The 54,671-nt window shown below is 38.5% G+C and overlaps 2 protein-coding genes and 1 pseudogene across 7 annotated transcripts; 2 read left to right on the top strand and 1 right to left on the bottom strand.

Moving 5' to 3' along the window:
• Window positions 1–222: 222 nt before the first annotated feature.
• On the bottom strand, window positions 223–37,769 carry LOC132137016 (dynamin-1-like). 6 transcript variants are annotated; one of them, XM_059547442.1, is made up of 22 exons: window positions 37,365–37,766; window positions 28,211–28,284; window positions 27,673–27,822; window positions 27,342–27,545; window positions 27,106–27,204; window positions 25,352–25,512; window positions 25,073–25,215; window positions 24,440–24,575; window positions 23,159–23,226; window positions 22,793–22,931; window positions 16,483–16,569; window positions 16,311–16,381; window positions 14,429–14,480; window positions 13,803–13,814; window positions 12,468–12,581; window positions 6,154–6,263; window positions 5,518–5,629; window positions 4,147–4,320; window positions 3,763–4,004; window positions 3,086–3,283; window positions 2,304–2,340; window positions 223–823 (listed from the first exon to the last, which is right to left on the bottom strand). In XM_059547442.1, the coding sequence occupies exons 1-21, from the start codon at window positions 37,523–37,525 to the stop codon at window positions 2,319–2,321; spliced, it is 2,529 nt and encodes an 842-aa protein (XP_059403425.1). In that variant the 5' UTR covers window positions 37,526–37,766; the 3' UTR covers window positions 223–823; window positions 2,304–2,318. The 6 variants fall into 6 exon arrangements, with proteins under 6 accessions (XP_059403425.1, XP_059403429.1, XP_059403424.1 ...); XM_059547446.1 differs by lacking the exon at window positions 2,304–2,340; XM_059547441.1 differs by lacking the exon at window positions 223–823 and having other exon boundaries at window positions 1,850–2,340.
• A 1,255-nt stretch (window positions 37,770–39,024) lies between these two features.
• LOC132134400 (cip1-interacting zinc finger protein-like) lies at window positions 39,025–41,835 on the top strand (annotated as a pseudogene).
• A 752-nt stretch (window positions 41,836–42,587) lies between these two features.
• On the top strand, window positions 42,588–50,792 carry LOC132137001 (surfeit locus protein 4-like). The gene is made up of 6 exons (XM_059547439.1): window positions 42,588–42,816; window positions 47,068–47,254; window positions 47,340–47,416; window positions 47,509–47,552; window positions 47,648–47,834; window positions 49,876–50,792. The coding sequence occupies exons 1-6, from the start codon at window positions 42,769–42,771 to the stop codon at window positions 50,140–50,142; spliced, it is 810 nt and encodes a 269-aa protein (XP_059403422.1). The 5' UTR covers window positions 42,588–42,768; the 3' UTR covers window positions 50,143–50,792.
• Window positions 50,793–54,671: the final 3,879 nt, after the last annotated feature.

The following is a 54,671-nucleotide window of genomic DNA, read 5'->3' as shown; positions in this document are numbered from 1 at the left end:
TTTACATCAACACAGTAACAGATTCGGTTCACCAAATAAAGAGGCAGAACAGATGCTATATTCATTTAAACTCATGTCATTGTATTAAGGATTCTTGAATTTATTTATCAATAACATTTCAACAGCAGACAGATTGATTCATCAACCATTCTCATTCTTGGATGTATTCCACTGCTGCATCAACAAATAAATAAATAAATATATATATATATATATATATATATATTATTAGTTTGCTAGGGAAAATACAGGAGACATTGTGGCTGAAACAAACACTGTGGGATCAAATAACCTTCAAACTCTCAGGAAGAATACATTCACACACAGTACCACAGTACGTTGTGTATCCGCTATCCTTTATATTGGTGTGCAGACAGGTATTTTCTTTAAGCTTAGTATGGCAGATTCGCCTTTAGCTCTATATCTCTAAATAGATTGAGTCGATATTGTCTTGTGAGTAAACACAAGCACCACAAAGCATCTGCAGTACAATAAGTATATCATTGCAGCTTTTTTTTAATGTTGACTCAAGTCCAAACTGGGTGTATTATTCAGATGGCCATTACAATGTGATTAGTGTATATAGTTCAGACAGAGGGAGCGAGCTCTCTCGAATTCTTCATTTATCTTTCTGCCTTTTCTTTCATCCACTTCATCCATGCTGCTCCATCCAAAGCCAGGATGCACTTGGTCAGAGGAAAAGCACAGAGAGAGAGGCAGTGGAGAGACAGAGAAAGAGAGGAGGAGGAAGGCTGATTGACTCTAAGAGCCAAATGAAGGATGTGGATTCTCACTGTGAGAAGGGCTTCCTTTGATTGGACGGCTAAAAGGCAAAAAAAAAAAAAAAACACACGAACAGCAAATAAAAGAAACAAATGTTTTAAAAAGCTTGGGAAATGACAACATGGATTTGTAAGAACAAGAATGGGTTTGTCAGTGTCAAGAGTGATATGATGGCTTTTTGTTCACTCAAGTTAATATTAGCACTTGGGAATGTGATGCTATGACAAATGTGAAGAATATATATCTTATAAAATGTACTGTTATTTAAACAACTTGAACACGTCTGAAACACTGATTTATCTCTCACAAGCCCACAGTGGGCTGTGTATGTCTGATTCACTACAGGTCATTTGTTTGGACTACACTTGTAGGGCTTTATGGTTGAAATTAAAGCACCATCATTATATAACTTTATAACTGTCATTTGTTTGGATTTCTGTTTCACTAAATAGGGCTGTAAAAGACAATATTAGTCTATATTTAGGTTTTTCCATCTGAAGAATAATGTGTGAGAATCATAAAGAAACAGAAGTGTTTTCAAGCTTTTTTTTTTTATTGAAATAGGAACTGTATAGGAACTACTGAATACTCAAATACATTTATTTATTTGATTTACTGTTTACTCTTTTCATGTAATCAGTCTCAGAAAGGTGCGAATATAGAAAAACCTATATGTGTTAAATAGGACATGCCTCAAATTAATTAAATTAAATTAATAGCTAAAAATTCACATCACTGTAGTGCCATTTTGGAGAATATGAGCTGAACACAGGCAGCTTACTCTCTTCTGTGTCAGCCGGGCCACAAGGATGCACTGTTTTCTCAAATCAAATCATAAACATAAGTAGAAAACATATCGTTGTTGTGCGGCTGACACAGAATAGCGTACGCAGTTTGAGTTCAACAGGTGTTTTCCAAAATGGTGCTATGGTGATGTGGAGAGACACAGAGGAGACAAATCATTGAATAAAGTTGTTATTTTTGTTTTATTCACATTCAAAAAGTATTCTCGTCGCTTCATAATGCTACGGTTGAACCACTGATGGCAGATGGACTATTCTGACGACGTCTTACGTTACACTGTCTAAGTTTTCTGAACTTCAACACTGTAACATACTTGGCAGTCTATTGGACAGACACAAGCCTTCTGTTTTTCATCCAAAATATCTTAAATTGTGTTCGGAGGGTGAACAAAGCTTTTAAAGGTTTGGAACGACATGGGGGCAAGTGATTAATGACAACATTTTCATTTTGGGGTGGAGTATCTCTTTAAGACTGAGTTGTTCAATCAGGTGGCATCTTTTCCTTATAAAATTAAATGGTAGTTCCAAGAACAGTTAAAATAAAAACATTGGAAAAATAAAATACTCTGAACAAATGAACTGACAGTAATATGCTGGTGTACTCATATCTAGTGAATGGTACAGTAAGTGTCAGGGAACAGCAGATATAAACACATTTAAAGATGGAACCATGAAAGGACGTGGTGACGTCACATAAGGACAATATGTCAGACATACCATTTGCGTGACTCCTCATTGGTCACTGATAGAAATTCTGAAAGAATAACCGGAATCACTGTGGAAGGGATTTAGTGGGACTGAGTTTGAGGAGAACACGAGTCAACAGAAAAGAGGCAATGGGAGAAAGCAAAAAATCATTTTCATGGTTTGTCCCATTTAATTGGTCTGATTCCCTTATATTTTCCTCCCAAACATGTATATCATCAGAGAATGATCTCACAAAGCTGATACACAGATGTTACTATATATTATATACAAACAATACATGAACTCAATGAGTTAAAACAACATTTGAATGAATATGCACATAGAGTCATGTCAAGAAGATGGAAAAAGCAAACCAGCGGAGGTGAAAAAAAAGTGTGAGTGGTTTGTTAGTGCGGGTCTCTGAGTTAGGCTGTGTGTAGGAGTGTGTGAGCTGAGAAAAAGTAATAGATTATGACAGGCGAGAGAAGTAGAAATAGCAGAAAGAGTGCTACTGATCAGTCTTTCTTTTGTTAAAGACCAGGGATCAGGGCAGGGCAGAGGGGCTGTAAAGGGTGTAAATGGAGGGTAGTTTGTAGATCATTGCTCTCAGCACCATTAGCACTTGTATTACTCCCCACAGTAGTCAAAACACATTCTGTATTTAATTAAATTAAACATTTCAAAGGCCCCGTTCATTTGCATTTGGACCATCTGAACAATTACACTGGAACATTATCACTCTTATTTGAATGTCAGGATGGTAATTATGTTTTACAAAATTACTGTATGAATGAGCCTCCTCTCTGACTCACCTGGGGACACCTGGTGGGGCGCGGTTGGGACGAGAGGGGACCTGCGGTGGGGGGCCGCTGAAGGGGTCAGGAGAGGCTCCAGGTCTGGATGGAACAGGAGGTGCTCCAGCGGTAAGGGGTCCTGGGGCGGTACGTGCACCTGGACGAGGGGGCCCAGGTGGGGCCCGACGCTGGGGAGTGGGACTAGACATTGGAGATCTGATGAGAAAATAAAAAGAATATTATGTTAGCTTGAGAAAGAAAATGATCTATCGATCTATCGATCTATCTATCGATCTATCTATCTATCTATCTATCTATCTAGCTTTCTTTCTTTTTTGTGAGTGTATTTAGCACAAAAATACTCCATCATACTTCCAAATAGTTTTTTTTATACTTTAACCATGTTTAGCATGAGAATCCAACTCTTTTACAATGCAATTAACTTGAAATGCATGAAAGAGAATTAGACCCACTTTAAAGACCTCATGAAATTACAATTGGGGTTTTGTGGAAATATTAAGTAAAAATAATGGTTTAACTTTGTTAGGATAAAGTAAAGGCTATTGGCTATTTTAAAATGATCTTTGATATATTCCACCTCACTTTCCTGTGTTAGCATGAAATACTGAAGCAATGAAAGGCCATATAATTCAAATTATTAATTTAAGTGTACACTGAAAACGATGACACAATACCTGCGTCCTGAAGGTACTCCTTGTACCTGGAGCCAGGAGTCATCCACCGGCGGGGGCATGGCAGTGGAGACGGTGGTGGTGCTGATGTCCCCGATGATGTTGAGGGCCTCTTTCAGAGCGTGGTACATGCGCAGCATCTCCTCCCTGTGCTGAGCCTGTTCTGCTGACTCCTCCATCAGAGAGTTCTGGTCTCCACATGAGTATAAGTTAGCCAGCAACTCAGCATGGATGAATTCTTTAGTCTATGTGAAGAGGAAGCAAGGAAGATTACTTAAAAAACAGTTGTATTTGACCGGAACTGCAGGCCTAAGAAACATCTAGAAAGAAACGCTAATTTATATGATTCTTATTTGATATCAAAAAGTCATGTTAAACACAGCTTACGTTGTTGATCATGAGATGCATGATGGTCTTGGGCATGAGGTCCCGCACAGTCTTGTTGATGATGGCCATGTAGGAATCCACAAGGTTCCTGATGGTCTCCACCTGCCTTTCAAGCTGAGGATCCATGGAGTGCATGAAGCCATCTGAACTGTTCTCCTCACTAGCGTCACTCTGCTGAGGACCAGCAACACATATTTACATTTACATATTACTGGCACCAGTGTTGGGGGTAACGCATTACGAGTAACGTAAGTTACGTAATCAGATTACTTTTTTCAAGTAACGTAAAGTGACACATACCTTTTAAATTTAGAAGGAAATATCTGAGTTACTTTTTTCTAATAAGTAACACTAGTTACTTTGTTTCCCATGTCTTGACTGACATCTCTCGTGTAGCCATGTTGAGAGAAATCGGGAGTAAGTGGTATTGTGTGCGCTGTGATGTTACTGTACTTCTAGACTAAATATGAACATTATTCATTCTTCCCAGTGCGCAAAAACAGATTCAGTATTCCTCAAAATGAATAAAAATAGTCAAATGCAAACTCAGAATATTATATAAACCTGGGATAATTAAATATGTTAAATAAGACAAATATAATTTATGTATTTAATTCCATTTTATTAACCAATGTCTTTGCCCTTCGATGATTGAATTCAACCATACCAATAGGCAAAAATGACACATTTGTGTTTAATTTTTGTTATTGCTGAATAGTGTTGAACCTTCTTCTCCTGCATCATATTCTTCATGCGATTTGTTTGAGTCCTCTACTGTAGAGACGTGAATTTACATTTCCTTCAGCCTGGGGCGTATTCATTTCACTTCTGTTGTGAAAGGGGCTTTTACATTTGTAAAATAATAACTTTTTAATATTAAAAACAAACAAGCAAGCTCTGCCCAAATTTTAAAAGTAACTCAAAAGTAACGTAATTAGTTACTTTTTAAGGGAGTAACGCATTATTGTTATGCATTACTTTTAAAAGTAACTTTCCCCAACACTGACTGGCACTAATAAAATAAGGGACACAATGAGGAACTAAAAGTGGAATGATGAAGCAAATAAATTAAATCCTATCTGTCCTCAGGTGGTCAAGGGCGGGGTTTACACCATCACTTCAAAGCATTGTTAAATACAACACATACTGATATTCAGAATATGTTTGCATATGACAAATGTTTGAAGGAGGGAAAAATCAATCCATACCTTCTCTTTATCCTGCAGATGTAGCAAAGAAAGCACAATTGGTGAAGTTAGTAAGCTATCAATGTTTGTTAGAATTGCATTGGTGATTGGTTATACATGTGGCAGCAGTTACAGCACAGTAATGAGTTAATATGTTAATATGACTGGGGAAGCATTCACATACAGTGATGCGCTCTGGGTAAACTCCAGCTCGTAGGAAGGATGCCTTCCAGCTGTCCACCTCCTCCTGGGTGTCACAAGCCAACTCAAGTTGCCTGTAGTCTTTATACACATTCCTAAGACAACAGTCCAACAACATTCATGAGCGATGAAGTCATGTTGTGCTTACGAAATAAAAATGACCAGACAATACTGTCATTTGAGATGTATTACTACTGTAAATTACATAAATTAGTACTTAAAGTATTATATAAATATTTTTTATTTAACATGTTTATTATATGTGTTAATTTTTAGTATATATGCACCTAATCGGTACATTAAAATGATTTCTGATTTCCGTGTGACACTGAAAACTGGAGTAATGAAGCTAAAAAATCAGCTTTGCCATCATAAGAATATATTACATTGTAAAATACATTCAAACAGAAAACAGTTTTAAATTACGACTTTAAATTGTAAAAATATTTCATAGTTTTACTGTTTTTACTTTGCTTTTGATCAAACGAATGCAGCTTTTGTGCACATAAGACAATTCAAGAAATGGCAGTTTATATTAAAATGAATTATGCATTGTGGATATTAATGGATTTCTTTTTATTTCGGAGAGCTCTGCAGTGAGTAAAATATTTTCTCTAACCTCTGTTCAGTGTTAAAGAGAGCAAACACGAGCTTGCTTGACATGAAACTCTTCTCTAAATCTCTGAGCTTTAGGTTGTCCAATGGAAGCATGTACTTCTTCTCTTTCTCCTGCAGGGGGCAACAAGCACAATGAAAAAGTTATTATTTGCTGTAACTATATGGCAAAAGCAGAATACAACAATACTTATACTGCTAAAACTGTATGAACACGTTACAAATTCAGAGGAATTAAACACCACAGTTAGTGCTCACATGTCGGCCCCATCAGCTATAACACTAAAGGGTTAACAAATACTTGTGATGTGAGTATTGATTCCACACTGGAAGCCTGTGATACACATTGAGCACACATGCTTTATGACTCACACACTTAATCAGCTACACACAAGCTAGAAACTGAAATCCTGTATAAACTGATTTAAACTCTGCTCTTAAAGATTAAAGAATGTGTTTTTCTTAGAAACCCAAAGGGAAGAGAAGATGATTGATTTGTCATTCTTATTAATGCTCATTTCTTTTGAATATAAAAGTGAGAGCAGAGAGATGACACAATGAAGCGTGTAGGAGGAGTAGAGGGAGTGAAGATGAAAACACTTGCATGTTAACAGTGTGAAGCATCCACATATTAGAAGAGTAATCTACTTACAAACCACCAGAGGAATGCCCTTCAGCCTCATAACAAAATTATAAGAATATCAGTTGTACTTAACAATTGTGAATTTATTCATATTGTGTTGCAGATTTGTTGTGGCAAATAAAATGTTGCCTACGCTAATTGTGGTGTAAAAACAAACATGAAAATGTAAAGAACATTTTTCAACTGATACCCCACCTCAACTTACAGTAGTTAATGTAGTTAATGTTTACAACACTGCATGCAAGGTGCGAAATACTAAATGCCCATCTCTCTTTTTTATGTGATCTTTTCTCAACTGTCCTAGTTAACCACCCCAACCCCCCATTTAAAAAAATACAAAAATAAAAAATAAGAATTCCGTGCATTTCTTAGATCAGCATTCATATTCTTTGGTTCAGCCATTTACCCTGTAATTTATGATAATTTTCCTCCACTGCACGCTAACCAAAAATAACAGACTTTAGAGAGACTCCCAAGTCTGGGGAAACAAAAGCATTGAATCACATGCAAAGTTTCAAAAAAATTGCAGTGGATGTCTGTGCATAAAGAATCCAGGAACAGAGCTGATGTATTTGATTTTCGGTGAATGATCATTAGGCATTTTTGGCAGATGGGCACTAAACTTTAAATTATAAAGATGACTGTACCAGTGTCATGATTAATTTTAAGAGCATTCAAAATATATCAAAATACAATTTTATAAATAGTATAAATATACACAAATATAAAACAAATATATAACTCAAATATAGGGTAAGACATTTCCTCTGGTATTTCAGCTGTAAATGACAAAGCTGTTCTTCCAACTTTCTTACAAACTGTGTTGATATATTAATTGACTACAATTCATTTTGTGATTCGAGAAATCTCAAAAACAAGAAAAATAATTAATTAATTAATTAATAAAAAATAAAAAAATAATAATCATATCGCGTTTTAATTTAGAATATTTTAATATATTACTGATTTTATTTTTAGCAGTTTACAAAAAGGTACCAAAAGTTAATGCATTAATTAATATTAACTAACAAAGAGCAATACTAATTGTTACACTATTTAATAATCTTTGTTTACATCAGTTTGTAAAAGTACAGCTGTTCATTATTAGTTCCCATTAGCTCAGGTCCATTAAATAATCCATTTAAATAATATCAACAGATAAAACCTTTGAATTTATTAAGGTGTTTGTAAATGTTGCAATTAACACTGTAACCAAATGATACATTATTGTGAAATTTGACTTTGTATTTGTTATTATTAATGCAATAAATGAATTAAAATAATTTAGGTTATGTTCCATGCCCAGTGGAAGTTTGTGAGGCTCTCTAGTGGATCCCAGCACAAAGGTTGAGAACCACTGATCTTAAGAGGATATCGGATGATAGTTTAACTTTTTTTTTTTTTTTTTTTTTTTGCATTTAGTCAGGATTCTGGCATGTCTGCCAGCTCAGAAAACTGAAAACAAAACATGCAGCCAGTTTATTACGGGCTGTCTTGAGTCATCCAGTGTTATCCAGTGAGCTGTTTCAATTTGCAGCCGGTTTCTACATAGATAGCTAATTGTATAAGACCACCTCTAAACTAGAGTCCAAGGCAGCACTTCACATGTCTTGTGTCAACACTCCCCACAGGAGAGTATATCATTATTATTTAAAGAGACATGCAACGAAACAGCTCGCTTTGAACTGAGCTGTTTTTGAAAAGATAAAACTGTGTTGTTTTACACAACAATTGAGGAATTTTAACCAAAGTCACTCACGCTATGTTTTTATTCACATGAGGTGAAGAACATCCTCCAAGTAATCAGTCATGGTGAAGATAAATATGATTGCTGCTTTGTACCTGTTGTGGAAGTCCCAAAAACGCCGGAAAGCGAAACGCAGACATGTCTGGGTTCACAGCACCATACAGAGGCACACACAACTCGGTGAAGATGTATAATATATTTTGGGGTGCTCGCAAACAACTATAATAATGTAATCCTCCATTTACTGATTCAACCAGATGTGCCAATAAGCTCTTTGCTGATTGGCTTGCGTGAAAACACATCTGGCAAATTTTCTGCTCGAGTTGAAATGTTTGAACTTGCGCAGAAGATGCGTTTGAGGTGAATATCTCACGTTCGCGACTACCGCGCCACGCATTTCACGTCATTTGCGTCGCCTGGCATGATATCGCCATTATTCGTGTCTTTGCATTGACTTTGCAAGTAATCTACTCCTTGAATAATTAAATTTGCAGGGGTGGCCAACATCAATCTTGGAGAGCCACAGTCTTGCAGAGTTTTTTCCAACCTTGATAAAAAGACAGTGACCAAGTGACTTTATCCCACTAGTCTCATGTTAACAAATATAAAGTTGATGCATAGCTTCTAGACTATTCATAGACTTTAGTCTTCTACTGTAACTGCATTGCTGTAAAGATATTTTTGCTTGTTTTTACAAATCATTGAAAAAGTCTGTGGTAATCTGCAGAATGGCAAAGATGCTGTCGATAGAGCTGACCCTATCTTGAACCCAGAACATTCCTCATAAATTCAGACTGATTTTCAAACACAAGGCTTCAGAACCACAGACGGTGTCGTCTTGTGACAATAAACTTTCCAACCAAACTGAGATTAATGTCCACAAAAACCAATGTAAAGGGAGCCCAAGGATGGATCAAACGGCGTGACTATAATTAATAACTCTTGTTTGAAGGTCACCACTGTGTCACTGTCTCCACATTTAATAAGAACCCTCCTGCATTTCAGAGGAACAATCTGCGGTGAGCGTGAACTTCAGCCCTGATGTGAACTAACTTCTGAGGCACCTCGTCTACCTCTGTTTTAAAACTTGAATACTTGTGTGTGTGTGTGATCATTAGGGGGGCCGTAAGCCAGTATAAAGAGCCCTTTATCCAGTACGAGCAGAGGAAGTGAGCTTCAAAATAAATAGCAGCATGAAGAGAGGTCCAGACCACAGGACTACACATCTGGAGAAATTACAATTCCGTCCCCATGCCAAGAAACTCAGTCAGCAACATCACCCACCCACACACACACACACACACACACACATAAACATACACAGATGTCAGAATTACATCTCAAAGCAAATGCTGAGTCTGACAGGTCTTCATCAGTACCAGCTTTTCTCGTATTACTCTTTTGTGACCTCTGACCTTATCACTTCCTGTTGAATGAGAAAAGAAAAATAAACTTAAGGAGGGGGGGAATGGAAAAAAGCTCCACCTCTTTCTCTCCCTCTCCCTCTTCTCAGCCCTGTCAGGAGTCAAAATTCTGCCACGTCGATTTTGAAAAATCCACATTTGAAAGACACTGTGTGTTACAAACGAATGTTTGCAATGCAAATGCTGCATATCTGATCATTTTGTATATCTGTTTTCAAAGATTTTGCTGCTGATCTTAGAGGGATTTATGAGTCGACGGGGGTGAAAGGGCCAGGAAACCCAACTCTTCTTGCCACCCACATTCTTTCGCCTTCTCGTTCCACCATCAAACACTCAGAGGTTTTACAGGACCCTCCTCCTCCTCCCCCACTCACCTACCACTCTTTTGGCATCTCACACACTCGGACGTCCAGCCGAACGGAGCCAGAGAAAAAGAGAGACAGAGACAGAGACAGAGAAAAGGATGGATGATGGTTTTCGGAGGACAATCGTAATGTCTAATGCCAAATCTGACTGAAACAGATGCATGGACTTTGAGGTAATTTTTGTCCTTTTATAGTATTTATAGTTTACATATGGTAGAAACAGATCTGAAAGTATGAAGTTAAGAAGGGACAATGGGCTGGATAAATATTATCAAACAGCTATATACAAACTGAAGGAATTTTAAATGGTTATATGCAATAAAATATATAAATAATAGATGTGATATTATCGTGACAAACAGCCTGCTGTAAAGCAGCATTTTCATGCTAATTCAAAATTATTGAACTTTCTTATCTCCTTTTCTTCCATGCTCACTTACAAAAATACTTGGAAAACAGAACATTTGCTTATGTGAAAGGGTGTGGTGGCTTTTTAACCAACAAAACAAAAAAAAAAGTTCATTAACACAATCTGTGCATGTATGTGGTGTACATCATGAACTTTAATGTTTTGTACACATTCATTCCTTAGTGCTGTTGGACTCATCTCATCTCCCCATGAAGCGTCATGCCCGCCCCGCTTTCCCAGTGTTCAGACTACCTGTTCAGGGCGTAGAGATTGTACAGTAGTCTGCACATTGGTTAGGCTGTGTGGGGGGAACACACACATCAATTCGTTCTGTTCATCGATAGTCTCATCTTCATGTCTCTGTACGTCAGTGGAAATGTGCATGCTTTCATGTGCAAAGTAATGTCTGAGTATTTAAGTGTCTTTGGGGAAGTGGATTACACAGCGAAGTTAACAAAATCTGACAAAGCTTGCCCTCAGCAGAACCTCCTCCGCAGAAAAATCTATTAAGTTATGCAAATAATTGAGTTAAGTAAGTAATGCATACTTGCTTATTAATGTTTATTTTTTGCTTCATTTTTTATTCTGAAATGCAAAAAAAATGAATCCCCCTCTCTCTCTCTCTCGCTCTGTATATATTTTTTATTTAGAAAATTTATATATATATATATATATATATATTGTACATGTGTGTTTATCATTCTAAATAATAATATTAAGAGTAATAAATATTTTATTACTCTGTTATAGACATCTGATGTTTCATATAATACTAATTTATGTGTGTGTGTGTGTGTGTGTGTGTGTGTATATATATATATTCAAATTAGCGTTATATATAAAACATTTAATGTCTATAAGAGTAAGCATGGAAACGTAAAAAGAGAAAGAAAGAAAGAAAGAAAGAAAGAAAGAAAGAAAAAAGAAAAATGTTGATTTGATGGAAAATAAAAGTATTTTTTATCTGAGTATAATTGTCATGGTATGGACTCTTATTTCATCCACTTGGACCTCAAGGAAATTGTTTTGGTATAAGCAGGACATAACTGTGGTTTGTAAAAATGAAAGTTTAAATGAAAAACAATTCTATACAAAACTGATATTTTTTTCTAAACAGTAAGCCACTTTGGACCAGGAACTCCTTTGTTTTAAAATGTCTTTCTCTGCATGCTTAAACTAACTAGAGTGAGGTCTTTTGGGAAGTGTTGGATCAAAATCTGGTATGTATGGTAATGAAAACCATATGCCACCTTCCCCACCCCCAGAGCAGCCCTCCCACCAGCCCCTGGTCTGCTTCTCCTCATGTCTCCTGTCTGGACTGACAGCAGGGGTGGGGCGGGGTCACACTGGTACCGTAACACCTGTGCTTGATCAGACCGCCAAGACGGCAAAATGTCAGGCCATTACGGAAATAAGAAACAGAATGCACTAATGCACTTATTTATACTGTATGACCTCATCCATCTCAATTCTCTTTTTTGGGGGGGTCCAGTGTTGCGGTGCATTTCCAGAAAGGGTTACCGGTAGGATAAGATGCTTTCATTGTGTAACAGACTAAAAATAGCCTTACTTCTGGTGGAAATAATATTAAAATACAAAGCCCAGAATATATGAAAAGAAAAAAAGGCTGCTCCAGGGCAACCGGCACTGTAGAGATTATACTGTTAGTTGCTTCAGAAAAAAGCAAAAGATAAATGAAAAGCAACCAAGAAGAAACAGAGCGGACTCACCTCGTCATCTTTGTACCAGGACAGATTCTCAGCGGTCAGGACAAACCAATATTCCTTTGCTCCTCCTTTCATGATGCCAATGTTATTGATGGTCAGCCAACCCTTTCTGATCACCTGAACACAGGGAAACGTGGAATGAAGGGTATAATAACTGTCATATTTTGTTACACTTATCACATGTATGAATAAATGGACAACAAATCATTTGAAAGTAGTATGAGAATAAATAAGAAAGAGACCTAAACTTGCACAGTTATGTAAATTGATAACCACTTATGCTGTTTAACTGTCATTATGCAATATTTATTAACACAGAATGATGTGATTCACCAATCAGAATCAAGTATTCCAGAATCCAATTTAATAAGTTTGCAAATTATGTGTATGTGATTGCAGAATTACAGAAGAACAAATCAAAACAGCTTTGCAAATACAGTGGGGTCCAAAAGTCTGAGTTCACTAGCTGAATTGCACATACTCTACAGTTAAAAAGTTTGGGTGAGTAAGATTTTTTAAAGAAATTAATACTTTTATTCAGAAAAATCACATTAAATTGATCAGAAAAAGAAAACAAATAAATATTGTTCTATAGAATTATCATTATTATTTTCTTTTAGAAAGGAATCATGCAAATGTTTCATGTTTCCACAAAATAAGTATTTTAAATTCTAAATTCTAAATTTTGCTGTTTTTACTGTATTTTTATCAAATAAATTCACCCTTGATAAGCCTATAAGAGAATACTTTCAAAAATATAAAAAATATTACAGACCCCAATTCTTTGAACATTAGTGTTCGTGTGTATAATTTCAAATAAAGTTTTATATTATTAAAAATTTATATAATTATCCGATAGAAGTTGAGAACTTCATAAAATAAATAAATCACATCAATAATCTACATATATTTCAAAAATTCTTAGTATTTGGTATGCTTTTAAATACTATTTTACCTTCAGGTGTAAAGGTAAAAAAAAAAATTCTCAGTATTTCCGATTGATTAGTGTATGCTTGATTAGTGTATAATTGATTAGTGTATGCTTTCAGGCTTTACTTTCACCACAATTATTTTTACCCAAAAATAACGTACAGTGCATTTAAGGCGTACTGGGAAAATGTCAGGATTAATTGATGATCATGAAAAGCTATTTGTGTTTTTGCTTTAAACAAATACACCACAATTAGGACCATAATAATCAACTTGTGATGCTATTTTTCAAATCCATTTTATATTAATAGGCCAAAGTGAATTAGCAGACACAATCACACTAAATCACACGCACACACACACACACACACACACACACACTAAAGGCTGCAGTCTATGCACACTTACCATTATCTCATCCTGAGGTGTGTTGCCATAGCAACAGGAGCAAAGCAAAGACAGGGTTTAAGATAGGTAATCATAAACTGAAAAAGGCAGTAGTGAGAACAGACAAGATGAACAAAAGACAAAAAAAGTAGCAGAAATATGCTAAGTTCATTAACTAACTCAAAGCATTAACACGATTCACATTTGCTTTGATTTTGACGGAAACCTCTACATCATATACATTTCTTCAGCTTCTCATTTTGGATGAAGCCGTTCATGGTATAATGGAGGATACAGGTATCAGATTAAATTGCATGGTCAATCTAGATGTTATATACTAACTGACCAAGTAATTCTTTAATTCAGTCGCTTCTCTCTCCATGTTTGCCACTGGATGACAAAGCAATTCCACCAAGCTCTTCCTAATTATTTCTAACCTTTAAACAGCATTTTACAAAACAACACCCACCACTGTTCTCAGTCACTAAAATCTCATAGAATGACTGACACTGAGTGATGCAGTGTCCAATTATAGACCTGTGTCTGCTGTTCCTACATAAGTAATGTTTGAGTGAGGCAGCAAACATCTGTCTAGGCTGTGTGATGCATGCAGGACACAGCATCTGTTCATTCTGGCTTGTGCTTACCTGGTTGCCAGCAGCCTTCTTCTTATTCATCTGACTGCTTCTCTGCTGGGCGCTGAAGGGATAAACAGAAAAAAATGTATAATCTAAATATCAATAAAGAACACAAAATGATTGGAACTAATGGATATCCAATAGCCACAAGACCATTTGAGTGATTTTGGGGGTCATTGTTAAAAAGCAGATACTGATATCACCATCAGACTTCTTCATAATCATAACCAGCAAGACCTCCTAAAGGTTGGAATACACACCATCTTAAAATGCCCCTATTCTTCCATTTCCAATATTGCCTTTCATATGTAGTGCATAATGCACCTTTATGTGAATGTAAATTATCTGCAAAGTTGTAAAGCTGGAAGTGCACGATAATTAAAGTTATTGTGTCCCAAAAGAAATAAATGGCTCTGAACAACCTACATGTCACAGGGAAACACGTTTGAATAATGCCCGCCCGATTAAGATCTACATGGTCCAGCCGCGAAGAAACTTGGACCCGCCCTCAAACACTGTCGCTTGTTCATGTGGGTAACATCATGATGAGAAGACACAGTATCCTACGCTATGAAAGTACATTTGTCTTATTCTCACTTCCGAACGATGAGGCTGTTAAGAATCAGTGGTTCAAACTCACAGCAGTACAATCCCAATCTTTTTTTGTGTTCCCGTCATTTTACTAACAACTGCTTCTCTAATTTTGATGAGTTCAACGTGGGATTCACAGATCGCTTGCTCTTGAAAGATGGCTCAATACCCAGTTTATTTGGACCAGCTGGTCCACTGAATCAACCTGTAAGTATGATAAATAATAAATGTTAACATTTTCTAATGAGCGTTCAAAATACGAAACCATTGCGGGCATATCGTTTCCGACATGCACTGAATCACATACTATGGCTAAGTCAAACAGAACCTGAACACAACAAACTCACACAAAAACTTGACACAAAAATGTGCTCTAAAATTGGTTCAAAGTATAAAACATTTCTGATATCATCTGATTGGATGGAATCAGTCTGAAGCTAAAACACTGGAGTCTGTGTTTCTTTGAATATGCTCAAAATGCTGACTGACTAGCATCAACTCATCCAGACTATAAATCCAGGCAAAGATCTGTACAAAAGAACTGTAATGTATTCCAACCTTTAGTTGACTACCTTTATATGTTAAATTGCAAAAGCTGAACAGAATGGCTTATGCTGGTCCACACACTAGTCTATCACCAAACTCACAATAGGACAAACCAGCCATGCTCGGCTGCATTTAGTAGTGTTGATCAGATTAGATTATAAATTCGGTAGCACTTTATTTTACAGGCCTGTTCCCCAAGTACATACTATGTACTTATTATAGTAATTACAAAAACTATGTAATAACTAGGTACTAACCCTGAACTTACCCCTAAACCTAACCCCTACCCCATGTAGTTACCTTGTACCAGAACTTTCTTAGATAAATACACTGTAAGTACACTATAAGTACATTTAAGTTCACGTACTGTAAAATAAAGTGCAGCCATAAATTCCATGGATTTGATTCTGCCAAAGGATTTATAAAAGTTGAACAGGTAGAAGGTTAGAATATAAACTAAAATGTATGGTGAACAGACACTTTTAACCTGTAAAACTATTGTACAGTCATATTTAGCATGTCTTTATGAATCAGCCTGCAGGTCTACTGTAAACATAAAGGGCCTTTGAACAAGACTCTTAGTCTAAGTTTATTTAATGATGGTTCTTTACTTCATAGAATTGCTCTTTAGAAAGCATTCACTGAATAACATTTTCAGTATTAATTTCTATGAACCTGCTGATCTCCTCTTCTAGCTGTTTGCATTTTAAGGTGACAAATAATAATGTAAGTAAATGGTTAATAAACTTCTTACTTTGCAAAACCGATGAAATCCTCATGATTGGTGTTCATGTAGGCTAGCTCAATGTCAATTAGCAACATGACCTAGTGACAGGAAAAGAATACACGTCACTTCTTGTTTTTCAGTTTTACCACATGAGTTTGTATACGTGAGGGTTGGCAGGCTTGTGTTGGAAAGGCTGTACCTGATTCTTAGTGCGACTCTCTCGATCGCGGATGTGCTGGGTGACAATCCTCTCCATTTCTTCACTAAGCATGGGGTACTGAGCCAACTGTCCCAAGAAAAAAAAACACATACTGGATCACCTACAACCACTGAGACAATAAGCAGGGCTTCTTGCTTAAGTTAACCTTATTACTACAAACAAATGGACAAGGATTTCAGTGTTTATAATTTTGAAGGTCTGTCACGCTGTCTAGTCTCTGTTTCCCTGGGTGTCCACTAGTGGGCTCACTTCCCCTTAGGCACTTCACCGTAGGCACTAGAATTCCTCTAGTCTGGTCCTGTCTTTACAGTAATTGCACTCCTGTTAATTGCACCAGGTGCAGTCACTTTATTGTCATCAGCAGCAGCTGTCACACCCTCCCTATAAATACCAGTCTTTCCCTGTTGTTTGTATGGAGTCCTTACCCTTTGTGTGTCCAGCTTTCTCGTCCCCCGAGATTCTTCCTGTCTGCTCGTCCTCCAAGTCATCTCACATTCCGAGTTCCCTTTTCCTGTCCCTTTCCTTTGTTTGTTTTGTTTGGACTGTCTTTTTGGTTTTGACCTTGGCTGTATTCGACAACGATTTGGATTACCCTATATTAAAATACCTGCTATTGGATCTACTCTCTCCTGTGTCTCTCTGGTACACGAATCGTCACAGAAGGACTCCATCAAAAAGAGATCCAGCGGTATGTCTATTCATATTTCCTCCCCAGTCACCGAGCGGGTGAGGAATGGTTTCAAGGGTACTCGCCTGGTCGTGTTTCGTGGGACCAGGGGAGGTCGCTCAGGAGTGAGTGGTCGAGAAGAGGTCCGGCATCACTCTCCAATATGGCCCCCCGTCGACCCTGAGTTCGGATGGGAGCCGCCATCTCACCATTGTGGACGGAGAGGGGAAAGGAGGCACAAGTCTGCCGAGCCAGCGCCGCTGCACAAGATGGCCGCCCACCCAGCGCCACTGCACAAGGTGGCCGCCAGCCCAGAGCCACTGCAGAGGATGGCAGCTACAGTGGGCTTTCCTGAGTTGAGTCAGGTTCCAGTTGACCCTCCAGAGTTGAGTCAGGTTCCAGTTGACTATCCAGAGTCGAGTCAGGTTCCTGTTGACCATCCAGAGTCGAGTCACGTTCCAGTTGATCCTCCAGAATCAAGTCAGATTCCTGTTGACCTTCCAGAGTCGAGTCAGGTGCCCGTTGACTTTCCAGAGTTGAGCCAGGTTCTGGTTAACCCTTCAAAGTCGAGTCAGGTGCTCGTGGACCCTCCAGAGTAGAGTCAGGTGCTCATGGACCCTCCAGAGTCAGGGTTAGTCACCGTTGACCTTCCAGAGTCAGGGTTAGTCACCGTTGACCTTCCAGAGTCAGGGCTAGTTCCTGTTGATCTTCCAGAGTCGAGTCAGGTGCCCGTTGAATTTCCAGAGTTGAGTCAGTTTCCGATTGACCCTCCAAAGTCGAGTCAGGGGCTCGTGGACCCTCCAGAGTCAGGGTTAGTCACCGTCGACCTTCCAGAGTCAGGGCTAGTCACCATCGACTTTCCAGAGTCAGGGTCAGTCACTGTTGACCTTCCAGAGTCAGGGCTAGTTCCTGTTGACCTTCCAGAGTTGAGTCAGGTGCTCCAGAGTCAGGGCTAGTCACCGTTGACCTTCCAGAGTCTGGACTAGTTACCGTTAACCTTCCAGAGTCAAGTCCGGTCACTAGGGATCTTCAAGGACAGAGTCAAGTCACTGGTGATCTTCAAGGATAGAGTCAAGTCACTGGTGATCTTCAAGGACAGAGTCAAGTCACTGGTGATCTTCAAGGACAGAGTCAAGTCACCGATGATCTTCAAGGACAGAGTCAAGTCACCGGGGTTCTTCATGGGAGAATTCAAGTCACCAGTGATCTTCATGGACAGAGGCAAGTCACCATTGATCTTCATGAACAAATACAAGTCACCAATGATCTTCATGAACAAATACAAGTCACCAATGATCGTCATGAACAAATGCAAGTCACCAATAATCTTCTTGAGCAGAGTCAAGTCAGCATTGATCTTCTGGAATCCAGTATAAACACCATGGGATTACCAGAGTCTCGTCACTTCTCTGTGGAACTATCAGAGCCTCTCCACGTCTCTGATGAACTACCAGAACCGTTCCACGCCTCTGCGGAACTTCCAGAGTCTCGTCACCTCTCAGTCGAACTCTCTGAGCACCCGACTGATCCTGTTGTGGCCACGGAGGCTACCCTTAACATGTTCATGTTCTATGTTTCAGAATTGCCCAACCAGACTTGTCCTCCTGTTTGTCCGGCCACATGGTTGTGGTGGTCTTCTGCTCCGCCATGGGGGGCTTCCGCCCCGGCCACACGGTTGTGGGGGTCTTCTGCTCTGCCCTGGGGGGCGTCCGTCCCGACCACACGGTTGTGGTGGTCTTCTGCTCCGCCCTGGGGGCCTTCTGCCTCGACCACAAGGATGTGGTGGTCTTCTGCTCCGCCCTGGGGGACTCCGGTCTCGACCACACAGACGTGGTGGTCTTCTGCTCCGCCCTGGGGGGCTTCCGCCTCGACCACACGGTTGTGGTGGTCTTCTGCTCCGCCCTGGGGGGCGTCCGTCCCGACCACACGGTTGTGGTGGTCTTCTGCTCCGCCCTGGGGGGCTTCCGCCCCGACCACACGGTTGTGGTGGTCTTCTGCTCCGCCCTGGGGGCCGTCACGTGATGTCCTTATTGGACTTGTGTTTTTGTGTTTATTTATTTATTTATTTTTTATTTTTTTGTTCTTTTGTTTGTGCCTTTCTTTCTGTTTCCTCCTATGGACCTGGTCCTCCGTCCCTCCCCCTGATCCTCCGCAGGTCCACCTCCCTCCTGGGTTTCTTTTCTGTGTCTTTCGTTCTGTTTCCCTCTAAGGACCTGGCCCTCCGTCCCTCCCCCTGATCGTCCGCCGGTCCACCACCCTCCAGGACTCCTTGTTTTGTGTTGCACTTCTCTTGTCTCTGTTTTTCCCATTTTACCTGGTCGTCTCGTCTCTGGTTTCCCATTTTACCTGGTCGTCTTGTCTCTGTTTCCCCATTCTACATGGTCCTCTTGTCTCTGTTTTCCCCATTTTACCTGGCCCTCCATCCCTCCTCCTAGTCCTCCGCCGCTCCACCTCCCTCCTGGTCTCTTTGTGTTTTTGGTTTTCCCTTGGGTTCGGGTGGAGCATCTAGCAGCTGCTCCGTGGAGGAGGGGGTAATGTCACGCTGTCTAGTCTCTGTTTCCCTGGGTGTCCACTAGTGGGCTCACTTCCCCTTAGGCACTTCCCCGTAGGCACTAGAATTCCTCTAGTCTGGTCCTGTCTTCACAGTAATTGCACTCCTGTTAATTGCACCAGGTGCAGTCACTTTATTGTCATCAGCAGCAGCTGTCACTCATTACACCCTCCCTATAAATACCAGTCTTTCTCTGTTTGTATGGAGTCTTTACCCTTCGTGTGTCCAGCTTTCTCGTCCCCCGAGATTCTTCCTGTCTGCTCGTCCTCCGAGTCATCTCGCATTCAGAGTTCCCTTTTCCTGTCCCTTTCCTTTGTTTGTTTTGTTTGGACTGTCTTTTTGGTTTTGACCTTGGCTGTATTCGACAACGATTTGGATTACCCTATATTAAAATACCTGCTATTGGATCTACTCTCTCCTGTGTCTCTCTGGTACATGAATCGTCACAAGGTCCCGGTATACTTCAAATGAAATCGAAGAACAAACAATATGACGCCATTTCGAACAAAATCAGGCCGAAATTAAGTTCATTTTGAGTTTGTTTCGGCAGTTCGAAACAGCTCACCAAAGCGAACTTTCTGGGGGAGTTCGTTTTGGCTCCTAAACACCTTTGAGCTTCCATTGGTTTGTGGCGGTTACGCAATCAGTGGGTGTGTTCTGAAACTACACCTTCCTTGACGTGAGAGGTTTTTTTTCTCAGGTTAGTTCCTCATTCTACAGAGGTCCTACAGGAGAGCAACATCTCCAGAATACACTGGAGTGTCGAATAGCTGAGCTGCACAAATATATCCGCACCTGTACTACCGTCATGAAGAGACTTTAAAGATCCAGAGAAAGTATTTAATTTCTAGAAAGAAATTGCAACGAAGCACAGAGTTATGCAAAAACTAAACTCATGACATCACATAAAATATAAAAAGGTGTAACAATTTATTCAGTTTAATAAAATAGATGAACTAATAAAATAAAGTAACAAACTGTTTTTTTTTCACATCATGCTAAAGACTATGAGCCATTCACACTTCCCATAAAGGACTTATTATGGAATGGTTATTTGTATTGCAAACATGATACTTGACTCTGATCTGCTGCTAATCATTATTCTTTTGTTTATAATATTCTGCCCATTGGGGCCCGTCTCACACCAAGACTGCCTACACTTCTTCATTTCATCTTTGTTGTGTTTAGGGGGGCGAGAGTGTTACCGTGAGAGCTGTTGAATGTGCGTGACTGTGTGCGTTTAAGGTAGAGGCTGATGCACACCTGATACCGTGGATGTTTTTTTTTTTTTTTTTTTATTATGCCATACATCAAAACAATACAACGAGAAACATTAAAATGAGAAGGAAAAAAGATGAACAACATTAATATGAAAACCATTCCAGAGGACAATAACAACCATAAAAATTTTTTTTAAATAAATAAATCAATATTTTGGGGGTGTCACTTGATACAATAGCATACCTGTTTACAATATTATAAGTTCGAATAGCTTTTTTACTTGTGCAATTACATAGAATCTTACAATACAGCTTGAAATCATTTAGAAAATGAAAAAAGTTTGGTTTGGAGCCTGACCACTTCATTTTATGGATATAAACTTCCCCATTAAAATTAACAATTATATGAGATATGCTTCATCTGTTACAAACACGCCAGGTTCCACCTCCACTCACTCACAGCGCATGCCTTCACCGGAATACTAATCACTTCCACCTGACCCTCATCACGACCCAATCACATCAGCACTATAAATACCACACACACGCACTCAGTCAGCGTCCGGTCTCGTTCGCAACAAGGTCTTACCTGTATGCTAACTCTAAGGACTAACTCTACCTCTACTTACCTCTCTCCAGCGATCCTCCGAAGATCCAAGTCTCCATCGTGCGTGTGTGTGGTACACCTCCCTCCTCTGACGTCTTCACCCAGTTTTCACGGATCCATTCATCGCCACCATTCATCACTCTACCCAGCACTACCCGCTCCTCTGCTTGTGCCTTCAATAAAACTATCTTTCTATTACTCCTCAGTCTCCCGGGTATTCTGTAACATCATCTTTGTTAACTCCATGATCACTGAAGTATATTATTACATCAAATCCATTCAACTGCAAAGAAATGTCCAATATTTCCTTAATAAAAAACTCCATATCAATCCAAAATATTTTTGTATGTATACTATGAAAAAATAAATGAAAAATTGTTTCCTTTTCACCTTTACAAAAATCACAAGAGTAATCAATTTCTAATTTAAAGCGTTGATACCGTGGATGTTCTTGATGGCGTAACGTATGTTTTAGTTTTAAGAATAATCATTTAATTGCTGGAAAATAGTTTTGCATTATTTAGCTGACAATTAACCCCTATCCCCCCACCCCATTCTCATTATTATAATGTGTATCGATTTCTTATTTTTGAGTAATGAGAGTCATTTTGTCTGTATACACTGACTGATAAAAAGCAAAAATTACATAAAAAACAATTGATTTACATAAATAGATCAAATTAATTAGCAGAAATGAAATCCAATATTTTACTATTTAAACAACGCCTACTTGTTTGAGAATTATTTGTGTGTGTTTGTGAATTAACTGTATATATATATATATATATATATATATATATATATATATAATGATATAATTGATTAAATGTAAATATATATATATGGTGCTTATCAAGGTTACATTTACAATTTAAAATTACAATTTCACACCCCCCACCCCCCATTTGAACATATATTAAAATGTCATTTATTCCTGTGAAAGTAAAGCATAATTGTTCACATGATCTTTCAGAAATCATTCTAATATGCTTATTTGTAGCTCAATATACATTACTTATTTTTACCAAAATAGTTGTGCTGCTGAATATTTTTGTGGAGACTGTGATTCCAAAATTCTATGATAAACAGACAGCATTTATTAAAAATATAAATCTTTTGTAACCTTATATAAATCTTAACTATCACTTCTGATCAATTTAATGCAACACTGCAGAATAAAAGTGTTTAAAATGTTTTGGATTGTAGTGTATATGAAGCTATATGCTGTAGACAGACATTTTTACCTTCTTGGTGCACTGCCTGACTGTATTGACCAGCTCAGTGATGACAAGGTCCACACATTTCTGACACGGCTCTTTGATCTTTGCAATCTGCCGTTTAACAATAGTCTCAAAGGCCATGTCTGGAGTAAACAGACCGGTCCTGAAAAGTGAAAGGGGTGAACAGAGCAGTCAGAGACCTTTTTCAGTTACTGATCACTTTGTCATTGCAGTTGATATTCATGGTATGTTTCTCACCGTACAGTACTTCATATCTAGCGAGCAGTTGCTCAGAATGTCACAGTACCATCAAAGCGAGTTTGATCTCAGAGCAGGAGAGCTGTTGAATGTGCGTGACTATGTGCGTTTGAGGTAGAGGCTGATGCACACCTGATTCCGTGGATGTTCTTGATGGCGTAACTGATCTCCTTACGCAGCTCTTTCTCATCAAACTCCATCTAGTCATCATTAATAGACAGAGAAACACTTACTTTATATGTTTTGCTCTTAAAGCGGGCGTACACGGTGCGATTTTTGCTGTCGTACGAGTTCGCATGTGATTTTTTTCAATCGTGTGGAAATCGCGTATGCTCGTATGGTCGCGGCTCGTATCATTTGCGATGAATTACGAGCCGAGCAGAGTGCCTTACGAGCGCTTCCCGACCTCCCGATCATTTTTAAACATGTCTAAAAAGTTCGTGAGCTATCAGTTTGAATTTGTGACATGTGAGCGGTTGAACGAGCCGATTTGTTGATTTATCTGAAGTTGACCAATCACAAACTAGGAAAACCACAGAAGAAGAAAGACGAAGACGGCAGCGCCATGTTGTGGACTACTGACCAGGAGGATAAACTCACTGAACTCTGGCAGGAACAGCGAGCGCTGTATGAGGTTTCTAGCAACGTGTTCCAATGCCTTTTTAGTTCTCTCTCTCTCTCTCTCTCTCTCTCTCTCTCTCACACACACGGATATGTAGTTTACAGGGACTCTCCATAGACGTAAAGGTATTCTATACTGTATATCCCCATACACTACCTCTATCCATCACGGAAAATGCATGTTTAAAATTTCTATTAAACACTGTATAGTATTTTTTAAAGCCATTTGGTTTACGAGGGCACAGGAATTGTCCTCACAAACCATGTTTAAATTGTAATACCTATTTCAGATATTTATAAACCATATACAAGAACACACACACACAGGGTGACCAAACGTCCCGGTTTCCTATTGCTGAAAAATAACCTTTACGTGTAGGAAACAGTCACGGCTCGTATCAATATTTTACATGCAGTTATGAGAGAGGGAGAGCAGTTATATATATACGTGAAGCAGCGCTGCACAGAATGATCACCTGTATGACATCGAAGTACCGCGAGAGCGATTCGAATGCATTGGATATGTGTGCTCTCTTATCGCTCTCGCGGTACTTTAATGTCATACAGTGATCCTTCTGTGCGTGCAGCGGTGCTTCAAGTCGAACTCGTCTATCAACTTCGTGCGATTTCTTCTCGAATTCGCAGGTTGTAAAATCGTGTCGTATATCATCTCGCCCGTACGATTTTCAGATAAACTCACTCGTGCCGTGTGCGTGGACATACGATCTTCCGACCATCCGAATTCGCACCGTGTATGCCCGCATTTAGAGAACAACAGTATGACGAAATTACCTTAACCAACTCAAAGGGGAAGCGCTCATGGAAGATGCGATTGATCCTTGCACCTCCGGACAGCTCCACTGTGTCCACCTGATCTCCTGAACCCTCAATGCACTTCTCAAAATCAACTGCAAACTGCTGCACCATCCTTTAAACCAGAGAACACTGAGTTTTCTTTTTGTGCAAGTCAGTGAAGTCACATATTTTCACACATAAACTCAGTCTCTTATGCTCAGAAATATTTGAAATATTGTTACAAATTAAAATAACTATTTTTTTATTTTAATATACTTTTAAAATGTAATGTATTCCTATTATGGCAATTCTGAATTTTGCAAACTTTTGCTCAAGATTTTTTTAATCAGTGGTGAAAACAGTTAATATTTTTCTGAAAATGGTAATATATATTTTTTTGCTGAATAGAAAGTTCAAGAGAACAGTATTTTTTTAAATAGAATTCTTCTGCACATTATCATACATGTCTTTACTGTCATTGATCAAATCCTTGCTGAATAAAAATATGAATTTCTATCAACAACAACAACAAAAAAAATCATTAAAAAAAGTTAGTTACCCTAACTTTTGAATGGTAGTTTGTGTGCATGGGATGTAAATGTTCTAACGTGCAACACATATCAGACTCACTGTAGCAGAGCCTTGGTTTTGCGAGAAGGATCATCGGGACAGAAATGCTTGTACTCCTCCACCTCTTTCTCAATAGAGAGCAGCTGGCTCTGAAGTTTATTCCTCAGTCCTGGCAGAGTGTCTCGGATGTGGTTAGTTAATTGCTAAATGAGAATAGAAACCATTGGTTACTACTGTATACTACTGTCAACATCTTTTTTTATAGTAAAAATTATTTCAACAGCAGCAAGAACAGTTGCAGAAAAACATTTGCATGAGTGGCTCTTGGAGTCATTCTACCTGGTTAAGAACTTTCTGCAGGTAGGGAGTCCCCATGCGATCAGCCAGGTGTCTGTAGGCTGGGTGGGTGAGGAAGAACTTCCTCTCCGCTGCTATTGCAGCATTGATGTCCTTCTTGCCATCAATGTCCTTCTGGCTGCGGTTCACAACCCCAATGTAGCCTACAGGGAACATCCAGTTTGACATTGTTACAGGCAGTCAACATGAACAAATGTAGTACATTGGAGGTAGTCATAACTAAAATCAACAAACTGATCACAATATCTTTGCAGAACTGTAGCTGTTAAATTACTTTCACAAGGTGGACTATCTGGAAATTTAAATAAGCTTTTAAATGTGAAATATGTGAAGAGAAAGACGTTTAATGTTCAGTTATGATGGAGTTTGGTTATTATTGGTGTCTATATGATGACCATGATGTGTGTTGCATCAATCGTTGAGCAATAACCGAGTTAATCTAAAGGGTCAACAAAAGAAGTGTGTTAACTACTAAGGAAGTAGTAGTAGAGAATGTCTTTATTGTCCACCAAGGTGTACATTTTTATTTAAAAAGTTAAAAAGAACATGCTATGCGACAAGTAATCCATAAAGTTAGAAAATATGAAGAAAAGGTCATCTCCAAGTGCAGAAAGAAATGCTGTTGCTAAAATGCACTGGCAGACTCAGACTTAATAGTGCATCAAAGGCTTCAAAAGCACAAGTGTCTCAAGAGTGTTGCTGGTTTAATAGCCATTTTTGCTCTCCTGATTCCTTTGAAGTTTTCTGTGCACTTATAGACAAATACATTTATAAAAAAAAATATTTTTCCCTAACCTTATTTTGTTTTCAAGAGACCAGACACAGATTTCTTTATCATCTACTAATGCTAGATTTCTAAAAGTTATGTAGATAGTTAAGATAGGTTTATAATCAGGCAGGGCCATAACCTCCACAACGTTCTGTTGTCTTTAGTCGCATCCTGTGAAAACACAGGGTAAAATTAGCAAAGAGCTCCAGATCACGTAAGTGAAACCCTGTTTGATTGCTGTAATAATTTTTTTTTTAAACAAAAAGTCCAACAGTAATGACGCAACACACAAGAAGAAGTGTAAATAAACGTGCTTTTACCATTGTTGCATTGTCTGCTCAAGATCGTTTGATATATACTGAGCATTTATACATTTTTAACACAAATGACTCATGTTGTTTTAGAGTACGTCACAGCAAAGTCCATCTGCTATTTTAATAAGTGAAACTAGTAGCCAGAAATCACAGAAATCATTGTTTACATGAATGCGGCCAGCCTGTAAAAACAGACCGTTCTGCAGAGAGGCTCAAAAACAGGATAGAAAGTAGCCTGCTACTTCTAAATTGTGTTTTATTATATTATTTGCAAAAAGTTAAAATAGTTACAATAAATTCTGGTTATTTTATTTATTTATTTGTTCCTTAAAGCCCTTTAAAATCAAATATTTATTTAATTCCTTTAAATCAGTACATCAGTACATTGCCTTAATATTGTGCAATAATTTAGGCCGAGGATTGGTAACGTAGTTCATATAATTATTTAATAAAAAAATATTATTTTTCCAATTCACAGGGTTTTTCCATCTAATTACTAATCGACTATTTAAAGCATATATATATATATATATATATATATATATATATATATATTGCTTCACTCTTTCAGGCCTGGGAATGTTCATTGTTATTTACAAGTTTTTCATGACCTCCCTCTATTTAAGTGGAAAAAGTCTGAAGACTGACTTTACCTCTGCGTAAAGGAAGAAGCTTGTTCTCCAGGATGTCACGTGCATCCGTTCCTTCATCCATTAGATCTAATTTAGTGATCACACCTATAGTTCTCATGCCTACTCAGAAAAACACACACATTGATGCATGATCAGATTAGATTTTTAAACGAAAAGAGCTTTACAAATCTCACATCAAGGTATGTCTCCAAATAGGCCATTATTATGTTTTTAGTCGTTGCTGGATGATAACCCACCCTGAGGGTCCACCTCCTTGGCAATCTTGAGGGCATCTGAGTTGGCCAGGTCAGAGTTAGCCGGAGACACAGCCAGCAACAAACAGTTCTCCTTAGTCACAAACTGCATTAGCATATCCCTGATCTGAAACTCAATGTCAGGTGGCTGGTCACCTACCGGCACTTTGGTCATACCAGGCAAGTCCACAAGGGTGAGATTCAAAACTGGTGATGGAAACAAGGGGTGGCACGGTTATATGTGATATTTCACAATGCATGCTTATACGCAACACAATATTAAGATCTGATCATGGTTAAATAAATCCCTCTGTATGTGCGTGAATGTAGATACCATGAGGCGAATAGACACGCAAACTGATAGGGACTGGTGAAATGCCTTTGTTTTGACCAGTGAGGCGATCTGTTTCTGCCTCAATCTCCTGACGAACCTCATCAAAATCGGTAAACTTCTTCCCTTTGCATTGCAAAAACTCTGCATATTCTGGAAATAATCATTTAGAAAAGACAATTTTATAAAATTGCTTTTTAAATTAAGCCTTAAAGGAATACTTCACCCAAAAATAACAATTTGCTGAGAATTAGAACAAACACATAGCTGTTCACTTTACAAAATGTGAATTAATGGAGACATATTGTGATGTTTTTATCAGCTGTTTTGACTCTCATTCTGACGGCACCCATTCACTGCAGAGGATACATTGGTGAGCAAGTGATGTAATGCAAAATTTCTCCAAATCTTCTCTGATGAATAAACAAATCTATATCTTGTTAATTTTCAGCAAAATTTAATTTCTGCATGTCCTATTCCTTAAAGCATGCATTTAAAATAAATATTGTTGGCATCTTTTTAATGCAAGTAGGATATTTACCAGTAGGGCAGTTGATGAGCTGTAGCACTAGGGGGCGCCGAGTGACAATACCAGAGCCACGAGGCAGAAAATCCCTAAAAAGTACAGGAGGCAGCACTCACTGAGTCACATCTGTTTTTATATGTTAAGTATGTCAAAGTGAATATCTAGCATACGAATATTACATAAAAACATGGACGATCTAAAAAATAAATAAGCAATGCAAAAAATGTAAAAAATTATATAAAGTCATGCTGCTATGTTTAAAACTGCTTTTACAAGTCAAAAAATGTAATACATTTAAATAATGTGAATAAAAACTCTTTTAATCTAATGACGACTCTTAAGTGTATGTTCACACTAAAACAGCTCATCCTGAAAAACAGATGTACTGACTTAATTAAAAACATGTCAGTGCTATTGCTCCGGCAATTGATTGCATAACACATTTTTGTGCTTGTTCTAGATTTTAGTACCACTAGTTAAATTTTTCATAGATGTCTGTTGCCAGTATTTTTGCAACTAGGCCTTTCTTAGTAATAAGATTCAGAAATATAGGGTTGAAAAACGAGCAGGTGTGAGAGTGTGCTGAGTTCTGGCCATTAGGCAGAAGTGCTTCCAACATTAGTCGATATGTTTAGAATGAAAAAAAAACATGTAATTGCATTTCAATACTGACCACCTTTATGAATTTCAAAGACTAGATGGTTTAAAATAGCCTCTACACATTCGTATCTCTCTTTTTTTAGGTAGCTAATGTAATTTACATTATTTTTACAGTGCAGTTATGTAATTCATATTGACTGTGCTAACTTAAAGCAATTATGATAATTACATACAGGTATCTTATAATAATAGGTTCTCAAATAATCAGCATCTCTTATTATCCTCTTTGATTCTCCAATTTGTTTCATTAATAAATTAGGCTACAGACTTTTTTATATATTAAGACTGCTGTGAATTATTTAGATTCACTAGTTGTCATTTGATATCCACACAGTCCATATTTTGTAGGATATAAGGAAAGCCTAAGGTACTTTATACCTTACATATTTATTTATACTGTAGGGGTCTAGATTCATAATCTAGGAATTAGACAAATGCTGGGAAAATACTTCTGACAGTGATTTTTTTTATATAGAAAAGAAATATATATATATATATATATATATATATATATATATATATATATATATATATATATAAACCTGTTGCGCTCTATTTAACAACAAAACATTTCCAAGTACCCATGACCAGCTTAATGCTGCACTTCCTATTAATTGACACACACACACACACACACACACACACACACACACACACACACACACACACACTGTGTCTTATCTGCTCTTGCAGGCTGTTTAATGACATTCATACAGCAGCTGTGATATCCTGCTGCTTTCTGCCAGACTGCACCAACATGTAATTAATTGTCACATCATCATGGTGATAGGCCACATCAGCATGTGCCTCTGTTTTAAAGGCCATGTCTCATTCACAATGACATATGTCTAGTAAACCATAATGGTCAGCGTTGATGAGCTCATGTTGGTTCAACTGATTCAAGAGTCCACAGAAATCTTGTCAGCTTAGAAATTATGTATAAAAGAAACATCAGCAAAGATATTTTAAAGAATGTTTCAACTGTTTTGTCCATGCAATTATGGAGCCCAAAAGAAAAGTGGACCATATATATATATATATATATATATATATATATATATATATATATATATATATATATATATATATATATAAATAAAAATGCCATTTTCTATCTTAAAGGGGCAGTTGACTCAAAAATCACAATTCTGTCATAATTTACTCACCCTCAAGTTTTTCCAAACATGTGTAATGAAGAGGCTGAGGCAAAATGTGAATCCATTTGCAGGAGTTTATTAAAGGAAGATCTTATAATCAGAGTCGTGTAACCATGCAAAGTATCAATACCGTAAGGGCAGTCACATCTTTCAACATACACAGGGGTTATCCAATAGGCAGAGACGAGTAGACAGGCGAACAGGTTAAACACAAACATCAGTCCAATCAAGTAGTAAATCCAAAGGGGCAATCCAAGAGACGTGAACGAGGTAACAGGCAGAATCGTGATCAAACAGGTAGTCAGAATAGTCACAAGGAAAACGCTTGGTAAGGCAGGTTAACAGGCAATACTTCGTAGTGAAGTAACACGCTGACACATGTTAAATATTCCCAAACAGGAAATGACTGTAGAAGCAGCGGGAGACGTGAACAGTCAATATTCTGGTGAGGGCTCCCTCTGCTGGCGTGGTGTTACAGAATCCCCCTCCCTAGAAGTGCCTCCTGGCACTTGGCGCAGACGTCCCCGTGGTCTTGGTGCTGGTCGATCGGGTCTGGCTCGATGGAAGTCCTCCGTGAGAGACGGATCCAGAATGTCGCTGGCGGCTACCCATGACCTCTCCTCAGGTCCATAGCCCTCCCAGTCCACGAAATATTGGAGCTGACCCCCTCTCCTTCTCGAGTCCAGTAATTCCTTGACCTTGTAGGCCGGTGCTCCATCAATGTCCAGTGGCGGCGGTGGCTCTTGAGCCTTATGTTTTGGGTCAACATCCGTGTGGACCGGTTTCAGCAGTGAGACATGGAAGGAGGGAGGGATACGGTAGTTAGCAGGAAGCTCTGATTGGTACGTGACTTCATTGATTCTTCTTAGAATTTTAAAAGGGCCAATGTACCTTGGGCTGAGCTTCCTGCTTGGTAGCCGCAACTTGAGATCCCGTGTAGAGAGCCAGACCCGTTGTCCTGGTTGGTAGGAGGGATGTGGCTGATGTCGCTTGTTAGCCTGGAGTTCCTGTACTCTGACAGCTCATTGGAGGCGGACGTGAGCACTGTCCCATACCCTCTCGCTCCGACAAATCCAGTCATCCATAGCGGGGACTGATGATGGTTCGCCAGACCACGGGAACATAGGGGGTTTGTATCCGAGGACACACTGGAAAGGAGTCAGACCTGTTGATGAGTGAGTCAGTGAGTTCTGAGCATACTCTGCCCATGGGAGGAATTCTGACCATCGATGCTGTTCTCTGTTGCAATAGGACCGTAAGTATCGGCCTAATTCCTGATTCAATCTTTCCACCTGACCATTGGCTTTGCGATGATAACCAGAGGTGAGACTGACGTTGATATCCAGTTTTTTGCAGAATGCTCTCCATACTTGGGATGTAAACTGGGTACCTCTGTCACTGACGATATCCTCCGGGATTCCATAGTTCCTGAATACGTGGTGGAACATAGCCTGTGCCGTCTCCATGGCGGTGGGGAGTCCTTTCAAGGGGACTAACCGGCAGGACTTGGAGAATCTGTCAATGATATCAAGGATTGTCGTGAAACCATGGGACAGCAGTAAGTCTGTAACAAAGTCTATTGATAGGTGACACCAGGGACGTTGTGGAATGGGCAGAGGTTGCAGGAGTCCAGAGGGTAATTCCTTGGGGGTCTTAGATTGAGCACAAACCTGACAAGCTTTGACGTGATTAGTGACGTCCTTGGACATTGAAGGCCACCAGAATGAGTTACGCACCAGGTGTAGAGTGCGGGAGATACCTGGGTGGCCAGAGCTGACTGAGGAGTGGACCCACTGAATGACTCTGGGGCGTAGACTTTGTGGAATGTAATGGAGATTAGGAGGGCAGTTGGTAGGAGCTGGATCTTGGATCTGTTCACGTTTGATCTCCTCCATGATATCCCAAGTAATTGGAGCAATGATTACTGATGGGGGAAGAATGTATTCTGGGGTTTTGTTGTCCATGAGGAGATCATACTGCCTGGATAGAGCATCTGCCTTACTGTTTTCACTTCCTGGGCGATAAGTCACTGAGAATTGGAAGCGTGTGAAGAAGAGGGACCATCAAGCTTGGCGAGGGTTGAGTCGTTTTGCGCTTTTAATGTACTCCAGGTTCTTTTGATCGGTAATCACCTGGAATGGGTGGACTGCTCCCTCGAGCCAGTGCCTCCAATGCTCTATCGCTGCTTTCATAGATAGGAGTTCCTTATTCCCTGGCTGCCGTTAACTTCCTGGAAAAGAATGCACAAGGGTACAGTTTACCCGGTTGACCATGGCGCTGGGAGAGTACGGCCCCAATGCCTGAGTCCGAGGCATCTACTTCCACAATGAATGGTAAGTTGGGGTCAGGATGCTTGAGGATAGGAGCTGTGGTAAATTTAACTTTTAAGATATTGAATGCTTGAGTAGCCTCCTCACTCCACCTGAGCTTGGAAGATTTCCCCTTGAGGAGTGATGTCAGTGGTGCTGCAGCCATGCTGTAATTTCTAATGAACCTTCTGTAAAATTTTGCAAAACCCAGGAATCTCTTAAGTTCCCTGATTGTGGAAGGTTGGGATCACTCCGTTACTGCCTTGACCTTGGCCTCGTCCATCTTAACACCTTGATGACTAATGTGATAACCTAGGAATGATGTCTGCTTGACGTGAAACTCACATTTCTCTGCCTTGACGTACAGGTGGTTCTTCAGGAGCCGAGTGAGGACGGTCTTGACATGGTCAGCGTGTTCTGCTTCAGACTTGGAGTAGATGAGAATGTCATCAATGTAGGCAATTACGTACTGGTTAAGCAGGTCCCGGAAGATTTCATTTATGAAAGACTGGAAGACAGCTGGTGCGTTGGCAAGTCCATACGGCATGACCTGATACTCATAGTGCCCTCTATTGGTGAGGAAGGCAGTCTTCCACTCGTCGCCCTCCTTGATGCGAATGAGGTTGTATGCACTTCGTAAGTCTAGTTTGGTGTAAATTTGCTTCACGGAGCTGTTCCAGAGCTGAAGGGACCAATGGCAAAGGGTAGCGGAATTTTATTGTGACGTTGTTTAATCCCCGTAATCAATACAGGGCCTGAGTCCTCCGTCCTTTTTCTCCACAAAGAAGAACCCTGCTGCAGCTGGAGAAGTGGAAGGTTGGATGAGACCTGAACTCAGGGCCTCCTCAATATAATCCTCCATGGTTTGGGATTCTGTACGAGATAAGGGATAAACATGACTCTTGGGGGGCATGGCATTGGGGAGTAAATCAATACTACAGTCCCAGGGACGATGAGGTGGTAGCTGTGTTGCCTTAGTTTTGCTAAAGATCTCTGCTAGGTCATCGTAACAGGGGGGAATATTGACAGTCTTGGTACTCGATGGACTTTCAACACTAGTGATACAACAAGGCTGGGGAACTGATGAGAAACAGTGACTTTCACAAAAGGCTGACCACTTGGTCAACTCACCCTGATGCCAGGACAGGACGGGATCGTGAATGGACAGCCATGGGAATCCGAGGATGACTTCATGCTTAGGAGAGTTAAATACATAGAAGGATATGGACTCCTGGTGAAATAACCCTACTTGCAAGGTAAGTGTCTTGGTTTGTTGAATTATTCAAGTTCCGATTGCTGTGTCGTTGATGGCTTTGATCTTAATGGGTGGGTTACATGGTTGAACAGGTAAGTTATATTTCTTGACGATATCTTCATGAATGAGATTTAATGCAGCTCCGGAGTCGATCATTGCTGTCAATGAGATGGACAGTTCTTCTGTTTTTAAGATAAGGGGAAGTTTGAAGGATTGATTATTTGGTATTGACAAGTGTTCCATATTTACCAAAATGGGCTTCTGAGCCTTGTGTGGACATCTCTGGCAACGATGGCCTGGTTCACCGCAGTAGAAACAGAGACAGAGATGCCATCACCGTGCTCGTTCACTTTCCGAAAGTTTGGTAAAGGTGACTTGCTTGGGTTCTTCGGGCGTTATAGTTTTAATTACAGTTGGGATAACAGGCGAGATTTCCTTCACATACCTTCCTCGCGGAGTCTGTCTCAGCAAATTATCCATCTTGATTGCAAGCGTGACGAAGTCAGTAAACGATGAATTTTCTCCTTTACATACTAGCTCTGTCTGCCTGGAGATCTGTGTTGAGACTTCTCTGGAATACGGCTTTTAGAGAGACATCATTCCACCCACTCTGAGCAGCGAGGGTGCGAAACAAGATGGCATACTCTGTGGCTGTTCTTCACTTGACGAACAAAGCCCCGACATCTATCAGCAGAACCATCAAATTTATTGAGTAGTGCAAAACTCACTGCTCTAGGCGTGGTTGATGGAAGTGACTGGATGTAGCTTGTCAAGTCATGCTTGTCAAACATCAGTCCAATCAAGTAGCAAATCCAAAGGGGCAATCCAAGAGACGTGAACGAGGTAACAGGCAGAATCGTGATCAAACAGGCAGTCAGAATAGTCACAAGGAAAACGCTTGGTAAGGCAGGTTAACTGGCAATACTTCGCAGTGAAGTAACATGCTGACACATGTTAAAAGGTCCAAAACAGGAAATGACTGTAGAAGCAGAGGGAGTGGTGAACAGTCAATACTCAGGTGAGGGCTCCCTCTGCTGGCGTGGCGTTACAACATGCTTTAATTTTCTTTCTTCTGTTGAACACAAAAGAGGATATTTTAAAGAATATTGGTAACCAATTACCAATGTTTTTTCATTCTATAGAAGTCAGCAGGGACCGACCTACTGACTCAATGTGGAAGACTTTGGTTACACACATTGTTCAAAATACTGTATCTTCTTTTGTGCTCAACAGAAGAAATAAACTCATATTGGTTTGAAACAACTTGAGGCTAAGTAAATGACACAATATTTTTTCATAGTTTAAGTATTGCTTTAAATATCAGTTCTTCACTCTCATGTCATTTCAAACATTTGAAATATCTTCCAAATTTCTCAATTTCAAAGGTTTAAAACAACCTGAGGATAAGTGAATTATATTTAAAAGAATACCTCACCCAAAAATTTAAATTCTGCCATAAATCAAATGATTTTCAGGTGAACTGTCCATTTAGGGTCAAAAAATTTAGTATTACAGTTGTGAAAACTGTAAATCTAGCCAGGCAACACACCACATTTCATGCCAAACACTGGTCCTCCAACAGCATTGTGAAGTCTGTCCTTGTAACAGCTGTGAGCATTGTACTGCCAGTCAGTGGATCTGTTTGTGGCTGTCAAGCTTGACAGACACTTTAGTGTCCACAGAGCTCACTGTGTAGCGTGACCAACAACACTGAAAAAAGGCCCTGCTAAATAATAATGAAGGTCTACGTGGCAGTGACGAATGTCACAATGTTACGAGCTAGACTTCATAGCAACCTGCCAATGATGAGGATCTATGCATGTATTGAATCAAATACAAACACTGGGTTCCTTTTGTCCCATAAAACATCCCTGATTGAGATACAAGCTTAAACCAGCCTAACGTGGTTTGCTGGTCTTATTAGGTCTCTTCATGAGTGTGCAGCTGGTATAGCTGCTCGGCCAGCTGGTCTACCAGCCTGAGATACTTACAAGTGCCTAAAGCTATCAAACCAGTTCAATGGCCCACAAGACTAGCAAAGAAAACACATTAGGTTGGTTTAAGCTCTTTTCCTTATTCCTGAAACAAATAACACCACTTGCAAAGTTTTAGTAGTTTAAGCACTTAATACATGTTATTTCCTATCAGCTGTGCAATTCACCATGAAATAAATCCAAGAAAATATGCATTTTAAAAATGCATTATTACAGTTATGATAAATGCATATATCACAATGACATCATTACTCATTTTTTGAAACGTGAACATTCTAACAATGCCAAGTAAATGAAAGATTTTGTCACTTTAATCTTAAATTTATTTTAAGAATTTTGAGAATAAGTAGGAAACTCTAGAATTATCTATATAAAGTTCCAATGGAGCTGAATTAATTGCTTAAAATTTCTCTCATATACTCATTATATGTGTATAGTCTAAATCCTGAAGGAATGTTATTGTATTTTTGTGCATAAGTTTAAACCAATATTATTGAGACAGTTTAGTCCTTTAAAGAGTTAGGTCACCCAAAATGAAAATTCTGTCATCATTTACTCACCCTCATGGTGTTCCAAACTCATATTTGATTACATCGTTTGTCCTTGCAATGAAAGTGAATGTTGACAGGCTGTCGTTTTGCCTTTTGTGGTCCATGGAAGGAAGTCATACAGGTTTGGAACAACATTAGGTTCAATAAATGATGACAACATTTGAATTGTATGTGTTACATATCTGTTCATTTATACGATTCTCTAAAACAGATCAACTCTTGCTTAAACTGAAATTTTATTCCATTCCATTTTTCATAACTAAACGTAATATTGGTTGTATACAAGTAAATTCTGCTATGGATGTGGACTACCAATCAAAGTTATATATAATGGATTTATTTAAAGATCAGTGTCTCTTACAAGTAATAGTGTGGTTACTTGGTTCATATCATTTTAGCTAAATCAAGAAATCAAGACAACCTTTTGAAAGAACTGATTTTTGAAAGAACTGTCCTTGGTCCTTAAAAACAAGCAAAGCTCATCTGGCTATGAGCCAGAAACAAAACAATGATGCTGTTAAAAGATAAAGGATGGTAATTAGTAAGCCTCTGACAGGTATGGGCCTATATTGGATAAAATATGTGCAATAAACCAGCAAGAATCAAATAAGGTGATGTAGAGTTTGTCAACTGCTTACTCACTCAGTACTGGAGTATTGGCTGCTGAAAATACAGCTTTACTATAATTTTAAGCAATAAATTACATAATGTAATTTCAGCAGCCATTACTTCAGTACTACTCCAGTTTTTTTAAATATATATATTTAGTTATATTGCATTTAACTTTTCACAGTATATCATATAGTATTTTTTTAATGCATCCGAGATCAAATAAATGTGAACATAATACACATGCCTTTTTTCAAAAACATTTAGAAATCCTAATTACCTCAAACTTTTGGATGGTAGAGCACATCCACAGCTAAATTTACTTGTGTACCACCAGCATTACGTTTAGTTACGAATAACAGTTTTGTGGGCTGCATGTCCCGCATTAATTAAATCATGGTAAAATAGCTTTATTTTGTCAGTTAAGGTGCAATGCATAACACCTTCACCTGATTTATGAGCTCAGCAATGCCATGAACTAACTCGATATCATAAACAGTGGTTTTGGTAAGCATGCATTATAAGTGATTACTGAACATGCTTGTGTCCTGTGCTGAAGAGCAATTAATTATACAGAAATACTGGATGGCACGATATAGAGTGATGCTGACTGTCACTGTCATCAGTCACTTACTTCCCAACAAAGTTCTCCAATACCGAGCTCTTCCCAGCACTCTGACCGCCGACCACTGCGATCTGAGGAAGGTCTAGGTTGGCATTTTGTCCGATGGCAGAGAACGCGTCCTGCAGTCGGTTTACCAGAGGAATCAAGTCCTCCATTCCCCGATTGCCCATCTTGTGGGATAAATAAAAGGCTCTATTTCACAGTGAACGAAAAACCGATGTAAGCGACACTAAACGGAGCCCTAATTGGCAGGCCCTAAAAATATCTAAAAGCCGTCCCTTGCAGCGTTTCATTCAATTTCCCAGGCAACTCGGCGAATCGACATACGTCCTCCCTTCAGGATGTTCCCTGTCTTTCCGCCGCCGCTGTGAGATCTGCTGCTGGAGCGATGTGCTAATGAGCGCTGAATGCTGCATTACCTTCACCAGCCACTGGAGGCGCAACATAATTAGATGACCGTTCGTTCTTCATACCAGCGTTTTTGTATTAATAGTTCTTGAATAAAACAAATCAAACCTGAACAGCACTCAAATAAAACAACATCAGGCATGGGTCGGTAGTTCAGTTCATATTCCTAAAACCCCGAGGAAAATGTGCATTTTTGGACAATCATTTAAGGTGGTTTTGTTAACATTCCTAAGTAACATATTCCTATGTAATAAAAAAATATATATATAGTACAGACCAAAAGTTTGGAAACATTACTATTTTTAATGTTTTTGAAAAATGTTTCTTCTGCTCATCAAGCCTGCATTTATTTGATCAAAAATACAGAAAAAAAATTAATATTGTGATATAGTATTACAATTTAAAATAATTGTTTTTAAATGTATTATACTTTAAATTATCATTTATTTCTGTGATGCAAAGCTGAATTGTTAGGATCATTATCACATGATCCTTTAGAAATCATTCTAATATGATGATTCATTATCAAAGTTGGAAACACTTCTGCTGCTTAATATTTTTTCAGAACATGTGATACTTTTTTAGGATACTTTGATGAATAAAAAGTAAAAAAAAAAAAGAAGAAGAAGCTATGTTTTTAAAATATAAATACACTACTGGTCAGTAATTTTTTTCTTTCTTTTTTTTAAATAAAATCAATACTTTTATTCAGCAAGGATGTGTTAAATTGATAAAAAGTGATAGTAAAGAAAATATATTATTAGAATATATATTATTAGAATTTTTTTTTTTTTATAAATTCAGTTCTTTTTAACCTTTTATTCATCAAATATATTAGACAGCACAACTGTTTCCAACACTCATAATAAATCAGAATATTAGAATGATTTCTAAATGATCATGTGATAGACTGGATGTTACATGTGACACTGTATGATGCTGAAAATTCAGCTTTGCATCACAGGAATAAATAATTTTTTCAAAGTATATTCAAATAGAAAACTATTATTTTAAGTTGTAATAATATTTCACAATATTACTGTTTTTTCTGTATTTTGATCAAATAAATGCAGGCTTGATGAGCAGAAGAAACTTCTTTCAAAAACATTAAAAATAGTAATGTTTCCAAACTTTTGGTCTGTACTGTATATATATATATATATATATATATATATATATATATATATATATATATATATATATATATATATATATATATATATATATATATATATATATATATATATATATATATAAACACACAGTCAAATTCACCTGCTATATTTGTAACGTCACCTACCCTGACCAGCAAGTGAGACTTTACTATACGTTCACGAGGGGATGAGTCGATTGATGGTGGTGTTCAGTGAAGTGTTTGACCTCTGCAGGGCTTCCAGACTCACATGATGAGTTTAGATCACCAGCAGCGAATGAAGGAAATCCAACGTCTGAGCAACAGCTGTCTGGCCACACTGTTACCCCAAACCCAGGAGTCCCTGCAGGGCACAAACAGGTAAGGGATGGTTTCCACACTTCAGAGGTGTAGTGTTTACATTTAGCTTAATTATGAGTACAAAGAAACACTGTAGCACTGCCAGAACGGTTTTGAGTCGGTGACAGTCTGAGATACCCAAGATAAGGAAAGAAAATTTTAAAAGATCTAATTTAAAACACTTTTAAATTATTTTATAAATTATTATTATTTTATAAAATTTATTTTATTATTTTATAAAATATTTTTGAAAACATTTATAGTATTTACTATTTAAAAAATAAATAAATAAATAAAAAAGTTTGATTTAATGACTCTAAACATCAAGTAAAAAGTAGCAAAATAATTTAATAGCACCTTTATTTTCTTGTTTTGTTTTAGGTTTTATAATATATATATTTTTATATACTACCATAACCTATTTTTTGAATAACAACAAGCTAAAAAAAATAAGTAAATTAAATTGAAAACACTTTTTATTCACTTTTATAGTCCACTGGATCACAGCAGGCACCTACACAATTTTAGGCTGTTGATTAAAATTTATAATTTCACATCAGTTTTACCATATCATCAACATCAAAAACATTTGTACTTTCTAATGTTTTTGTGGAAACTGTGACACATTTTTCAGGAATCTCCTGTGAATATACAGATCAAAATAACAGCATTTATTTGACAGACTTTTTTGTAACAGTGTAAAGGTCTTTACAATCACATATGCTGATTTTTATGCATCCTTGCTGAATAAGACTTTCTTTAAAAAAAATCACACTGATCCCAAATGTGAAGTAATGTTAATGTAGTGTATGTAGTGTATGTAACTCACATTAAAAAATTTAAATATGAAGTATTTCATCATTGCACATCATCAAAAGAAAATGACAACACAAGAACACAGCTGTTTTTGGTTCTGTAACAGAAAGAGGAGGATGGGTCATCAGCGATGGTGTCCAACCTGCCAGTGTCATATTTCTGGAGACCTCATTGAGCACAGACAAACTAAGAGACACAAGGTGATTTCAACGTTAACAAAAATCCCACCAAATCGAATCACTACAGAAATATCCACATGTACTTGAGAGAAGCATTTGAACCATGAACTATATGAAAATGCTATGTCTTGTTTCATCATTAGATGGCAAAAGTGTCCTCAAGACCTTTCTGTACCCTGTGTGAGCGCCACTTTAGGACTCCTCGCAAGTTTGTTGAGCACATGAAGTCTCCTGAGCATAAACAGAGGGTTGTGGAGGTCTGTGTGGGTATTTCGTAGATATTTTGATGCAACGTTTATAAAATGACATCAATAAAACTAATTTCTTTAAACATCCGTTGCAGTTAAGAAATGAAGGTGACCCAGAAGTTATGGAGGAGCTCATAACTCTGGATGCTATTGGCTGCTTTGAAGGGGAAGATGATTATGAGGAGGATCGTAATGAAGAAGAATTTGCAGTGCTTGAGAAGGTTAGTTGCATGACATCGCAAGCCTTTTCTAAATTTGAGTCTCTTTTGGAGTTTTTTACTTTAATTTTGTTCATAGCACCCTGCTCATAGGGATATGGCTCTTGAAGAGACAACTGTGTGTCTGGATCATGAGGCATATGATCCAGACACACATTATGGTGAGTGCTGGGCTTCAGCCACTTCTCTAGATAGTTTGAGTTAATTAATCTGATGGATACGACTGCTTTCTGACCCTCAGGCAGACTAGTGCCTGAGGGTCAGAAAGCAGTCGTATCCATCAGTTGTTGTCCCTGTCGCTGGTTTCCTTTGTAAGCTGTGTCATAAATTCTACCACTTTGAGTCTTCTGCACGGGAAACTCACTGCTGATCTCTTATGCACTTCCAGAACTTACAGGTCATTAGAATATAGTATGATATATGGTATCTACAGTTATGTGTTTGCCATTTAAGAGGCTCTGTATGATGGACTGACCAGATGGTCCGTTGAGTGTAAAGTGGCTATATCACTACTGAGAAATATGTCTGTGTAAATAATGTAGAGTTTGTAGAGAAGAGTTTTTAAACAAACAATGACCAGAAAAGTTCATTCAATGCAAAATGCTCAGATTTGTATTTGATTTGCCATGGCCAATGCCAATGCCATGAAAATGCAGAAAAAGGTGCCTCGGGATGACTGTGAGAGTGATGTGTCATGTAGCAGTCTGCTGAGTGGCCCTCAAGGCCTGGAGCTCACGGCTTCCTGTGCCAGTGACAGGAGCCTACTAGATCTCAACAGACCACACGTCAGTTTCTCAAGAGGGCGCTTGCACTTTAGAAAGCTTAAGCCATCTAAAAGACCTCACAAATCCAAGTGTCCACGCTCAAAAAAACTCTGTAGCTCCAAAGAACCCTGCTGTGGTCATGAAGCAGTAAATATGTACTCCACACTGTGGGTCAGGGTCAAACCAAGAGTCACACTACCAAGAAAGCAATAGGCCTGACTCAAGTGTTCAAGGGTTGCATAGAGAATCTGCGTCCAGTGAAAAAGAAAAGACATCCTGTGACCCTGTGCATTACTCACAGCTTGTGTCATTCATCACAGTTGAACTCAGAGGAGAACACAGTCAACTGAGCTAAAGTGACCAGATAAAAAAATCCTCTTCATGTTCATAGGAGTTCCTCAAGTGTTTCTGTGAAATCTGTGAACGAAAGCCTTAAAGTAATACTGAAAAAAAGGAAAAAAAAATGTTGATATAAATTTTATTTTAAATTCTATAAATTTTAAAATTTCATTTTATTAAATTGCATTTTATATATAATTTTTTTTTATTACAGCATATATTAATCTAGGTTGGTATTGTTAAATGAACTGTAATTAATTGTTCATTCTTCTTCATCATTATACATTATTGTTAATATATATTAACTTAATTTAAGGTGTTTCAGTCACCTCAATTTAACATCAGTTGAGAAAAGGAAGCAAAAACATTAATATCCAGTTTATGTCCAAAAGTAGAACATATTTCTTGGTTAAAAAAAGAGCAGATCTTGTGTCCATTATTATTATTTTTTTATTTTATTTTTATCATAAGAACATTGTCTAATATTATGAACCAGATATATATAAAAATATACAAATCCAGGGCTATAATGTTTCCATTTACGATTTTGACGAAGTTCTGGACATTCTGAATCTGGCTATTGTAAAATCTCCCTCATAACCCCAATCTTGAATATTTGGTGACATACATTGTGGTTAAAATCCCCTCAATTTATATATTTATTATTATTAATTGTTAGCAAGTGGACAGAGAGTAGACCGTCAGACGTCACAGACCGTCGTTAGTACACGTGGCATGCAGATACACGTGTGTCCTACAGGGGGCGACAGAACCAGCTGCAGGGCATTATGGGGCGGAGATGGCATTCTAGTACACACTCGGACGACGGCAAAGCAGGACTAGTACGAGACCTGGAGCCCACCTGCGAGTGGACATAGATATCGATTAGAAGCACATAAACAAGCAAAGGTGTCCTGCAGACGGGAGTCGGCTCTCAGATTCCGGTGTCATGGCTCAAAATGATCTGATGAGCAGCGCGGAGGACGTGGCAGATCAGGTGAGAATAGTAGGCCCCGCCAGACAACTCACACAGAACACCACGGAGACCACACTTTACCAAACACACGCTTTCTAAGTCCAGGAAAGTCCGTGTTTGCGTGTATAGTTTGGGTCATGTTTGCTTGGCTGCAAATGAGGTTTGTCTATTAACTAATGTAACCAGTCTTGTGACTAAAAGAGAGAAGGACCGAGGTTCTAGCGTCAAGATAGTGTGTGTGTGTAACGCGTTACACATATTTATATATTGTAGTTGAGTGAAACTACCTTATGCTTTCTAGGGCTGCTTTCGAGTACTGATATATGTCAAATATTCATACATACTGTATTTTTGTGAATCCAAAATGTTTGAATAGCATGCTAACTTTATCCTTGAACAATTTTTATTAGTGCTTTCAAACATCTGTTCATGTGATGAAGCAAGAGGGTATGTAACTCATAAAAAGTCATCTTAAGATGACTGATTAGGAAAAGATGAGATTTGTTGCCCATATGCAATGTGAAATCGGCAGCAGGACATTAATGCATTTTTATGTTGTTTACGTTGAAGGATATGAATAATTTGCAGGATTGATTGGTGTGTGTATGTGGCTCTTTTCTATGTTTAATTTGGGCTTAATAGTAGAAATCAACTTTATAAATATGTCATGATTGTGTGGGTGTATAATGGAGTTGTGAATGTTGTACCAGGAGTTTTTTTTTCAAGGCCATCTGTGTCATCATCATCTTAGCTTATTTATTTATAGCCTAATTTTCAATGTAAATTGATTAACTTAAATCCCTGCCAATGACCGCTATTTTTTATTTTTTATTGTAATTTTGTTTAAGTGTAGTTTTGTCACTCAGCAGCAATATCTAAAATCACATATGTGTTTCTCTCTCTCATTTAGCAATCCTGCATTTTTTCTTTTGACATGTAGCTGGAGGCAAAGTCTGTACTCTTTGATATTCTTGTGATATTGATGTCAAATATCCTCCAGGCACACAGACTACGAGTAGAGTGTTGACACACAGGCAGACAGTGGCCCTGAGGTCTCTTCCCATTCATTTAGTCTTGCTTGGTACTTGTTGAATGCTGATTGGCCCGTTTTGTTCTTAGTGCTGATGTGGATCTTCTGGGGGCGGGGCTTAGCAGAGGCCAGTGTCAAAGCTCACATTAGAGTGTTGAGTTATGAAATTATATACATTTTAGTAATCCTACAAATTGCTGATTCGATCACAAATAACATAATTCTATAATGACTATTGTCTATTAAATGCATATTATTAATTCTTACTTTCAACAAGCTAGCTTATGTTACTTATATAATATCCTGTAAACTTCCTGGAAGTGTGAATTGCAGTATCTTTATCCTTCTCTGAATATTTCTGTTTATCACCTGCTGCAGGAGGGAGTGGAAAAGATTGATTACTTGCACACCACAGTGATATTCAAATGCTGGAGAAGTAGCCCTTGTGCTCATGATCAGTTGCAAATGGATGTGCTTTTGGCCACCTGTGCTCTGATATTGACTGAAAATGTGGGAAAGATCGAAAAGGGTCATTGGAGCTCAAAAGTTAAAAATTAAGCACCATTCATTTTAAGAGCTGCTTCAGCACTTACTGGATGTAATATGAAGATTGTTTATATCTAAAATATTCACACTATGGACTTTTATAGATAAATGGGTAAGAAACCTCTACTTCAACAAATTCACCAACTTAATAAAGAACTTTACAGCCATTAGTGAAACCGAACAAATAAAGACACTAGCTGTGAGATACATGTGGATGAAGATGTATTTTTGTATATGTATGCTACTCTTTGGAAATATTGTATCATTTACAGTCAGGCCAATAAAGCAATTTTAAATTGCTTATATATATATATATATATATATATATATATATATATATATATATATATATATATATTAGGGGTGTAACGGTACGCAAAAATCACGGTTCGGTACGTACCTCAGTTTTAAAGTCACGGTTCGGTTCATTTTCGGTACAGTAAGGGAAAGAAATGCAAACATTAAACTGCAGGTTGTTTATTACTATAAAGTTTTTTTAACAATTTGTTTACACTTTTTTTTTTAAATAAATTTTAATAAAATAAAAAAAGAATAAGAAATAAAATACTGCTGCAAAGTTCTCCACTAAATAAAATACTCTGTCTCAAACCAATATCATATAATGAAAAATATAAATAAATAACTATGATTACAGTGCAGCATTACCAATCCCAGCTTGTAGGCCTGCTCATATTTAAAAGCTTTTCCAAAGTGTAAAGTGCAGCATCAACGGTTTCAGTTTTGAGACCTGCTAAGATTTCGTTATTGCGTTGGCCCGATCAGAATTAAGAGCAAAGGTCTGTTTAAATGCAGACGGGAGCTGCGTTTGAATTACAATCGTTTTTTTCCTAGTTGAAGTGATGTTCACACTCTCGTGATGCCTTTTGAAAACCTTAGGCAGGTGACACACTGGCATATTGCACCTGTCAAACATAGTCTATTTTGCGTCAATACCTTTATCAGTAGGCTTTATATTTATCCTCAACATGAAGTATAGATATTGTTGTCGTGAAGACAAGATCCTGGTCTGTCAGCGGTCTCCCTCTATGTCACCTACAGTAGCAGCAGCGCACCATCGCTGCGTCAGGCACGATTCTGGTGTGTAAAGACACAGAAAACGTGAAGCAGCCGACACGCCGCAGAAACGCCACGCTCACGCCACGCAGCCAGTGTGTCACCAGCCTTAGAATCAGCTGCAGGGCGGGATTTGCGCTGAACGCGGAGACTTCCGCCACTTAATATGTTCGTTTGGAAACACGAAAATGTATGTTCCGCACACACAATTTTGCATTCGGTCATTCAGTACACACGTGCACCGTACCGAAACGGTCCGGTACGAATACACGTACCGTTACACCCCATATATATATTATATATATTATTTTTTTATTTTTTTCATATAATTTATTCCTGTGCTGGCAAAGCTGAATTTCCCTCTTCATTACTCCAGTCTTCAGTGTCACATGATCTCTCAGAAAACATTCTGATGATTTGATGCTCAAGGAACATTTCTTAATATTATCAATGTTGAAATTAGGGGTGCGCCGATCTGATACTCAGTATCTGATACTGGCATTTTCTGCAGGATTGGGGTATCAGTCAGACGAGATCGATCCAAATCTGATATTGTGTGTATACTATTCTGTGTTATTGTGAAGCCCCTCGAAAGACACACACACACTTTCACATTCTATAGTTTTAAGTGAGGTACAGATGAATATTTACAGAATATTTAATTTGTTAAATTCAAGTTCACGTAAACTGTTCTCTCCACTCCGGCTGTCTGTAGTTCTCCATTCAGTGTTCAAACTGCACGTCACGTTCATTTACGACTGTCTAGATGATGAAACTCTCCAACATGATTCAATGTTCTTATTATTATACTAGATCTGTATATAAAGATCCAGATACAGAGCAGTGGTTCACTGACAAGCTATGCAATGTTGCGTTCATAATCACAGTTGATTCATTGCCGATAATGAACACGGTATTGCGTAGTTTGTCAGTGAACTATGGCTCTGTGTAGTAAATGCTACTCCATCTGAAAGCACGTACTGGAGATTTACTACTAATCACAGAACCGGCTTTACTGACAAGATGCGCATGAAAAGAAATTGTGAACCCCAAATGTTTGATATAGCATTGTCTGAAATTTAAATAATTAGTAACATTATGAATGTCTTTACAGTCACTTTTGATCAATATGATACATCATTGCTGGATAAAAGTATTAATTTCTTTAATACATGTCAAAAAATGCAGGATTTCTGAATAAGAGTTGTATGAACATAAATGTGATTATTTGTGATTTTATTACTGTTGCTGTGTGATAAAACTATGCTTAAAAAAATTACAGTAAAGATAGCTGTCATTGTCTGGGGTTTAAGTCAATCAACTTACTAAAATAACATTGAAAATTAGGCCATAAATAAATAAGCTGAGATGATGATTACACTGATGGCCTTGTTTCGGCCTTGAAAACAACAACTGGTACAGCATTCACAAGTTGACCTGAAACATTTTGAACGGTAGTGTATCTCAACAAGGTCCTTGATGCTGTGCCTTTTTCTATCAGAAATTATTGCCATAAAATAGACACTTTCAGAATGACATTGCATGTTTATTATTATGTGTTTGCTGAGGCAAGCATTGCTGTTGCTGCTGCATATACCCTTTTTCTTTTCGTTCATCTCTAGTTCCTTCGAGTGACGAAGCAGTACCTGCCCCACATAGCGCGTCTCTGTCTGATAAGCACGTTCCTGGAGGACGGGATTCGCATGTGGTTCCAGTGGAGTGATCAGAAAGATTATATTGAGACGACGTGGGGATGTGGCTTCTTCCTGGCCACACTGTTTGTTTTAATCAACTTGCTCGGACAGCTGGGTAAGAAGTTTGTTCAGCGCAATGTCTCTAGCAACTTGGAACTTCTTCAGATTTTTATATGAGTGTTTTATTATGTGTTTAACAGGTGGTTGTATACTGATCCTGAGCAGGAATTTTGTTCAGTATGCCTGCTTCGGATTATTTGGGATCATCGCCTTACAGGTGTGAGCATGCTGTTTGTGTTCTTTAGGATTGTAATTAGGTGTAATTGAGTTAAACTGTTTAATTACTGTCCTGATCTTTATCTCTTTCAGACTGTTGCCTATAGCATTCTTTGGGACCCAAAGTTTTTGATGAGGTAAGTTCTTTGCAGGATAAGGTAGGAATGAGTAGATCTTCCTGTGTTTTGTGCTCTGATCGTGTCATTTGTGACGTCTCTGGCCTGTGTTTCAGGAATCTGGCTCTGGGTGGAGGCCTGCTGCTGCTGCTGGCAGAGTCGCGCTCTGAGGGCAGGAGTATGTTTGCTGGGGTTCCTACTATGAGAGAGAGCTCTCCGAAGCAGTACATGCAGCTGGGTGGCAGAGTCCTGCTGGTGCTTATGTTTATGACACTGCTGCACTTTGACACAAGCTTCCTCTCGGTGAGTGAATATCCTCAGAAAATATCCTTAAGATTTTTTCTTTTTCATGTCAATTAAGCACCCTTAGCACGAAGTTCTCTTTGCACTAGAAAATATTGTTCTGATTGGTGTAATAGTCAGGAAATTTGCCTACAAACCCCCCCAGCTTAAATAGTCAGTATTTATTCTTGTTTTTAAATCAACTAGAAGATTTCTATTAAAAAACTGATGATAATAATATAAGATATATATAATAAAATAATATACCTGTCTTCGTATTAGTGTAAAAAAAAAGAATGACTTTTTTTCAAACTAGGTAATGATTATTAGATAATATAACATTAAAAATATCTATTGAAATTGCAGCCGAAAATGACATTTAGAATATTCCAACAATTTCTCAATTACTCCTTTTTATATACATGTTTTGCTTATCTTTTAAACACTTTTTTTTGGAACAAGCTTCGAACGGAGTTCAAGACTTCAATCAGCCCTGTTTACATATATGACTGAATGTGGAGACTCATTAACGTTTATAGTTGGCCTTTTCTGGCTTTATTAATGTGCTCATAAACCACATCTTATGACTTGGCAGAAGGTCTACAAGTTTATTAAACGGGGTTCAGCTGTTTCTGCAGATAAGGGCTTCAGGCTTGCAATCATACAGATGAAGTGTGATTGTGGTGCTCAGGATGTGGTTTGATGGTGGAGTTTTTGTGTCAGCTGCATCATAATGTAGCCTGAAACGCACAGTTTATGTTCCGTTTATCAACATATAAATGTTGTATTATGATAGAAAGGACTTTCTGACTTCTCAGAGTTTGTGAACATGCAGGCTGTAGAGGCAAGGACCATTACCAGCACTGATTTCAAACACTGTCACAGTCTGTTCTGAAAGTCACGGACAGCAAGGACAAAATGTTAAGATCATTCAGTTGTACATTGTTAAGGCCTGTTCACACCAAGGATGATTGATAACGATAAAGATATAGTTCTAAAAATCAGCCTCAATTTTAAAGAATAGCAGAGTCCACACCACAACTATAACGAGAAAGGCAAAGAGAAACAATATCTTTGGAATCATTTTCAGAACAATTCTTTCCAGCTGATGAAAGATGAAAAACATTGACAGCCAATCAGAATCCAACCTGCTGTATTGAGCTCGAGAATTTTAAGCGGCAAATGAGCATGTGCTTAGAATAAATATAAGATATCGTCCGGTGGTTTGGATGCTAATATAGTTATCTTTATCGTTCTCGTTCTTGGTGTGAACAGGCCTTTAGGATAGGAAAATCATCCTTAGGCTAATCAACTTTTAAAAGGGAGGAAAAAAATGGTTTGCATATCTTTTGTGGTTTTTGATATTATATTTGGTATTTTGCCATTGAATCATCTGATATCCATATTTAGCATATAAAGAGGATATCATAACCTCATCCTTAGAAAGCATAAGCAAAACTACACAAGAAAAAAAAGGCTACATTAGTTACTACATTGAGATCACATTAATTACAACTACAGCTGCAATGAAGATTTCAAAATGATTTGTGCCGACCACACAATATACATTACTGTTGAAAAATCTGGGGTCAGCAAGATGTTTTTAGAAGTATGCTGTATTTATTTGATTTAAAAAGTACAGTAAAAACTGAAATATTATATATAACAATAATATATAACAAAAGAACAGCATTTATTTGTAATGGTAAAACTATTGTAACAATATAACCTTTTGCAATTTAATGCATTCTTGCTGAATCAAAGTATTCAAAAAAAAAATTACTGATTCAAAAATGTTGAATGGAAGTGTTTTTGGAATTCAGACATTGATCATTTTCCGTATTGTTTAGCCTATACAATTTACAGCCGTAATAATAATTTTAGTGTTATATGAATTATGTGTGATGTTTAATCTGGGCTCAAAAACATTTATGTGCCTTCTCTGTTGTAATCAGCCCTTTTACCACTAGAGGGCATGCGTGACCAGGTTTTCTGCTTCCTGTTTCACAGTAGTGTCATGTCTCACTGACTTCCTTGTTCTTGTATCTGTGTTTGGTTTTAGATCTTGCAGAACCTGGTGGGCACAGCTCTTATTGTCCTGGTGGCAATCGGTTTCAAGACTAAACTAGCCGCTCTAACCCTGGTTATCTGGCTGCTGGCTATCAACGTGTATTTCAATGCTTTCTGGACCATACCAGCCTACAGGCCTATGCACGACTTCCTCAAGTACGACTTCTTCCAGACCACGTCGGTGATCGGAGGCCTTCTGCTGGTCGTAGCACTAGGTCCAGGTGGAGTGTCCATGGATGAGAAGAAGAAAGAGTGGTGAGACAGGACTGAACTCAAACGGCTCACTCGCTCACTCAGTAGTTTGCTCTTTGGCAACAGCTTTCACAGAAAACAGGTACACTACTTAGGGAGGAAAGAGCCAATTGAGACGTGGCCTCACAAACCAGGACCGACAGAACGACCCGTTCTTCACATCTCATGCACTGTCTGTGTTTTCATCTTGCGTGCTTACTGAATTATTTCTACCAGCACTTTTAGACATGTTAGTGTATCATATTTATTTTCTAAGGATCGGGTCAAATTCTGTTATTTGACAACCCCCTTGAAAATCTGAAACATCCGTGTTATAACAGCTGCGACTATGCTGAAGAATAACAAATTAATCTCTCTTGCCATTTTGTTTCTCTGCATTTTTTATTTCAATGCCAATTGCAAGTCAGCAAACCAAAGACATAAGCTTCAGAGATATACGTAATTCTGCTTATATCTTCATTTAAGCCATTTAATTGATGTGAAAATTAATTTAAAGTAAAATGGTAAGTCGATGTCATTGAAAATGTTGTTGTTTTTTTTGCCCGTGTTATGTCAGTCGTGTTTCGTGTGCTGTCTCTGGGCAGGACTTCAGCTGGTAATATTGTTTCTGTGTTGAAATCTGTTGCACACTGGTTATGTTAAATGTTTCAATCTCTCCCCGTCAACAGACCAAACAAGTTAAAGAAGATTTCGCAAAGAGAGAGTTATTCATGAATATTTTCTACTATTTAAAAGTAGTTCAATGTAAAGATAAAAAAAGTTTAATGGCCATTGCATTCCATTCTGAATCTCCATTGGCTTCTCATGTCCTTGTAAGAAGCTGTTAGTTTCTAAGTGTGTTCGCTGTCTGTCGTCAGGTCATTTTCAAGTTTACAAAAAGTGAATTATAGTGTTTCTCGAAGCAAGCAGAGAGTGAGATGACAATATTGTAAGTTTGTGGTTTGTCAGACTCAAGTGTTTATCCTCTTTGTACAAAAAAAGAAATAACATACAAATATTGGTTTTCTAAGTGTTTAAAATATTTGTTTTGACATATAAAGGGAAAATAATAAAAAAACATTTTGTGTAAGTAATCGACAATAAATCTGTAGTGATATTCAAAAAACAACCTTTGTGGTCTACATGACATGAAAACGGATGTATTGTCAATGATGGCGGTTGTCGGAACATAAACATAAATCATTTTTGAGCTGTCAAATCGTGTCAATGTCTCCCAAACCTTCACAGCAAGCAGGAAGTCAAAAGACAACTTCCCCAAACATTCAGCACATAAAATGAGAAGTGGGCAGATTTTGTGTAGGACATCAGATTCAGATTCCTTCTCCAACATTACATGCTTTGAGAATGCTTGACATATCAATAATGTACTACACTTATAAATATATTTTGCAATAGAGAAAATGTTTTTAAAGAAAGTCATTTCTGGTTCAAAACCATTTATAATGGTTTTGTGTATCTGTCTGCAGATTTCTCCTTGAAAACCCCTCATAAAAGCAAAATCTGATTGCTGCGGAAAGCCTCCTCCTGTGTGCTTATAGCCCTTTATCTTCTTGAATGATTGTTAACGAAGAGAGCACTAATAAACTGTGCTTCCTAGAGAAAATGTGTTGATGTTAGGCATTGTTTTAATTTAAGTTTATGAGATAAAAATATACAGGAAAACCTTACAAGATGCATTCGCCACAGAACTTCCATTCTGTCCCAGTTTCAGATCGGTCTGTGATCAGCTGCAGTTCGTAAAGGTGATTGATTGTTATTCACACAATAATGTTGCTTTTTGTGAGAGGTGGAATCCCTACAACGTTTGTGTCAATGATTACATTACGGTTTTACATTAATTTGGTTACTTCATAAAGCAAGGTCGTCCATTCGTGAGGTTGAGCAGTAGAGGGCGCTAAAGCCGTTTCTAATGGTTTGTTTATGAGACTTCAGTTGCTTGAGCAAGTTGATATTTTGGCTTAGCATGATTGATTCAGTACTTGCCCAATTAAGTCCTCAAATAAGCAATGATCTATCAAGGTAAATGCTGTTGTATTTTTTCCTTCACTGTTTCTGTAAATTACATATTGTTTGAAAATAAATTTATCAGTTGTAACGCGTTGTGTCAGGAGGAGGAAAAAAAAAATATGGATAGCTCACAAAGTTATTAGGCCAGACAGACTCACGCAGGCGATTGACATTTAACAAAGACTTGCGTTTTATTTCTCCAATCGAGCTCGGGCAATTGTCCGTCCCATGTTCCACCGTCCACAGCGTTACCAAAACAAACAAACAAGATTAAAACAAAATGATTTCCAAACAGAAATTACCCGCATACATGGGGGATTCGAGTCGCGGTTGTATATAATATCATACAGAGTGCAGACCGTTTTACAGGGAGCGCGCAGCTCTTAAAGGGGCCACACGATTTCCACTCGTTACAGATTTCCCCCGGCCAAAAAAAAGGCTGCCCTCAGCCGTACACAGCAAAGGAAAACTTCTACTTAACAACCACTCATACATGACTGAGTTGAAAAGTTAACAAGACAGAGGGGTATATAATGCACAGACAGTACAAGCATACATGTTAGCACAGCGTACATTAGCTCCGTAAACACTTGAGAAAAGTATGACCTCAACACAAAAGTGAAACACTCAATTTTTCCTAGATATGAACCATGAACATGCAAGAACAACAACAGTTATAACTCTTGAATAACACTCTTACTTAGTCTGTCGTCCTTAATACAAGTCAAATCTTTGAGTATGGTAGGGGTTAGTCCACTTATTCACCTAACATTAACAGATTCTTCTCTGTCTGTTTGAGAATCAAAGTCCTCATCCAAAGGTAGTGACATCTCAACATCACCATAGGAACTGATTGTGGAACACGCCAGCATCTTCTCCAGTGTCCACGTTCGAAAGTCTGTAATTGACACTTGACAGTTTCTTAGATACACAAAATAGTCCGTCATAAACTGGGGCCAACTTGGCAGTAAAGTTTGCACCAGCATCAGATTTGGGGTGTGTCTTAACTCTGACCAAGTCATCCACAGCATAGGAAATTGTATGTCGCTTCTTGTCATAGTAACGCTTCTTTTTTGTATGGCTTGCACTTAGAGCAGCTCTGGCATGATCGTGAGCATCCTTCAGGGAAGATCTCAAATTCTCAGGATAGGGTACCTCAGGCTCATCTACTCCCGCAGAATTTGGTTGTGTTATCAAATCAAGCGGTGTGTCCAACTCACGGCCATATAACAACATTGCTGGGGATTGACCTGTGCTCTCATGGCAAGCAGTTCCAAGGGCAAAACAGATTTGTGGAAGATATTTATCCCAAGTGTGCTTGTCCTCCACGTATGCACGTATGGCAGTTTTAAGTGTGCGGTTTACCCTCTCAGTGGCGTTCGTTTGTGGGTGGTATGCCGTTGTCAGCCGGTGTTCAGTGCCAAGGGCAGCAACCACATGGTCAAAAAGATTGCTCACAAACGGGGTCCCACGATCTAATATGAGGTAGGTTGGCGCACCATGTCGAGCAAATATCTCACTCAGAAACTTACTCGCTGCCACTTGAGCTGTCGCTGACCGCACTGCACTCACTTCCACCCATTTTGAAAAGTAGTCAATGAAGACGATTAGATGTTCATTTCCACTCTGAGTACGAGGAAGCGGACCCACAAAATCCACTCCTGTGTATTCCCAGGGTTTCATAGGTTTAATCGGAACCATCAGCCCTGCTGGCTTTCTTTGGCTCGGCTTCGTCAACTGGCACACAGGACACGATATAACGTATCTTTTCACATCTGTCACCATCTTGGGCCAAAAGAACCTCTGTTTCAGCCTGGCCAACGTTTTTGTCACACCCAGGTGGCCAGCTGTAGGATGGTCGTGATAACATCGAAGTACAGTTGGTCGAATTCCTGTTGGGACATATAACTTAAGCTGTTTCATTGGATGGAGACTGCATGTTATCTTAGGGTCCTTGAAATAAAGCACACCATCATGAATGACATGTTCTTCGTCTGTACCGCCCTCTTCAAGGTTTCGAAGAAGACCGCCAACCACTGAGTCACCCCTTTGTAACTTGCTTCAACTGCGCTCTGTCAGTTATCGGGACTGAGGAGAGATTGCGCAGATCCATCCCAGCTATCACCGCATGTGGAGGAAGAATGTCAATAGGGCCCTCACAATGAGGTAGTGGGTTGCGTGATAGAGCGTCTGGAACTTTATTCTGAACCCCCGGCCTGTGGACGATGTTAAAATCAAAATCCTGTAGGCGCAAGGACCATCTCGCCAGTCGTCCAGAGGGGTTGGGTCGGTTCATCAGCCACTTCAGGCTGTTGTGATCAGTATAAATGGTTACATGAAGGCCCTCGATGTAAGGTCTGAAATGTTCCAGAGCCCAAATTACTCCCAAGCACTCTTTCTCAGGTGTCGAGTACGGTCTTTCCGCTTTGTGCAACGTCCTGCTCGCGAAAGCTACCACCACATCTCGCCCAACGTCATCCTTCTGCATCAAGGCCGCACCAAGGCCCAAGTCACAAGCATCAGTGTGGA

The sequence above is a fragment of the Carassius carassius genome, chromosome 4 (genome assembly GCF_963082965.1).
Source record: "Carassius carassius chromosome 4, fCarCar2.1, whole genome shotgun sequence".
In the NCBI taxonomy this organism is placed as follows: domain Eukaryota; kingdom Metazoa; phylum Chordata; class Actinopteri; order Cypriniformes; family Cyprinidae; genus Carassius; species Carassius carassius.
The sequence above is the reverse complement of the archived record's forward strand: the minus strand, read 5'-3'. Positions and strand labels throughout refer to the sequence as shown.

Bases quoted from the DNA above. Each gene is read 5' to 3' on its own strand.
- LOC132137016 (XM_059547446.1), bottom strand. From the start codon at position 37,525: ATGGGCAATCGGGGAATGGAGGACTTGATTCCTCTGGTAAACCGACTG. The intron at 16,382-16,482 runs GTACAGCCTTTC...TCCTGTCACTAG, and splicing joins AGAGTCGCACTAAGAATCAG to GTCATGTTGCTAATTGACAT. The intron at 5,630-6,153 runs GTTAGAGAAAAT...CTGTTGTCTTAG, and splicing joins CTCTTTAACACTGAACAGAG to GAATGTGTATAAAGACTACA.
- LOC132137001 (XM_059547439.1), top strand. From the start codon at position 42,769: ATGGCTCAAAATGATCTGATGAGCAGCGCGGAGGACGTGGCAGATCAG. The intron at 47,255-47,339 runs GTAAGAAGTTTG...TGTGTTTAACAG, and splicing joins CAACTTGCTCGGACAGCTGG to GTGGTTGTATACTGATCCTG. The intron at 47,553-47,647 runs GTAAGTTCTTTG...CCTGTGTTTCAG, and splicing joins GACCCAAAGTTTTTGATGAG to GAATCTGGCTCTGGGTGGAG.